The sequence below is a fragment of the Salvelinus namaycush genome, chromosome 18 (assembly GCF_016432855.1).
Source record: "Salvelinus namaycush isolate Seneca chromosome 18, SaNama_1.0, whole genome shotgun sequence".
NCBI classification, from domain to species: Eukaryota; Metazoa; Chordata; class Actinopteri; order Salmoniformes; family Salmonidae; genus Salvelinus; species Salvelinus namaycush.
Genome location: NC_052324.1, coordinates 9484030 through 9544205, shown reverse-complemented (window position 1 = coordinate 9544205; position 60176 = coordinate 9484030). Strand labels below are relative to the sequence as shown.

At 39.6% G+C, this 60176-nt stretch overlaps 1 protein-coding gene across 1 annotated transcript; it reads right to left on the bottom strand.

The window, feature by feature from the left end:
* Positions 1-12028: 12028 nt before the first annotated feature.
* LOC120063525 (immunoglobulin lambda-1 light chain-like) lies at positions 12029-40163 on the bottom strand. Its single transcript, XM_039013894.1, has 7 exons — positions 40106-40163; positions 39047-39345; positions 15715-15772; positions 14758-15066; positions 14384-14446; positions 13926-13988; positions 12029-12932 (listed from the first exon to the last, which is right to left on the bottom strand). The coding sequence occupies exons 1-7, from the start codon at positions 40161-40163 to the stop codon at positions 12781-12783; spliced, it is 1002 nt and encodes a 333-aa protein (XP_038869822.1). The 3' UTR covers positions 12029-12780.
* Between the last annotated feature and the right edge of the window lie 20013 nt (positions 40164-60176).

The window sequence follows — 60176 nt, the reverse complement described above, 5'->3', positions numbered from 1 at the left end:
TAAATCCCTCAAAGGGGAAATTTGATTGCACCAGCCAATAATACATCACAATAAATACACAAAAAAACACACAAGAACACAAGGACACTAAAGCAGCACATCATGATGAATGTCAACTAGGTGTTCATGTTAAAAGCCTCATAGCATGTGGGTAAAGAATCTGCAAAACAGCTCTATGGGGTTGCAATGCCGGGCATGGATCCCCCAGATAGAACTTGCCGTCCCACCCCAATTTTGTTTCCCAATAAACATAACAAATAGTATATTCATTAGCATACAGAGAGGGAAAAAGGTTGTTCATTTTTGCAGACAGCTACAGGTAGCTTCATAAGATTTGGTAGTGGTGCATTCAATAATTATAGCTAGAAGACTAAGCTTTGATCAGCATGGATATACGAAAATGGCTGGTCACTGCCAAGAGTTTATTTTATTTTCTGTGAAGCACATTGCGTTGCATCCATGTCTAAAATGTGCTATGCAAATAAAGCTTGATTGGATCTGATTTTCCATCTTATGAATCGGGACCATTGATTTTGGCTAGATTATCTGCTATCACTGATGTTATGTTACTATTAATTTACAGCATTTTAATATACCATTTAAGGTTTATAGTTCACTACAGCTATAACGAATGACGTACTGATCTGAGCAAAGAACAATACACCTACAGTATGGCCGTTTCAAATATCTATCTTTGACATAAACAAGGCTAATATAGTAACACGCTACTGTGATTTGTGAACTAGCATCAAAGGTTGAATTGGAGATTGTCAGAGATTGTTTACACAATAATCAATCAGTTAGAAATTAGATTAGGTCAACCACTTCACTGGAAACTTATATCTGTCACTGATCAAACAACATAAAACATCCTGTTGCATGTAGCTAACAAACTGTCAATACTGTAGCTGACAAAGCACAATGAGACCATATCCCAGCCTTTTTGTTTTACATTGATAACAGAGTATTCTCCTATCTTATTCAACACAGTAAAATAATAAGGTTCACCCGTTTAAGACACCAAGTTATTTTTCAGTGGCAAGCCTGTGTGTGTTTAGGAAGTAACAGTTACCTACCACATTTTAACAAGAAGTACATTTCTTGTTAATTCAATGTTGTAATTCTGTGGACTAGCTTTGTATGAATTTATTATTGGTTTTACTCGTCTTAGTATTCTGTTTTTTGGATGAAAGTGAAAATGGTATTATTCATTTATTTTATAGAATTATATATAGTTGTTGTGGGTATTTCATTGGCTTTAAATAAAATGTAACAGTTGACCATATTGTTAAAGGGCCTTCTTTGGAAGTGTAGAGAAAAAAAAAGGCATTTGGGTAACACTTTACATTACAGCACAAAATAAATGGGTAATAACATGATAATAACATGGAAACTAACTTAAGATACCTCTACTGTATTTACTAGGCTACTTATTGTGATAATCATACACATTTCCTGTTAAAAACGAATTATAGTGTACTAGGGGGTAAGTAGCCCCTGCTAAGAACAATGTCTAAGCAATGTTGGGAAAAACATTGTATGTGGATGAATGTTATGGTTAGGCGAATAAACTATAAATGGAAATAAATGGCTACAGTTTCATTTCATGAATTTTGTTTTTGGAAAACTGTGGGGTTTTTAAGTACTGGGGTAACTGTCCCTCTTTTTCACTCACCTGCACATACATTTTATTTGTTCTTTCTTTGTTGTTCCTTTCCATACAATCCATTATGTACAATTGCACTGAATATGATTTAAAAAATGCACGATTTTAAATCCCAGCAGTCTTTAAAATTACATATAAATAATAACATTAAATAACATTGGAAAATAACATTTAATATCAACAGTTTGACTAATTAAGTCAGTATAACATTGATGTGGCAACTCTCTTATGCTCTGCTATTGCACAATTGTAATTTGTACCTGTAGGTCACAAATAAAGCTATGCCCAGTGAAATTGGAGCACAACTCATTAGCCCACCTCCTGCACTGCTCACACCTAATCCAGTCCCCAACTGTGACTGAAAACAGGAGAAGAGATGCCATTTGAAAAGCTCTCTCTTAAAAACGTAGATAGTTATCTAGTTATATGACATAACATGCTTTGTAAAATAGCGAAAAGGCAATAAAGGTGCATTAACTGTAAAGCTATCAGTCACTAGTGGAAACATTTACAACTGAAATTAAGTTACGTTATCTTTTCTTAAATGTATTTTACCTCAGACAATCTGATAGTAATGGTGCTAGCTAGTACTCCTAGCAGGTTATGCTAATTAGCTAGCATGCTAGCATTTACTGCTAGTGAAGTTGCTAGCTAGCAAGTTACCATACACTAGCACTAACTGGGCTAGTCATTGTCCAAATGACAGGTAGAAGTTGCCCCCAACACACTCATCCAACAAAAATTATCTAAAATGTTCTCTCTAAACAAGTTAATTATTTATGTTTAGGCTTAGTATAGAGTATAGATCTAACTATAGATCTAACTTAATATGAATATATCTACACATTTCTCAAAATTTACACAAAGGAAATAGTGTTGTAAAAATAATTTTGTTGTTAAGGTAAAAAGTACACATAAACAGAATTATGAAGAGGTTGTTTTGTCATAGGCCTACAACTCTACAAATGCAAGAACCATAGGCTAACATTATGGAATCGTCTTTTCTGCCCATCACTGTCATATTCAAAAATTTGATGGCAATACCCGAACACACAGATAAATGAAACATCCAGCAAATTTGACTAACCAAAAACCCATCACACGCTTGAGCTGGGGTTAAGCAACTATATGTTGTTTCGGTTATGCAGCTGTAGCTTGTTTCCAGTAACTACCATTTCACCTTTCATTAATAAACCAAAGAAACATATCAACCACTTTTTCACACCGGTATTGAGTCTAAAGGCTCAACACCTGCGTCAGAACATGCAAATTTAAGCAAACAGGTTGAAAACAGAGAATAAGGGATCTTATGATCTTATTGTTCCGCTTCTGATGCGATTCAATAAAATAACATTTTCTTAAATAAGAAAAGATGATCTCATAAGAAATACAATGTTTTGGGGGTTTTAAGAAACCTTAATTTTTTATTATTGTGACAGTTTCCTCATTCAAAAGAGCACGGAACTGTACAAAATGGAGGCTATACAATACATTGCAGAACCATGTTCGTTTTAACTTTTCTTTCATGAAGGCAGCAATAATTAAACACATCCCCATCTGAAAGGATATGGTTATTTTGAGAAACTTTGCTCACTACAAAGGCTGTGTTACACAAGGAAAATGCCACTTTTCATACAAGCTGTATATGTATCAAGGTAAAAAAAATAAACAACATCTTTGTATCAATGTAAAAAATCATCAATTTGTTTGCTCAATAAGCACTCATCATTTAGTTTTTTAAAGCAAAAAAAAGCTAGATTTTCTATTATTCATGGTAAATGAATGAAAAAATTGAATGAATGTTTAGTTGGAGCAGAGATGATGTGAGGTGAAACACTGTCAGTTGGGCCTTGTGGTTTTTTACTGCTCCTCCAATGTGATGTGATTTCCTGTGGTTGTTGAAAAGTGGTATGTTCCAATTATATTATCTACTTATTTCTCCTTCCTCCCAAAGAGTGCACTTGTTCACTTCCCGTCACTGCTTTGAACAAAATATGGTGGCCCATGCCTCAACTCATTCAATGCTTGTGGAAAATAGTGAACACTTAAGGAGAAAGTAGATATTATTGGGACGCACACATTCACTTTCAATTCAACCATTATAGTCTTTCTACCAGATGTATCATTGCTAGCTTAGTGATACATTCTAGGTGTTTTCTTGTTTTAGGTCATGCTAACTTTTGCTGTTGACCTCTATGTACCAATCCCAGACTGCTCCTTTAATACTGACATTGCTCCCCTGTCTCTTTCTCCACAAGATGCTGATAAACATAAGCCTATAATTCAGGTTTGAAAAAGTTGAATAGAGAAAAGGTTCAAGTAAGACACCAATGGCAATATATTTTCAGTCTTATGAATGGAAACCGTTGGTTTTGGCTAGACGATCTGCTATCACTGATTTTCTGTTATTAACATTTTTCTATACCATTTATGGTTTACAGTTCTCCAAAGTTATAAGTAATGACGAGGTGATCTGAGCAAATAACAACACACTGCTATCCTAAAATGTAGTACACTCCTAAAATATTGCCTAACCTGATGCTTCATGATTACTACAGCACTAATGAAAGATGACAACTAATTAATAGATAACTCTAAGAATGCATGTTTTATCCTGTAAAGGGCCATCTGGGATAAACCAAGAATGATCATCCCAACACTATTAGATAACTAGCTGGGGAGAACCTGGAGAAATGACCACTAAATGTAAAAGACAGCTATGGATGACAGTAAAACCCAATAATGCATTAGTAAATAAGATACGATAGTACTATAAATCCCTCAAAGGGGAAATTTGATTGCACCAGCCAATAATACATCACAATAAATACACAAAAAAACACACAAGAACACACAGACACTAAAGCAGCACATCATGATGAATGTCAACTAGGTGTTCATGTTAAAAGCCTCATAGCATGTGGGTAAAGAATCTGCAAAACAGCTCTACGGGGTTGCAATGCCGGGCATGGATCCCCCAGATAGAACTTGCCGTCCCACCCCAATTTTGTTTCCCAATAAACATAACAAATAGTATATTCATTAGCATACAGAGAGGGAAAAAGGTTGTTCATTTTTGCAGACAGCTACAGGTAGCTTCATAAGATTTGGTAGTGGTGCATTCAATAATTATAGCTAGAAGACTAAGCTTTGATCAGCATGGATATACGAAAATGGCTGGTCACTACCAAGTGTTTTTTTTATTTTCTGTGAAGCACATTGCGTTGCATCCATGTCTAAAATGTGCTATGCAAATAAAGCTTGATTGGATCTGATTTTCCAGTTTATGAATCGGGACCATTGATTTTGGCTAGATTATCTGCTATCACTGATGTTATGTTACTATTCATTTACAGCATTTTAATATACCATGTAAGGTTTATAGTTCACCACGGCTATAACTAATGACGTACTGATCTGAGCAAAGAACAACACACCTACAGTATGGCCGTTTCAAATATCTATCTTTGACATAAACAAGGCTAATATAGTAACACGCTACTGTGATTTGTGAACTAGCATCAAAGGTTGAATTGGAGATTGTCAGAGATTGTTTACACAATAATCAATCAGTTAGAAATTAGATTAGGTCAACCACTTCACTGGAAACTTATATGTGTCACTGATCAAACAACATAAAACATCCTGTTGCATGTAGCTAACAAACTGTCAATACTGTAGCTGACAAAGCACAATGAGACCATATCCCAGCCTTTTTGTTTTACATTGATAACAGAGTATTCTCCTATCTTATTCAACACAGTAAAATAATAAGGTTCACCCGTTTAAGACACCAAGTTATTTTTCAGTGGCAAGCCTGTGTGTGTTTAGGAAGTAACAGTTACCTACCACATTTTAACAAGAAGTACATTTCTTGTTAATTCAATGTTGTAATTCTGTGGACTAGCTTTTTATGAATTTATTATTGGTTTTACTCGTCTTAGTATTCTGTTTTTTGGATGAAAGTGAAAATTGTATTATTCATTTATTTTATAGAATTATATATAGTTGTTGTGGGTATTTCATTGGCTTTAAATAAAATGTAACATTTGACCATATTGTTAAAGGGCCTTCTTTGGAAGTGTAGAGAAAAAAAAGGCATTTGGGTAACACTTTACATTACAGCACAAAATAAATGGGTAATAACATGATAATAACATGGAAACTAACTTAAGATACCTCTACTGTATTTACTAGGCTACTTATTGTGATAATCATACACATTTCCTGTTAAAAACGAATTATAGTGTACTAGGGGGTAAGTAGCCCCTGCTAAGAACAATGTCTAAGCAATGTTGGGAAAAACATTGTATGTGGATGAATGTTATGGTTAGGCAAATAAACTATAAATGGAAATAAATGGCTACAGTTTCATTTCAGGAATGTTGTTTTTGGAAAACTGTGGGGTTTTTAAGTACTGGGGTAACTGTCCCTCTTTTTCACTCACCTGCACATACATTTTATTTGTTCTTGCTTTGTTGTTCCTTGCCATACAATCCATTATGTACAATTGCACTGAATATGATTTAAAAAAGGCACGATTTTAAATCCCAGCAGTCTTTAAAATTACATATAAATAATAACATTAAATAACATTGGAAAATAACATTTAATATCAACAGTTTGACTAATTAAGTCAGTATAACATTGATGTGGCAACTCTCTTATGCTCTGCTATTGCACAATTGTAATTTGTACCTGTAGGTCACAAATAAAGCTATGCCCAGTGAAATTGGAGCACAACTCATTAGCCCACCTCCTGCACTGCTCACACCTAATCCAGTCCCCAACTGTGACTGAAAACAGGAGAAGAGATGCCATTTGAAAAGCTCTCTCTTAAAAACGTAGATAGTTATCTAGTTATATGACATAACATGCTTTGTAAAATAGCGAAAAGGCAATAAAGGTGCATTAACTGTAAAGCTATCAGTCACTAGTGGAAACATTTACAACTGAAATTAAGTTACGTTATCTTTTCTTAAATGTATTTTACCTCAGACAATCTGATAGTAATGGTGCTAGCTAGTACTCCTAGCAGGTTATGCTAATTAGCTAGCATGCTAGCATTTACTGCTAGTGAAGTTGCTAGCTAGCAAGTTACCATACACTAGCACTAACTGGGCTAGTCATTGTCCAAATGACAGGTAGAAGTTGCCCCCAACACACTCATCCAACATATTACTACTTTACTCAAAAATTATCTAAAATGTTCTCTCTAAACAAGTTAATTATTTATGTTTAGGCTTAGTATAGAGTATAGATCTAACTATAGATCTAACTTAATATGAATATATCTACACATTTCTCACAATTTACACAAAGGAAATGGTGTTGTAAAAATAATTTTGTTGTTAAGGTAAAAAGTACACATAAACAGAATTATGAAGAGGTTGTTTTGTCATAGGCCTACAACTCTACAAATGCAAGAACCATAGGCTAACATTATGGAATCGTCTTTTCTGCCCATCACTGTCATATTCAAAAATTTGATGGCAATACCCGAACACACAGATAAATGAAACATCCAGCAAATTTGACTAACCAAAAACCCATCACACGCTTGAGCTGGGGTTAAGCAACTATATGTTGTTTCGGTTATGCAGCTGTAGCTTGTTTCCAGTAACTACCATTTCACCTTTCATTAATAAACCAAAGAAACATATCAACCACTTTTTCACACCGGTATTGAGTCTAAAGGCTCAACACCTGCGTCAGAACATGCAAATTTAAGCAAACAGGTTGAAAACAGAGAATAAGGGATCTTATGATCTTATTGTTCCGCTTCTGATGCGATTCAATAAAATAACATTTTCTTAAATAAGAAAAGATGATCTCATAAGAAATACAATGTTTTGGGGGTTTTAAGAAACCTTAATTTTTTATTATTGTGACAGTTTCCTCATTCAAAAGAGCACGGAACTGTACAAAATGGAGGCTATACAATACATTGCAGAACCATGTTCGTTTTAACTTTTCTTTCATGAAGGCAGCAATAATTAAACACATCCCCATCTGAAAGGATATGGTTATTTTGAGAAACTTTGCTCACTACAAAGGCTGTGTTACACAAGGAAAATGCCACTTTTCATACAAGCTGTATATGTATCAAGGTAAAAAAAATAAACAACATCTTTGTATCAATGTAAAAAATCATCAATTTGTTTGCTCAATAAGCACTCATCATTTAGTTTTTTAAAGCAAAAAAAAGCTAGATTTTCTATTATTCATGGTAAATGAATGAAAAAATTGAATGAATGTTTAGTTGGAGCAGAGATGATGTGAGGTGAAACACTGTCAGTTGGGCCTTGTGGTTTTTTACTGCTCCTCCAATGTGATGTGATTTCCTGTGGTTGTTGAAAAGTGGTATGTTCCAATTATATTATCTACTTATTTCTCCTTCCTCCCAAAGAGTGCACTTGTTCACTTCCCGTCACTGCTTTGAACAAAATATGGTGGCCCATGCCTCAACTCATTCAATGCTTGTGGAAAATAGTGAACACTTAAGGAGAAAGTAGATATTATTGGGACGCACACATTCACTGTCAATTCAACCATTATAGTCTTTCTACCAGATGTATCATTGCTAGCTTAGTGATACATTCTAGGTGTTTTCTTGTTTTAGGTCATGCTAACTTTTGCTGTTGACCTCTATGTACCAATCCCAGACTGCTCCTTTAATACTGACATTGCTCCCCTGTCTCTTTCTCCACAAGATGCTGATAAACATAAGCCTATAATTCAGGTTTGAAAAAGTTGAATAGAGAAAAGGTTCAAGTAAGACACCAATGGCAATATATTTTCAGTCTTATGAATGGAAACCGTTGGTTTTGGCTAGACGATCTGCTATCACTCATTTTCTGTTATTAACATTTTTCTATACCATTTATGGTTTACAGTTCTCCAAAGTTATAAGTAATGACGAGGTGATCTGAGCAAATAACAACACACTGCTATCCTAAAATGTAGTACACTCCTAAAATATTGCCTAACCTGATGCTTCATGATTACTACAGCACTAATGAAAGATGACAACTAATTAATAGATAACTCTAAGAATGCATGTTTTATCCTGTAAAGGGCCATCTGGGATAAACCAAGAATGATCATCCCAACACTATTAGATAACTAGCTGGGGAGAACCTGGAGAAATGACCACTAAATGTAAAAGACAGCTATGGATGACAGTAAAACCCAATAATGCATTAGTAAATAAGATACGATAGTACTATAAATCCCTCAAAGGGGAAATTTGATTGCACCAGCCAATAATACATCACAATAAATACACAAAAAAACACACAAGAACACACAGACACTAAAGCAGCACATCATGATGAATGTCAACTAGGTGTTCATGTTAAAAGCCTCATAGCATGTGGGTAAAGAATCTGCAAAACAGCTCTACGGGGTTGCAATGCCGGGCATGGATCCCCCAGATAGAACTTGCCGTCCCACCCCAATTTTGTTTCCCAATAAACATAACAAATAGTATATTCATTAGCATACAGAGAGGGAAAAAGGTTGTTCATTTTTGCAGACAGCTACAGGTAGCTTCATAAGATTTGGTAGTGGTGCATTCAATAATTATAGCTAGAAGACTAAGCTTTGATCAGCATGGATATACGAAAATGGCTGGTCACTACCAAGTGTTTTTTTTATTTTCTGTGAAGCACATTGCGTTGCATCCATGTCTAAAATGTGCTATGCAAATAAAGCTTGATTGGATCTGATTTTCCAGTTTATGAATCGGGACCATTGATTTTGGCTAGATTATCTGCTATCACTGATGTTATGTTACTATTCATTTACAGCATTTTAATATACCATGTAAGGTTTATAGTTCACCACGGCTATAACTAATGACGTACTGATCTGAGCAAAGAACAACACACCTACAGTATGGCCGTTTCAAATATCTATCTTTGACATAAACAAGGCTAATATAGTAACACGCTACTGTGATTTGTGAACTAGCATCAAAGGTTGAATTGGAGATTGTCAGAGATTGTTTACACAATAATCAATCAGTTAGAAATTAGATTAGGTCAACCACTTCACTGGAAACTTATATGTGTCACTGATCAAACAACATAAAACATCCTGTTGCATGTAGCTAACAAACTGTCAATACTGTAGCTGACAAAGCACAATGAGACCATATCCCAGCCTTTTTGTTTTACATTGATAACAGAGTATTCTCCTATCTTATTCAACACAGTAAAATAATAAGGTTCACCCGTTTAAGACACCAAGTTATTTTTCAGTGGCAAGCCTGTGTGTGTTTAGGAAGTAACAGTTACCTACCACATTTTAACAAGAAGTACATTTCTTGTTAATTCAATGTTGTAATTCTGTGGACTAGCTTTTTATGAATTTATTATTGGTTTTACTCGTCTTAGTATTCTGTTTTTTGGATGAAAGTGAAAATTGTATTATTCATTTATTTTATAGAATTATATATAGTTGTTGTGGGTATTTCATTGGCTTTAAATAAAATGTAACATTTGACCATATTGTTAAAGGGCCTTCTTTGGAAGTGTAGAGAAAAAAAAGGCATTTGGGTAACACTTTACATTACAGCACAAAATAAATGGGTAATAACATGATAATAACATGGAAACTAACTTAAGATACCTCTACTGTATTTACTAGGCTACTTATTGTGATAATCATACACATTTCCTGTTAAAAACGAATTATAGTGTACTAGGGGGTAAGTAGCCCCTGCTAAGAACAATGTCTAAGCAATGTTGGGAAAAACATTGTATGTGGATGAATGTTATGGTTAGGCAAATAAACTATAAATGGAAATAAATGGCTACAGTTTCATTTCAGGAATGTTGTTTTTGGAAAACTGTGGGGTTTTTAAGTACTGGGGTAACTGTCCCTCTTTTTCACTCACCTGCACATACATTTTATTTGTTCTTGCTTTGTTGTTCCTTGCCATACAATCCATTATGTACAATTGCACTGAATATGATTTAAAAAAGGCACGATTTTAAATCCCAGCAGTCTTTAAAATTACATATAAATAATAACATTAAATAACATTGGAAAATAACATTTAATATCAACAGTTTGACTAATTAAGTCAGTATAACATTGATGTGGCAACTCTCTTATGCTCTGCTATTGCACAATTGTAATTTGTACCTGTAGGTCACAAATAAAGCTATGCCCAGTGAAATTGGAGCACAACTCATTAGCCCACCTCCTGCACTGCTCACACCTAATCCAGTCCCCAACTGTGACTGAAAACAGGAGAAGAGATGCCATTTGAAAAGCTCTCTCTTAAAAACGTAGATAGTTATCTAGTTATATGACATAACATGCTTTGTAAAATAGCGAAAAGGCAATAAAGGTGCATTAACTGTAAAGCTATCAGTCACTAGTGGAAACATTTACAACTGAAATTAAGTTACGTTATCTTTTCTTAAATGTATTTTACCTCAGACAATCTGATAGTAATGGTGCTAGCTAGTACTCCTAGCAGGTTATGCTAATTAGCTAGCATGCTAGCATTTACTGCTAGTGAAGTTGCTAGCTAGCAAGTTACCATACACTAGCACTAACTGGGCTAGTCATTGTCCAAATGACAGGTAGAAGTTGCCCCCAACACACTCATCCAACATATTACTACTTTACTCAAAAATTATCTAAAATGTTCTCTCTAAACAAGTTAATTATTTATGTTTAGGCTTAGTATAGAGTATAGATCTAACTATAGATCTAACTTAATATGAATATATCTACACATTTCTCACAATTTACACAAAGGAAATGGTGTTGTAAAAATAATTTTGTTGTTAAGGTAAAAAGTACACATAAACAGAATTATGAAGAGGTTGTTTTGTCATAGGCCTACAACTCTACAAATGCAAGAACCATAGGCTAACATTATGGAATCGTCTTTTCTGCCCATCACTGTCATATTCAAAAATTTGATGGCAATACCCGAACACACAGATAAATGAAACATCCAGCAAATTTGACTAACCAAAAACCCATCACACGCTTGAGCTGGGGTTAAGCAACTATATGTTGTTTCGGTTATGCAGCTGTAGCTTGTTTCCAGTAACTACCATTTCACCTTTCATTAATAAACCAAAGAAACATATCAACCACTTTTTCACACCGGTATTGAGTCTAAAGGCTCAACACCTGCGTCAGAACATGCAAATTTAAGCAAACAGGTTGAAAACAGAGAATAAGGGATCTTATGATCTTATTGTTCCGCTTCTGATGCGATTCAATAAAATAACATTTTCTTAAATAAGAAAAGATGATCTCATAAGAAATACAATGTTTTGGGGGTTTTAAGAAACCTTAATTTTTTATTATTGTGACAGTTTCCTCATTCAAAAGAGCACGGAACTGTACAAAATGGAGGCTATACAATACATTGCAGAACCATGTTCGTTTTAACTTTTCTTTCATGAAGGCAGCAATAATTAAACACATCCCCATCTGAAAGGATATGGTTATTTTGAGAAACTTTGCTCACTACAAAGGCTGTGTTACACAAGGAAAATGCCACTTTTCATACAAGCTGTATATGTATCAAGGTAAAAAAAATAAACAACATCTTTGTATCAATGTAAAAAATCATCAATTTGTTTGCTCAATAAGCACTCATCATTTAGTTTTTTAAAGCAAAAAAAAGCTAGATTTTCTATTATTCATGGTAAATGAATGAAAAAAATGAATGAAGATATGAAATACTGTCAGAAAACTCTAATTACTTGAGAAAAAATACACTTCATTACACACGACAAGTTACTAAATATTATTTTGCATAATGATACATATTTAGAACTCAAGGGTATATATATTTAATAACGATATATTTAAAGAAATACATATGATAATTAGGTAAATATTTTTGTAAAAATCAAATACAGATTTTGTAAAAAAGTAATTTGACGCTATGACATATAGCAAGGCAACTTTAATAAAACTGTCAATATTTCAATCATATTTCTACCATCAAGATTTGCTCTCCTAAACTGAACCGTATTCAAGTGTCTGCAGTGGGTGGCTCCCACAATCATCAAAAGTAAATATTATGTGATATTCATTTTAAGGAGGGAAACACAATATATAGGGTTATCCTTTCAATGGATGTGTCTACAGGTTTTGGGTCTACATCCCATGTTCCTGTAGTGCAGCAGGAAAGAGAGCCCACAGCAGTACACCATGCTCTTCACTATCATCACTGTGTAAACCAGAGAGGCCAAGTTCAGACTGCATATGGACTTGAAGGAATCTGGGGAAAAGAAAAGAGTAAGGCCGAGAAATTAGCCAGTGATTTTATTACTGTTGTTTTTTGTCATCTTGTTTCTTTTTTTCTCTTCTCTTTTTTCATGAGTTTGCGGGGTCAAATTACTTTGTTGTATTCTGTTGTTTCTGTATAAAAAATGTAAATAAAATATTGATCATACATTTTTTTAAGAGTAAGGACAAGATTCAATCCGATCATGGGTTATAAGCAATGCGGTTTTTAAAGCCATTTCCGAACAAGCCGAACATATGCAACGTTTACCATGAATGATATCTCTGCGATCACCAGAACATTGCCTTTAAAAGCCGCTATGCCTATACCTCATTTATCTCAACTAACCGGTGCCCCCGCACATTGACTCTGTCCCGGTACCCCCTGTATATAGCCTTGCTATTGTGATTTTACTGCTGCTCTTTAATTATTTGTTACTTTTATTTCTTATCTTTTTAGATATTTTTTCTTAACTGCATTGTTGGTTAAGGGCTTGTAAGTAAGAATTCCACTGTAAGGTCTGTTGTATTCAGCGCATGTGACAATTTGATTTGATTTTAACCCGCCAAAGGATTGAATCGATCTGATTGCACTTTGTCGGCTATTTACAATTAAGCCGACATATGCAGCGTTTATCGTGAATGCGATCTCACAAAACCTGGATCTTTCAACGTTTTTAGATTCATTAGACAGTGCCATCTCTCCGCAGGTCATGAGATTCAAAATGTTTCTCTTTACAAAAAATTCTCCCCTTACCTTTGGATGTGACCATGCGAAGCATCATTCTTACTCCACACCTCAAATTTACCATAAATATCACATTAAATCACTTTTTTTCACACTTTTCAACAACTTCTCATCTAACCATATTACACTCCTGAATAATGCAACTTCACCATATCTAAATATGTTAATTTATATATTTTTTCCACCTTTTATTTATTTGATTAGACCCCAAAACTGCATGAAATACACTTAAATATTTACCGTTGGTAACCTGCAGAGTGGTTGGTGAAGCTATGGTGGTTTGAGGAGCTTCAGTTGGTTCATCTGAGAATGAGATGGAACAAGATCATATAAAAAAAGCAGAGCATTATCTACTGTCAGATAATTAAAAAGTTCCCAGCCATGCCATATCTCTGTTGCTACAGTTATGGCAAGTTATGTTGTTTTCTTTGGAGATTGCATTGGGGATAAAAGTTAGCCTATGCAAATAAAGGTTGTTTACTTATGAAACCACTAGATACACAACATTCCTATGCAATTAACAAGTGTGAGCCCAATTGTTCTGTACTTTCTTTTTTACTTTGAAACGGTGATATGCCATTTTTAGACGAATGCACACATGATTCCATAAAAAAAATGCTAAATAAATAAATATTACAAGATTTCGTTTTTTTTATTTAACCCCAACCCTGCACGAAGTAAATACACATACATCTTACCATAGGTAACCTGCAAAGTGGTTGGTGCAGCCACGGTGATTAGAGAAGCTTCAGTTGGTTCCTCTGAGAACAAGATGTAAAAAGGTCATATTAAATAATACTTTTTTCAGAGCATTATGTAGGCTACTGTCAGGGATAACCTAATAGCTACACAAAAAAACAAGATTTGTTTAAACTTGCGAAACTAACTAGACAACATTCCTGTGCAATTACCAAGTGTCAGTCCAGTTTTTATGTGGGCTAGGCGTTTATTTTTTTATTTTGAAAAGGTAATATTCCATTTTCAGATGACATGACTGCTTACTCATATAAACATATACATATCACATGAATAATACATACTAATGTAAAACAATTTCAATGATTGTCTTTACCTTCTGGTATGTCAACATCTTGAGGGCCCCCTTCATGCTCCACAGAACAGCTGTATTTGTTCCTGTATGTCTTGTCTTTATCAATGATGATCATACTGGTCGTCCGTCCTTCCTCCCTCTGCTCCAGCTCTTCCCTCTCTGCTTTGGGTACCTCTACTGTTCGGCCATTTTCACCCACCATCTTCCATGAGATCTTGACCAAGTCTGGAAACATGTCCCTAGCCAGACATAGCAGGGTGGTCTTCCCATTCGGCTCAGGGTTGGACGTTGGGTAGACCGTCACTTTGGGTTTTTGTACACTATTGTTGTCTGATTTTCAAGAGAAACAATAACATTTACAGTCTTCTTTAAAGGGACATCACACACAAGTTGTCAGACTTCAGAGGTAGTCTGTTGAATCATGATGTCCCACAGCATTTGTTTTATATCCAGCTTTACTGTTTATATTCAAGTAAACAATTAATTACATACATAAAAAAATGAACTAGATTTTTTTTTTCATAAGAAATATCCTTTCTGGAATATCTTATTTCTATATAATGTATATAATGTATATATACATATATAATGTAAATTAAACTTTCAATATAATTTAAATAATAAGATTACTAAACAGTTCAACATTCTTACCCCATATCAAATGACTTTACATTTCTCTCACACATTTAACTGAGGGTGTATATCTCTAAGAGTAAGGACATGCAACATACTGTAAATTGTTCATATGGCATCATTGAAAATCAGAATGATCAATTCTACAGGCTAATAACAGGCTTTCAAATTCATAATTTATATATATTTTTTCGAACATGAGTTGATAATGAATAATGCATATTTGTGGAGCAATGCTGCAGGATGTTTTCTCAATTATTTTGGAAACTGATTAGACATATAGATTCATTTCTAATGACTACCGCTTTGTTTATCTGCTGAAAATCAGAGGAATGAATATCTTACCTGTCACAAAAAGTTTCGTACCAGATCCAAATACAAGTACATACACAGTGAAAATTCCCTTGTCAAAAAGTAGTATGCACTGTGTTTGGCAGGGCTTGTCTTAAGTGTACAAAGGTTCAGGGGCCTCATGCACCCAAAATATCTGAGGGGGCACAAAGTAGGTGAGTACAGCTTTTTCCTGCAATCTAAAACCATAATCATTATGCTTAATAATAATATGTCAATTTTTTTGCAAATCTAAGCATAACTCTTGAGCTTTTATAATATGTTTTTTATTGATATAATCTAAGGGGGCACGTGCCCCTGTACCTTCTATGGGCATGACGCTTCTGCAAAGGTTGACCACATAACAGAATGTCACATGTTCTTTTCCATTAATAATTTCTATCAACAGAAAAATGATCCCTTAATTCCTTTTACAAAAGCACACACACAAATGTATGCACACAAACACCAACTCCTGGTCATACTCACGTCATCTGAGCGCGACGTATGTTGCTGAACGAGAGACCTCGGTTTATTGTTTTTGTAAAGTTGTGACAGTGTTTCCTTGTAAAGTTTGATTTGATATACTTTTTGATTTTGGATCCCGTGACTCAGTTGGTCTCAGTTGCTGTGAATGCTAATATCTGTCCCGGGATCCTGCCAGATTCCATGTAAAAGAGTGAGACACGGAAACCCAGCTAGCCTAGCTGGCTCGGCAGTCTGAAATGGAGGTTGATATTGAATGTTATCAACGCTGCAGGAACTGTGTTTATTTTGCTTTATTCAGGGAGAATGTGGACTGCCCGGACATTAAATGTTGCAACTGTTTGCCTGCAGAGGACTATAGGGGCAAAGTGGCAACTCTAAGCAAACAAGTAATGCACCTACACAAGCTACTGGGGAATCCAATCCTACCTACTTTTTCTTTTTCTTCTACCCCAGCAGCAGGACGCCGCTCTGGTCTGGTGGAAATGCCGCCGCCGTATCGGCTCTCCACAGCCGACTGGCCAGTACTCTCCAGGGATCCCTCCCCGAAGGGGTCTCCTCCCTCCCTAGAGAACAGAGCTAGTAAGATGCTCCTGGATGACTTGGGGGATGTTACTGTTCTTGACCCAACCATCCAGCTATGGAGATATGTCACTCGCTGTGGAAGTCGAAGAAAGAGTCCTCTGGCAACAGGGGCCTCCTTGGAGATGTTAAGCCCGGACTGAACACAGACCAGAAACGACTTTGCCACCCTGGATCCAGAGGTTCCGATGCATTCTTCCCTAGGGGCTTCCGATTCGAGATCGGTTCCGGGGGTACCTTCGTCCTCTGTTCTCTCTCCCTCTTTGGTGGCTTCTTCCTCAGGCTCAGATCCTCAGAGCAACCACACTCATAAGACCGTAAGGATGCCTGAGAGACCGGCCCATTCATCATCCACGATGGATACTATAGCCGGCTCGGGTCGATCGGGCCCCACTGCCCTTCGGTCGTTGAGGGGTTTGCGAAACCCCTATAGCCGAAAGAACGGCCAGACCGTCATCGGCAGCTCTATTGTAAGAAACATCTTGGTTCCTGGGGCAAAAACCCTGTGCTACCCAGGAGCATGAATACAGGACATTTTGTCAATATGGGGGCGCTGTTTTCACTTTGTAAAAAATCGTTCCCAAATTAAACTGCCTCGTACTCAATTCTTGCTCGTACAATATGCATATTATTATTACTATTATATAGAAAACACTCTCTAGTTTCTAAAACCGTTTGAATTATATCTGTGAGTAAAACAGAACTCATTTTGCAGCAAACTTCCTGTCAGGAAGTGAGAAATCTGAAATCGAGGGCTCTGTTCCAGGGTCAGCCTATAAATTTGAATGGAATCTATGGGTCTACATGCACTGCATACGCCTTCCACTAGATGTCAGTAGGCAGTGAGAGTTGGAATGGGGTGTCTAGCTAGATCTGAGGCCGAACAAGACCGCTTTGAACGGTGAGTCTGGTCTTTTCACCGTTTGGCCTGACGCAAGAGGGACGTCTGCATTGCGCTCTGAAAAGCTTTCGTTTTAGAAGTTAGATATCTCCGGCTCTGATTTATTTTGATATGTGTTAAAAACATCATAATGTAGTTATTTTAAACCGAGTTATATCAGTTTATATCAGTATATTGCGATTTTCGGTATTTTCTTTGTAATGCGTTATTGTGAGTTGGCCACTTCTGTGCCGCATGGCCAGCTTTGTTAGCTAATTCCACAGATGAAGACGACATTCTACAACCGAACAACGATTATTCTGGACAAAGGACAACTTGTACAAGATTCTGATGGAAGCTCATCAAATAGTAGGAACCATTTATGATGTTAATTCGTATTTCTGTCAAATGTTTAGACTAATATTCCGCCATTATTTTCGGCGCTGTCTCGCTATAACGTAAGCTGTATGTCGTACTAACGTTATTTAAAAAAAATCTAACACAGCGGTTGCATTAAGAACTAGTGTATCTTTAATTTGCTGTCCGACCTGTATTTTTTAGTCAAGTTTATGATTAGTTATTGATTAGATTAGGTGCCTCTCCAAGATTTCTCCGGACAATTTGTTTGAATTTTGGCTACTTATTCACATTGTTCAACCACGAATTGTACCGCTAAATATGCACATTTTTGAACAAACCATATATGTATTGTGTAATATGATGTTATAGGACTGTCATCTGATGAAGTTTGAGAAGGTTAGTGAAAAAATTAATATATTTTGCTGGTTTATTCGCTATCGCTAACGTGCCTTGAATGAATGCGGTTGTGTGGTAGGCTATATTGTGTTTTCGCTGTAAAACACTTAAAAAATCTGAAATATTGGCTGGATTCACAAGATGTTTGTCTTTCATTTGCTGTACACCGTGTATTTTTCATAAATGTTTTATGATGAGTATTTAGGTATTTCACGTTGGTTTCTGTAGTTATTCTAGCTGCTTTGGTGAGACTTGTGATGGTGGCTGCAATGTAAAACTTGGATTTATACCTGAAATATGCACATTTTTCGAACAAAACATATGCTATACAATAAATCTGTTATAAGACTGTCATCTGATGAAGTTGTTTCTTGGTTAGTGACTATTTATATCTTTATTTGGTCGAATTTGTGATAGCTACCTATGCGGTAGAAAAATGGTGAAAATATGCGGTTGAGTCTTTTGCTATTGTGGTTAGCTAATAGAAATACATATTGTGTTTTCGCTGTAAAACATTTAAAAAATCGGAAATGGTGGCTGGATTCACAAGATGTTTATCTTTCATTTGCTGTATTGGACTTGTGATTTCATGAAAATTATATTATATGATGTCCCTGTCGCTTTAGGCTAGGCTATGCTAGTCAGCTTTTTTGATGGGGGGGATCCCGGATCCGGGTTTGTGACTCGTTAGAGGTTAAAAGGCTGCTTTCAACCGTTCTACGACAGATGCCGGGAGTTGACGCTGTTGTAATTCATGTGGGGTCAAACGATATCAGGAGGGCTAGATCGGAACTTCTGAAAATGGATTTTAAAGAACTGATTCTAGCACTAAAAGATTCCAAAAAGCGGCCAATCATTTCAGCTCCGGTACCATTGTTGGGCCGCGGTGTGAAAGATTCAGCAGGCTACTGGCATTACAAGCCCGGCTAAAATATTATTGTAGCTCTGTTGGAATCACTATTATAGATAACTTTGACACCTTCTGGAAACATAAGATACTCTATAGGAATGACGGAGTCCATCCAAATCATCTTGGCTCCTGGACTCTAACCATACATTTCAAGGCTGCGTTGAGACAATGACTTATCAATGACGCAAGACCAGCTCATGTAATCCCTACCATTGTGACGCTGAGTTGCCATAATGCTGCATCAAATGTACATTTTCCCATGGGCATTGGCAGACACAATGTAAGTAACTTAATTGATGTCCCCCTAACTGCCCTGAATACCTCTGTTGATCCTACAGCTATTGTATGCTGTAACCATGTGCTTATTAACCAGAGTTATACTGTTAGCACTGAGGCGGTGTGCCCCAGTAGGAAGTCCACTGTGTGCAGCTAACAATCATCTTCAATATAAATAACATGAGCAAGTCTACTTCTTATAAGCTTTCCAGTAAAGGATTAAAAACAATCGAGCAACCCAGAAAAGTGTTAAAAATAGCCCATACTAACATATGTAGCCTAAGAAAAAAGGTTAAAGGAGTCAATAACTTGCTTGTAACAGATGACATTCATATTCTGACTATCTCTGAAACTCACTTAGACACCCTCACCCCCGTCCTTTGCAGGAGAAAGAATCAGATTGCGAGGAAGGATATCGGGGTGCCTTGTGAGGATCAGGTGAGGAGTGGCTAATCTGAAGACCACACTATCTACCAGGAGAGTTTTTATATCTATTTTTCTTAGCTGTCTACATACCACCACAGACCGATGCTGGCACTAAAACCGCACTCAATGAGCTGTATACCACCATAAGCAAACAGGAAAATGCTCACCCAGAGGCGGCCCTCTTAGGGGCTGGGGACATTATTGCAGGGAAACTTATTAAATCAGTTTTACCTTATTTCTATCAGCATGTTACATGTGCAACCAGAGGGAAAAACAACTCTAGACCACCTTTACTCCATACACAGAGACACGTATAAAGCTCTCCCTCGCCCTCCATTTGGCAAATCCGACCATTATTCTATCATTCTGATTCCTGCTTACAAGCAAAAATCAAAGCAGGAAGCATCAGTGAATCGGTCAATAAAAAAGTGGTCAGATGAAGCAGATGCTAAACTACGTGAATGTTTTGCTAGCACAGATTGGAATATGTTCTGGGATTCTTCCGATGGCATTGAGGATTACACCACATCAGTCACTGCCTTTTCAATAAGTGCATCGAGGACGTCGTCCCAACAGTGACTGTACGTACATACTCCAACCAGAAGCCAAGGATTACAGGCAACATTCGCACTGAGCTAAAGGGTAGAGCTGCCGTTATCAAGGAGCGGGTGTCTAACCCGGAAGCTTAGAAGAAATCCCGCTATGGCCTCCAACAAACCATTAAACAGGCAAAGCGTCAGTACAGGACTAAGATCTAATCGTAATACACAGGCTCCGACTCTCGTCGGATGTGGCAGGCCTTGCAAACTATTACAGACCACAAAGGGAAGAACAGCCGAGAGCTGCCCAGTGACATGAGCCTACCAGACGAGCTAAATAACTTATATGCTCTCTTCGAGGCAAGTAGCACTGAAACATGCATGAGCTCTTCCGGACGACTGTATGATCATGCTCTCCAAAGCTGATGTGAGTAAGACCTTTGAACAGGTCAACATTCTCAAGGCTGCAGGGCCAGACGGATTACCAGGACATGTACTCTGAGCATGCGCTGACCAACTGGAAAGTGTCTTCACTGACAATTTCAACCTCTCCCTGTCTGAGTCTGTAACACCATCATGTTTCATGCAGATCACCATAGTCCTTATGCCCAAGAACACTAAGGTAGCCTACCTAAATGCCTTCAGACCTGTAGCACTCACGTCTGTAGCAATGAAATGCTTTGAAAGGCTGGTCATGGCTCACATCATTACCATTATCCCAGAAACACTACACCAACTCCAATTTGCATATCGCTCCAACAGATCCACAGATGATGCCATCTCTATTGCACTCCAAACTGCCCTTTCACACCTGGACAAAAGGAACTCCGATGTGAGAATGCTATTCATTGTTTACAGCTCAGCGTTCAACACCATAGTGCCCTCAAAGCTCATCACTAAGCTAAGGACCCTGGGACTAAACACCTCCCTCTGCAACTGGATCCTGGACTTTCTGATGGGCCGCCCCCAGGTGTTAAGGGTAGGTAACAACACATCTGCCACACTGATCCTCAACACAGGGGCCCTCAGGGGTGTGTGCTCAGTCCCCTTCTGTACTCCCTGTTCACTCATGACTGCATGGCCAGGCACGACTCCAACACCGTCATTAAGTTTGCTGATGACACAACAGTGGTAGGCTTGATCACTGACAACGATGAGACAGCCTATAGGAAGTAGGTTCGAGACCTGATCGTGTGGTGCAATGACAACAACCTCTCCAACAACATGATCAATGACAACGGAGATGATTGTGGACTACAGGAAAAGGAGGACGGAGCAAGCCCCAATTCTCATCGACGGGGCTGTGGTGGAGCAGGTTGAGAGCTTCAAGTTCCTTGGATGCAACTCCTCAGATCCTCAAAAGGTTTTACAGCTGCACCATCGAGAGCATCCTGACGGGTTGAATCACTGCCTGGCATTGCAACTGCTCGGCCTCGAACCGCAAGACACTATAGAGGGTCGTACGTACGGCCCAATACATCACCAGGGTCAAGCTTCTTGCCATCCAGGCGGTGTCAGAGGGGGTGTCAGATCAAGTCCCTGCCATCCAGCCACCCTAGTCATCAAATCAAATCAAATCAAATTTTATTTGTCACATACACATGGTTAGCAGATGTTAATGCGAGTGTAGCGAAATGCTTGTGCTTCTAGTTCCGACAATGCAGTAATAACCAACAAGTAATCTAACCTAACAATTCCACAACTACTACCTTATACACACAAGTGTAAAGGGATAAAGAATATGTACATAAAGATATATGAATGAGTGATGGTACAGAACGGCATAGGCAAGATGCAGTAGATGGTATAGAGTACAGTATATACATATGAGATGAGTAATGTAGGGTATGTAAACATAAAGTTGCATAGTTTAAAGTGGCTAGTGATACATGTATTACATAAAGATGGCAAGATGCAGTAGATGATATAGAGTACAGTATATACATATACATATGAGATGAGTAATGTAGGGTATGTAAACATTATATTAAGTGGCATTGTTTAAAGTGGCTAGTGGTACATTTTTACATAATTTCCATCAATTCCCATTATTAAAGTGGCTGGAGTTGAGTCAGTATGTTGGCAGTGGCCGCTAAATGTTAGTGGTGGCTGTTTAACAGTCTGATGGCCTTGAGATAGAAGCTGTTTTTCAGTCTCTCGGTCCCTGCTTTGATGCACCTGTACTGACCTCGCTTTCTGGATGATAGCGGGGTGAACAGGCAGTGGCTTGGGTGGTTGTTGTCCTTGATGATCTTTATGGCCTTCCTGTGACATCGGGTGGTGTAGGTGTCCTGGAGGGCAGGTAGTTTGCCCCCGGTGATGCGTTCTGCAGACCTCACTACCCTCTGGAGAGCCTTACGGTTGTGGGCGGAGCAGTTGCCGTACCAGGCGGTGATACAGCCCGACAGGATGCTCTCGATTGTGCATCTGTAGAAGTTTGTGAGTGCTTTTGGTGACAAGCCGAATTTCTTCAGCCTCCTGAGGTTGAAGAGGCGCTGCTGCGCCTTCTTCACAACGCTGTCTGTGTGGGTGGACCAATTCAGTTTGTCCGTGATGTGTACACCGAGGAACTTAAAACTTTCCACCTTCTCCACTACTGACCCGTCGATGTGGATGGGGGGTGCTCCCTCTGCTGTTTCCTGAAGTCCACAATCATCTCCTTTGTTTTGTTGACGTTGAGTGTGAGGTTATTTTCCTGACACCACACTCCGAGGGCCCTCACCTCCTCCCTGTAGGCCGTCTCGTCGTTGTTGGTAATCAAGCCTACCACTGTAGTGTCATCCGCAAACTTGATGATTGAGTTGGAGGCGTGCATGGCCACGCAGTCGTGGGTGAACAGGGAGTACAGGAGAGGGCTCAGAACGCACCCTTGTGGGGCCCCAGTGTTGAGGATCAGCGGGGTGGAGATGTTGTTACCTACCCTCACCACCTGGGGGCGGCCCGTCAGGAAGTCCAGGACCCAGTTGCACAGGGCGGGGTCGAGACCCAGGGTCTCGAGCTTGATGACGAGTTTGGAGGGTACTATGGTGTTAAATGCTGAGCTGTAGTCGATGAACAGCATTCTCACATAGGTATTCCTCTTGTCCAGGTGGGTTAGGGCAGTGTGCAGTGTGGTTGCGATTGCGTCGTCTGTGGACCTATTGGGTCGGTAAGCAAATTGGAGTGGGTCTAGGGTGTCCGGTAGGGTGGAGGTGATATGGTCCTTGACTAGTCTCTCAAAGCACTTCATGATGACGGAAGTGAGTGCTACGGGGCGGTAGTCGTTTAGCTCAGTTACCTTAGCTTTCTTGGGAACAGGAACAATGGTGGCCCTCATTGAAGCATGTGGGAACAGCAGACTGGGATAAGGATTGATTGAATATGTCCGTAAACACACCAGCCAGCTGGTCTGCGCATGCTCTGAGGACGCGGCTGGGAATGCCGTCTGGGCCTGCAGCCTTGCGAGGGTTAACACGTTTAAATGTTTTACTCACCTCGGCTGCAGTGAAGGAGAGCCCGCAGGTTTTGGTAGCGGGCCGTGTCAGTGGCACTGTATTGTCCTCAAAGCGAGCAAAAAAGTTATTTAGCCTGTCTGGGAGCAAGACATCCTGGTCCGCGACGGGGCTGGTTTTCTTTTTGTAATCCGTGATTGACTGTAGACCCTGCCACATACCTCTTGTGTCTGAGCTGTTGAATTGCGACTCTATTTTGTCTCTGTACTGGGACTTAGCTTGTTTGATTGCCTTGCGGAGAGAATAGCTACACTGTTTGTATTCGGTCATGTTTCCGGTCACCTTGCCCTGGTTAAAAGCAGTGGTTCGCGCTTTCAGTTTCACGCGAATGCTGCCGTCAATCCACGGTTTCTGGTTTGGGAATGTTTTAATCGTTGCTGTGGGTACGACATCGTCAATGCACTTTCTAATGAACTCGCTCACCGAATCAGCATATTCGCCAATGTTGTTGTTGGACGCAATGCGGAACATATTCCAATCCGCGTGATCGAAGCAGTCTTGAAGCGTGGAATCAGATTGGTCGGACCAGCGTTGAACAGACCTGAGCGCGGGAGCTTGTTGTTTTAGTTTCTGTTTGTAGGCTGGAAGCAACAAAATGGAGTCGTGGTCAGCTTTTCTGAAAGGAGGGCGGGGGAGGGCCTTATATGCGTCGCGGAAGTTAGTATAACAATGATCCAAGGTTTTACCAGCCCTGGTAGCACAATCGATATGCTGATAGAATTTAGGGAGTTTTGTTTTTAGATTAGCCTTGTTAAAATCCCCAGCTACGATGAATGCAGCCTCAGGGTGTGTGGTTTCCAGTTTACAAAGAGTCAGATAAAGTTCGTTCAGGGCCATCGATGTGTCTGCTTGGGGGGGAATATATACGGCTGTGATTATAATCGAAGAGAATTCCCTTGGTAGATAATGCGGTCGACATTTGATTGTGAGGAGTTCTAGATCAGGTGAACAGAATGACTTGAGTTCCTGTATGTTGTTATGATCACACCACGTCTCGTTAATCATAAGGCATACACCCCCGCCCCTCTTCTTACCAGAAAGATGTATGTTTCTGTCGGCGCGATGCGTGAAGAAACCAGCTGGCTGCACCGACTCCGTTAGCGTCTCTTGAGTTAGCCATGTTTCCGTGAAGCAGAGAACGTTACAATCCCTGATGTCTCTCTGGAATGTTACTCGTGCTCGGATTTCATCAACCTTATTGTCAAGAGACTGGACATTGGCGAGTAGTATGCTAGGGAGTGGAGCGCGATGTGCCCGTCTCCGAAGCCTGACCAGGAGACCGCTACGTTTGCCCCTTTTACGGCGTCGCATAGGGTCGCCGGCTGGGATCAGATCCATTGTATTGGGTGGAAGGCAAAACACTGGATCCGTTTCGGGAAAGTCATATTCCTGGTTGGAACGATGGTGAGTTGACGTTAATCTTATATTCAGTAGTTCCTCCCGACTGTATGTAATGAAACCTAAGATTACCTGGGGTACCAATGTAAGGAATAACACATAAAAAAACAAAATACTGCATATTTTCCAAGGAACGCGAAGCGAGGCGGCCATCTCGGTCGGCGCCGGAAGTTACTCAGACAATCATTGGTGCATCTGAAGAAGCATCTGAAGAAACATCCAAGCCAGAACAACTAAGAAGGACATTGTGACCTCTGGGGGAGTCATAGACTGTCAGTCATAGACTGTTCTCTCTGCTACTGCACAGCAAGTGGTACTGTAGCGCCAAGGCTAGATCCATGAGGCTTCTAAACAGCTTCTACCCCCAAGCCATAAGAATCCTGAACATCTAATCAAATGGCTATCCAGACTATTTGCACTTGTTGTGTCCTGTTTGTTAGAGGCGCATGACCAGAAGGCTAGCTACAGTTTGTTTTAATCCTGTATTGAACACAGATCATCCCGTCTTCAATTTTATCGATTATTTAAGTTAAAAAAAACTAAAGTTGTATTACAAAAGTAGTTTGAAATGTTTTGGCAAAGTTTACAGGTAACTTTTGAGATATTTTGTAGTCACGTTTCACAAGTTGGAACCGGTGTTTTTCTGGATCAAACGCGCCAAATAAATTGACATTTTGGATATATATCGACGGAATTAATCAAACAAAAGGACCATTTGTGATGTTTATGGGACATATTGGAGTGCCAACAACAGAAGCTCGTCAAAGGTAAGGCATGAATTATATTTTCATTTCTGCGTTTTGTATAATAGCATCGTTTGCTTTCGCCGAAAAGCCTATTTGAATTCTGACATGTTGGCTGGATTCAGAACTAGTGTAGCTTTAATTTGGTATCTTTCATGTGTGATTTAATGAAAGTTTGATTTTTATAGTAATTTATTTGAATATGGCGCTCTGCATTTTCTCTGGCTTTTGGCCAAGTGAGACAGTAGCGTCCCGCCTAAACTCAGATTTTGGGATATAAATATGAACTTTACCGAGCAAAACATACATGTATTGTGTAACATGAAGTCCTATGAGTGTCATCTGATGAAGATCATCAAAGGTTAGTGAATAATCAAAGGTTAGTGAATAATCTCTATTTCTATTTCTGTGTTTTTCTGTGGCTATGTACTGACCTAACATAATCGTAAGGTGTGCTTTCGCCGTAAATCCTATTTGAAATCAGACATGTTGGCTGGATTCACAACAAGTGTAGCTTTAATTTGGTGTCTTTCATGTGTGATTTCATGAAAGTTGGATTTTTATAGTAATTTATTTGAATTTGGCACTCTGCATTTTTACTGGCTTTTGGCCAAGTGGGACGTTAGCGTCCCACATATCCCAGAGAAGTTAAGGGCTTGTAGGTAGGCATTTCACAGTAAGGACCTGTTGTATTCGGAGCATGTGACCAATACAATTTTATTTTATTTTATTTGATGTGACGGCTTATTACACATATGCAGAGGGACGGGTAGATAAAGTGAGGGAGAGACAAAGAGAGTCGAACTTATCGTACATTTTCTCACGAACCACAGCCCGTTTGGGTAAGGAATGTAATGTATTTTCGTGTAGATGTCCTTGACCGTCGTCTCTCTGAAACCAATCAATCCTTCTTTGGGAAGGGCTCGATGGTTGTAAGGCTCTGGTTGTCCCCCAGAGGTCACAATGTCCTTCTTAGTTGTTCTGGCTTGGATGTTTCTTCAGATGCTTCTTCAGATGCACCAATGATTGTCTGAGATGGGATCTTCTTCCTTTCTCAGGTAGACAGTCAAACTTCTAGACCACTTAACATTTACAGCTGCAGATTGTCAATGTTTTGGTCTAGTGAGCTTATCTTCTTCCCCTCATGTCGAGTTTCCGAGTTTCCAACCATTTGTAACATTCAGCTCATGATTCACGTCTGCTGGTCTGGTTGGTGAGGTTCCACATTTCAATAATTTCACACGCAAACGTGCCACGCTTTCTGGTCTGAATATGTTAATTCTTAGCGTTTCCTTTTATTAAGCACTCTGGTCAGAAAGGGCGCTTCCATCACACTGACACCCTCTTCGGACCTAATTAGGGGCGTGGTTCAGTTAATGTGCAAGGGACACGAAAACAATGTCCTCGTTAGAAAACTAAAATCACATTCCTATCTTAACAAAATAGTTTCATCGTTCTTCATATTGTAATAACAACATATTAGATGGAAGCTTAACATACACAGTGTGAAAGCTCTTCGAGTTACAGTATTTTCGTTATACAGTTTTTAATGACATCACTAAATAATAAACAATATGAAATGATTATTCTTTATGGTGGACCATTCCTAACATTCCAATTGTAGAAATATTATTCCAATATTAACTTTTTGGACCTTAAGAGTTTTTGGGCGGCAAAATGTCTCTGTAAAAAAGACATTCCAATCATGATACTAGAGACCAAATGGAGTCGTCTTTCGTGGCTGAACGCTGTTCTCAGATTATTGAATATTGTGCTTTTGCCGTAAAGCTTTTTGAAATCTGACACAGCGTTTGCATTAAGAACAAGTGTATCTTTAATTCTATGTAAAACATGTATCTTTCATCAACGTTTATGATGAGTATTTCTGTTATTTGACGTGGCTGTCTGCAATTTCTCCAGATATTTTGTAGGCATTTCTGAACATAACGCGCGAATGTAAACTGAGGTTTTTGGGATATAAATATTAACTTTATCAAACAAAACATATATGTATTGTGTAACATGAAGTCCTATGAGTGTCATCTGATGAAGATCATCAAAGGTTAGTGATTAATTTTATCTCTATTTCTGCTTTTTGTGACTCCTGTCTTTGGCTGGAAAAATGACTGTGTTTGGCTGTGATTTTGCGGTGACCTAACATAATCGTTTGTGGTGCTTTCGCTGTAAAGCTTATTTGAAATTGGACACTTTGGTGGGATTAACAACAAGATTCCCTTTAAAATAGTATAAGATACATGTGTGTTTGAGAAATTTTTATTATGAGATTTCTGTTGTTTGAATTTGGCGCCCTGCACTTTCACTGGCTGTTGTCATATCATCCCATTAACGGGATTGCAGCCATAAGAAGTTTTAACAATACTATCAACAAGGTAGGTCCTACAGGCCATAGTTTTTTCACACTTGGATTACTGTTCAGTAGTGTGGTCAGGTGCCACAAAGAGGGACTTGGGAAAATTACAACTGGCTCAGAACGGGGCAGCACGGCTGGCCCTTAAATGTACACGTAGAGCTAATATTAATAATATGCATGTCAATCTCCCATAGCTCAAAGTAGAGGAAAGATTGACTTCCCTTCTTGTTTTTGTAAGAAGTGTTGACAAGCTGAATATGCAGAGCTGTCTATTTAAACTACTAGCACTTAGCTTGGACACCCATGCATACCCCACAAGACATGCCACCAGAGGTCTCTTCACAATCCCCAAGTCCAGAACAGACTATGGGAGGCGCACAGTACTCCATGTACTGATGTGGAATCCGATTTAAAAACAGGTAAAAACACACCTTATGGAACAGCGGGGACTGTGAAGAGACACACACAAAAGTACAGGCCTATGCACACATGCGCTAGCACATGCATTCTACACACACATACATTGTAATGTTGTTGTATGGTGGTATTATACATTTTGTATTGTAGATACGTAGTGGTGTAATAATATTATATGATGTACTGTTTTATATTTTGTTTTATATGTAATGTAAGTGCCTTAATGTATTTGGACCCCAGGAAGAGTAGCTGCTGCCTTTGAAGCAGCTAATGGGGATCCCTAATTAATACAAATACACAAGTAATGAGTTGAAACATGAAGCCTACAGCCAGGGCTCTAAATTAACTTTTTTTCATTGGTAGCACTGGTGCTCCCAACTTAAATGTTTCAAACTGATTGGGATATAACCTATGTTGGGCCTATATGAATTATAGCTACTTCTGAAGCACACATTGTGCCCTAGAAACAAGTATGTAACCCTGTAAAGACATTAATTTATCATAAAAATGTTGATACAAACACCTGTTATTGAAATGTAAAAGTTATTTTCAAACCAGTTTAGGGCTACTGGTGTGCAATGTCACATGCTACAGCACAAATATCTCCTATAGTCAACCCTTTAAACAAATCCAAGATGCCACCAGACCCCTGGTGGTGGGCGCATACACCGCTAGGTAACCCCTGCCCCTTGCTCCCATATGCCTGGGAGAAAACCTCCACAATCCAGTGGAAGAGACTCTGCTTGGAGTGCCCTGCCGGGAGCTGGATTATCATAACAGACAAAAAGCTGGTCACATAACCAGACATCCTGGGTCCTTTCAATGTACCTGCGTAAAACTCACATCACACCGGACACAGGGCATGTAACTTCCTTTGCTTTTTGGAAGCAAAAGGAGGAGGCAAAATAGTATTTGGATGCAACGTCACTTAAGAGTCGACCGGGGTGAACTCAGTACAGAAAAGGTGTACGATAACGCGTGGAGGTCCCCAACACGTTTAGCCGAGGCCAAAGCCATGAGCAGGAAGGTTTTGTAGGAGAGCGCCATAACCAGCGCCATGTCCCATGTCCCACTATAGGTTTAAATACTGGTCTGAGATGACGTACACCTTTCAGCAACCGCACCACCAGGGCAATTCCCACATGACACGCAGAGATAGCGGCCACGTACACCTTTAACTAGGAGAATGCGTGTCCCTGCTCAAAAAAGCTCCTGTAGGGCCATAAGGACATCCCTCACAGAGCACTGAAAAGGAACTTCTCCTTTATCTTGGCACCAGAGCTCAAACGCTTGTCACTAATATGCATATAGCCCTTTTCTTGGAGGGCGCTCTTGCAGACTGATTAATAGCAATAACATTCATAGCCTTCAGATTGGCACCCTCTCAGGTGCCAGGTCTATAGGAACCAAATCTTTGGCCTCTTGTGCCAAACCTGTCCATACGCAACGGGCAAATGAAAGGCTGCCTGGGCCAACGGGGAGACAAAATAATTGATGATAAGCCCTCACAACTCACCCTCTTTGACGTGGGCTGAACCAGAACCACCGGCAGAAACAAATAAAGGATGGTCTGAGGCCACTGGTGCGCCAGAATGTTCGTTCCCAAAGTGGCACTCGGGTCCCTCATCAAGAAAAATAAATGACACCGCACATTTTCTCGCTATGCATAAAGTTGTACACTACCGTTCAAAAGTTTGGGGTCACTTAGAAATGTCCATGTTTTTGAAAGAAAAGCTCATTTTTTGTCCATTAAAATAACATAAAATTGATCAGAAATACAGTGTAGACATTGTTAATATTGTAAATGACTATTGTAGTTGGAAATGGCAGATTTTTTTATAGAAAATCTACATAGGCGTAAAGATGCCCATTATCAGCAACCATCACTCCTGTGTTCAAATGGCACGCTGTGTTAGCTAATCCAAGTTTATAATTTTGATCATTGATCATTAGAAAACCCTTATGCAATTATGTTAGCACAGCTGAAAATTGTTGTTCTGAATAAAGAAGCAATTAAACTGGCCTTCTTTAGGCTAGTATATGGAGCATCAGCATTTGTGGGTTGAATTACAGGCTCAAAATGGCCACAAACAAAGACCTTTCTTCTGAAACCCGTCAGTCTATTCTTGTTCTGAGAAATGAAGGCTATTCCATGCGAGAAATTGCCAATAAACTGTAGATCTCGTACAACGCTTTGTACTACTCCCTTCACAGAACAGCGCAAACTGGCTCTAACCAGAATATAAAGAGGAGTGTGAGGCCTCGGTGCACAACTGAGCAAGAGGACAAGTACATTAGAGTGCCTAGTTTGAGAAATAGACACCTCACAAGTCCTCAACTGGCAGCTTCATTAAATAGTGCGCGCAAAACACCAGTCTCAACGTCAACAGTGAAGAGGCGACTCCAGGATGCTGGCCTTCTAGGCAGAGTTGCAATGAAAAAGCCATATCTTTGGCCAAAAAAAAGAAAAGATTAAGATGGGCAAAAGAACACAGACACTGGGCAGAGGATCTCTGCCTAGTAGGCCAGAATCCCGGGGAACGGGATGACTCATCGGTAGATGGGAGAATACTGGCAAGTCAGATACAGTTTCCTGCTGCCGATATGTTACACACTGTGCTTCCGGCCAACCTGTTGTGGGACAATGAGAAGTTGAACATTCCTGCTTTCATAGACTCTGGGGCTACAGGCTGTTTTCTGGATCGCACATTAGCTCGCCAACAGAGGCTGCCACTCACTAAACTGGCCACTCTGCCACTCACTGCACTGGATGGTCAACCCCCTAGGGTCTGGGAAGGTGAAGCAACTCACCATGCCTATTCAGCTACAATTTCTGGATGACCATGTGGAGCTTATCCAGTTACTTCTGGTGGACTCTCCTGAGCTTCCCCTGGTTCTTGGACATCCGTGGCTTTCCACCCATAATCCTCAAATTGACTGGCCATCGGGAAGAGTTCTGGGATGGAATCATTCATGACAGTTCACCTGCCAGCAACTCTAACAACACCTTTCCGGTCCTGCTCGTCTGGAGACATCCGACCCTCCTGTTCCTCTGGCTGGGAATGACATGCCTGATCTTTCCTGCGTACCTCAGGATTACTGGGATTTGGGTCAGGTCTTCAGCAAACAAAGGGCCAGCAAACTACCTCCTCACAGGCCTTACGATTGTGTCATCGACCTCCTGTCCGGAACCACTCCTCCAAGATGAGGGCTGTATTCTCTCTCTGGTCCAGAGACTGCAACCATGAACAGTTATATTAAAACCTGTTTGGGATAGGGGCAGTATTTTCACGTTCGGATGAAAGCGTGCCCAAAGTAAACTGCCTGCTACTCAGGCCCAGAAGATAATATGTGCATATTATTAGTAGATTGTATAGAAAACACTCTGAAGTTTCTAAAACTTTAAATGATGTCTGTGAGTTTAACAGAACTCATATGGCAATGGAAAACCTGAGAAAAATCCAACCAGGACGTGGGAAATCTGAGGTTTGTAGTTTTTTAACTCATTGCCTCTCCAAGATACAGTGTCTATGTGGTCATATTGCAATTCCTAAGGCTTCCACTAGATATCAACAGTCTTTAGAACCTTGTTTCAGGCTTCTACTGTGAAGGGTGAGCGAATAAGAGCTGTTTGACTAAAGGGTCTGGCAGAAGGCCATGAGAGTAAGCTGCGTTCCCTTTCATTTCTATAGACAAAGGAATTGTCCGGTTGAAACATTATTGAAGATTTATGATAAAAACATCCAAAACTTTTTTGACTTTTCGTCTGGACTTGCCCGCGCCATGTGAACTTCGATTGGTGAACTAAACGCGCTAACAAAAAGGAGGTATTTGGACATAAAGATGAACTTTATCGAACAAAACAAACATTTATTATGGAACTGGGATTCCTATGAGTGCATTCTGATGAAGATCATCAAAGGTAAGTGAATATTTATAATGCTATTTCTGACTTTTACTGACTCCACAACATGGCGGGTATCTTTATGGCTTGTTTTTGTGTCTGAGCGCTGTACTCAGATTATTGCATGGTGTACTTTTTCCGTAAAGCTTTTTTGAAATTTGACACAGCGGTTGCATTAAGGAGAAGTATATATTTAATTCTGTGCATAACACTTGTGTCTTTTGTCAAAGTTTATGATGAGTATTTCTATCAATTGATGTGGCTCTCTGCAAATTTGCTGGATGTTTTCGAGGCACAACATTACTGAACATGACGCGCCAATGTAAACTGAGATTTTTGGATATAAATATCAACTTTATCGAACAAAACATACATACATACATGTGTTTTGTAACATGAAGTCCTATGAGTGCCATCTGATGAAGATCAGTGATTCTGTTACGGCTGTCCTCGCTGACAGAAGGTGTGGACCAAAACGCAGAGTGGTTAGTGTTCATTCTTTTAATGAAAGTCAACAAAACACTTCAAAATACAAAAACAACCAACGTGACAAAACCGAAACCGTCCTGTGTGGCAACAAAAACCTCCACAGGAACAAACACCCACAAAACACAAGTGAAACCCTGGCTGCCTAAGTATGATTCTCAATCAGGGACAACGATTGACAGCTGTCTCTGATTGAGAATCATACCAGGCCGAACACAAAATCCCAACATAGAAAATCAACCATAGACAACCCACCCAACTCACGCCCTGACCAACTAAAATAAATACAAAACAAAGGAAAACAGGTTTGGAACGTGACAGATTCATTTTATCTCTATTTCTGCTTTTTGTGACTCCTTTCTTTGGCTGGAAAATGGCTGTATGTTTTTGTGACTAGGCTCTGACCTAACATAATCGTATGGTGTGCTTTCGCTGTAAAGCCTTTTTGAAATCGAACACAATGGGTAGATTAACAAGAAGTTAAGCTTTAATTTGGTGTATTGCACTTGTGAAAGTAAAAAATATTTCTGCAGGTGAATTTTGCACTCTGCCTTTTCAGCGGCTGATTTTGTTTGGCCATCCACTTCACCTGCAGGAGTGGGTTTTTTCTTTGTTGGGAAGAAGGATGGGGAATTACGTCCCTCTATTGATTACTGGGGTTTAAATAACATTACCATCAAGAACCGTTCCCCCTTCCTCTTATGTCATCAGATTTTGAGAGACTACAGGGAGCTATGGTTTTCTCTAAGTTCGATTTAAAGAACGCGTACAGTCTGGTGCGCATCAGACAGAGAGACGAGTGTAAAGACAGCTTTCAACACTCCCAAGTGACATTATGACTACCGGGTAATGCCGTTTGTACTTACTAATGCTCCAGCCGTTTTCAAGGCCCTGGTTAATGATGTGCTGCGCGACTTCCTTCACCATTTCGTGTTTGTGTACCTGGATGACATCCTCATCTTCTCCAAGTCCATGATTGAACACGTCTAACATGTCCGCCAGGTTCTTCAAAGACTCCTCGCTCATCACTTGTTCGTGAAGACTGAAAAGTGTGAGTTTCACATTCCTCTGATCTCCTTCCTGGGGTACATTGTGTCTCAGGGCTGTGTACAGATGGACTCCCAAAAAGGTAGGAGCGGTGGTCAACTGGCCGCGGCCCAGCACGATCAAGAGAGTTCAGTGTTTTTGAGTTTTGCTCATTTCTGCCGGAGATTTGTGAGAAATGTTAGTGCTGTGGCGGCACTATTGACAACAACAAACAAGGGCTCGGCTGGGCATGTATGTTGGACCTGCTGCTGAGAAGGCATTCCAGGACCTGAAACGTCGGTTTTCTTCTGCACCCATTCTCGTTCATGCGGGTCCTTCTCTTCCCTTCGTGGTAGTGGGTGCGGTTCTGTCTCAGCGCTAGGCAAAGGCTAAAAGCTTCATCCCTGTGCCTTCTTCTCCAGGCGTCTCACTCCAGCGGAGATAAACTATGATAGCGGCAATCGGGAGCTTCTTGCGGTCAAACTGTCTTTGGAGGAGTGGCGGCACTGGTTGGAGGGCTCGGAACATCCCTTTCGGATTGGATTGATCACAAGAACCTGGCCAACATCCAGGATGCTAAATGCCTCGATCCCCGACAGGCTCATTGGGCTCTTTTCTTCACTCCAATCAGATTCACGTTATCATACCGTCTGGGGTCTTAGAATGTGAAGACGGATGCCCATTCTCGCCAGTTCCCCAGCTTCAGTGAGGATCGGCCGCTTGAATCCATCATCTCAGGTCGCTCATCCTCGCACCGGTGTCCTGGGGTATAGAGACTGTAGTGATGGAGGCGCAAGGTAGGGAGGCAGTTCCAGACGGCTGTCCACCGAATAGACTTTTTGTTCCTCTTGGGGCATGGTCCAAGGTACTTCAGTGGGCTCACTCGCCACGTCTCACCTCTCATCCAGGAGGGCAGCGAACGCTAGAGTTTTTGAGGAGGAGGTTTTGGTGGCCCTCGGCGGAGGCGGACACTCAAACCTTCGTGGCTGCTTGTCCGACCTGCACCATGAACAAGACTCCTCGTCAGCAGCCTCTGGGGCTTCATCATCCACTGCCTAAACCTTCTCGACCCTGGTCCCATCTCTCTTTGGATTTCATCACGGGCCTTCCATCCTCAGAGGGACACACAGTTGTCCTGGGCATTGTGGACCGCTTTTCCAAGGCGGGACATTTCATTCCGCTGCCTAAGCTTCCATCTGCCCGTGAGACTGCTCAGCTAACCTCTTAGCGCGGAAATCCGGGATACAATTCGACAACATCCGGTGAAATCGGAGCGCGCCAAATTCAAAATACAAAATCGTAATATTAAACATTCATGAAAATACAAGTGTCCTACATCATTTAAAAGCTTAACTTCGTGTTAATCCAGCCACTTTCTCAGATTTCAAAAAGGCTTTACAGCGAAAGCATACCATCGGATTATCTGAGGACAGCGCCCCACGTACAAAAGCATTACAAACATTTTCCAAACAAGCATAGTCTCACGAAAGTCCGAAATTTCGCTATAAAATAAATCAATTACCTTTGAAGATCTTCCTCTGTTTGCAATCTGGTCCCAGCTACATCACAAATGGTAGTTTTGTTTGATAAAGTCCTTCTTTGTGTCCCAAGAAAGTCTGTTTAGTTGGCGCGCTTGATTCAGCAATCCACCGGTTTCTCTCGTTCAAAATGCATACAAATAAATCCCAAAAGTTACCAATAAACTTTGTCCAAACAAGTCAAACAACATTTGTAATCAATCCTCAGGTACCCTAATATGTAAATAAACGATACAATTTAAGACGGAGAATAGTATGTTCATTACCGGAGATAAATAAAGAAGTGCGCACCCTCACCGACGCGCACCACAATACTACAGCCAAAATGGGAGCCACCTGGAAAAACTACAATTTCTAGCTCATTTAAAAAAAATAAGCCTCAAACTCTTCTAAAGACTGTTGACATCTAGTGGAAGCCCTAGGAACTGCAATCTGGGAGGTATTCCTTTGATTTTCCCATAAACAAGGATTTGGATGGGCAGACACCTAAAAAAAAGAAAATTCCGGGTGGATTCTCCTTGGGTTTTTGCCTGCCTTATCAGTTCTGTTATACTCACAGACGTTATTTTAACAGTTTTAGAAACTTCAGTGTGTTTTCTATCCAATACTACCAATCATATGCATATCCTAGCTTACGGGTCCAGTTTACCATTGGCACATCAGTCATCCGAGTTACCGAATATTGCCACCGGCCCTCAAGAAGCTAGTCGTTCAGCACGTTGTCCACCTTCACAAACTTCTTCTGGACATAGTCTCCGACCGGGGTCCCCAGTTTGCCTCCCGATTTTGGAGGGAATTCTGTACTCTACTGAGGTCATCAGCCAGTCTGTCTTCGGGTTATCACCTTCAGTCCAACGGTCAAACTGAGCAGGTGAACCAGGATCTGGAGACCGCTTTAGAGTGCTGTGTGTCTGCCAACCCCGCCACTTGGAGTCAGCAACTTCCCTGGGTGGAGTACGCACACAACACTCTCCAGTGTTCCTCCACTGGCCTATCACCGTTCCAGGTGTTGTACGGTTACCAGGCCCCCTGTTTCCAAATCAGGAGATCGAAGTGACGGTTCCTTCCACTCAACGCCTCATCTCTCGTCGCCGCCGTACCTGAAAGAGGGCTGGGTCAGCGCTCCTGAGGTCCTCAGCTCAGGTTCAAAGTCAGGCCAACCATCATCGCTGCCCGAGTCCCCTCCTGTGTCCAGGCCAGATGGTCTGGTTGTCTACTAGGGATCTGCCACTACGCGTGGAATCTAAGAAGTTGGCTCCCCGGTACGTTGTCCCATTCAAGGTTCTACGGCGTATCAATCCAGTGGTCTATCGTCTTTGTGTTCCCTGGTCCATGAAGGTCCATCCCACCTTCCACATCTCCAGACTCAAGCCTGTGGTATTTATTCCACTGGTTCCGGACCACTCGGCCTCCACCTCCTCCTCCTCTCATGATAGCGGGACAGCCAGCCTACACTGTGCGACACATCCTCTCCAGCCGTCAGATCCGGCAGGGGACTAAGTATCTCGTGGATTGGGAGGGTTACAGTCCTGAGGAACGATCCTGGGTTCCGGCCCGGGACATTTTGTACCCCGGACTCATTCGGGACTTCCGTCGACGTTAACCTACCCCTGGTGGAACGTCGGGAGCCGTTCCTTGAGGGGGGGGGGGGGTCCTGTCACAGGCTAGGTGTCATCTTTGACTGTACTCCCTGAGGTTGCCACTCGAGGGGACCCTTATGTTATTTCTAGTGTCCAGGTGATCATGATTGGTCTTATTGGGTTCACCTGTTGAATCACTATTTAGGTTCCTCTGTCGACTGGGCCGGTTGCTTAGGTCTCTTGTTTTGTTTAGTGTACTTGTGTGCTGTTGCTTTGTTGTTTTGCTGTGAAGACTTTAGTACATGTTCTGGATTTACCCTCACCTCTGCCTGCTGTGTTTCTCTGCGTCTGGGTCTGAGTTCGTACTAGCATTATTGTCATAACTGATTGCGCTAGCAAATTGAAGAATAACTAATTGTTCATGATCAGGAAACTTATGAGAAGAAATACGAACTAAAACACACAACGTCCAGTGGGTGAGCACACTCTACCACCATGTTAAAGTTTAGTTGGCGCTACTTAGGACAGTCTCGTTTTCCAAAGGTATATTTTAGTTGCGTGGATCATTCCTGTTCACACCGAGATGAAGAGCAGAATAATTGAAGGAATGAATATGAGCCTCACGCTTATAACCTGTGGAAAGCGCGGCTTCCAGCAAGGCACGGATTTTACTGTCTGGCGTGATTGTAGATCCTTCAACCGAAGTTGCGAGAGTGCGACTCCTCAAAATATGTTGTACCAAAGTTGACCTACTGAAAGAGAACCATAGAGTTATTGTACAAGCTGTGTAGAAAAGGTTTTCACTGTGCGTTCCCAAGTCCCAGCAGGCTCAGTAGTAGGAAGCCACATTAACTGACTGGATCTTCAGCTCACTGAACTCAGATTCGCACCCAACAGAGAAATCTGCTCTCTGAGGATATGGTATCAGGGGTGACAGAATTGTTTTCAAAATCAATGCCTGGAATCCAAGTGAAGTGTTCACCCTTTCTTTTCCAGTACTAATAGACAAAGTTACCTGCACACTGACCAGTAACTTTGCAGCTGAAAGAGACAATGTGTCTCTCTCTCCTTGTCTCTGATACTTGGTCCTGTTGCAGCCACTGTCCTGAAGCGGCCTCTGCAAAAAAGAAATGGATCACTAAAAACTAAAGTTACTTCTATCAAATATTTGGATGAACCACTTGCCCAGAAAATGGAATATATTGTTATATCACATTCCATGTTCAGTGAATATGTGCTGAAGAATTGAGAAAATCAAAAGAGATATCAAATTAAAATATTAAACAATATGATTATGAAAAATAAATGATCACTGAAAATCTAATTGATTTCACAGATCTTTACTGAAGAATGATTTGTATCATACAGTCGATAATGAAGATGAGAGGTGATACACCAGCTGAGAGTGACATTTCAAACAGTTCCTCCCTGCTGTTCAAAAACTAGTTTTTTCTCTTCCATTAATTCAGAGCTTGATTATAACCACAGAGTTTTTGTACAGGGTGTGTGGATCAGTTTTCACTGTGGGTTCCAGAGACCCAGCAGGCACAGTAGTAGGTGGCAGAATGGGACACTTTAACTGACTGGATCTTCAGATCACATCTGTTATTTCTCACGGATGAGAAATCATCTTTTTGAGGATGGTTGTATCTTGCATCGACGGCGCAGTTACCCTTTCGGATGTTGAGAATCAAGGTAAAGGGTTCTCCGTCTTTCTTCTGGTACCAGTAGACATACGTTGTACACTTGTCATTGTCTTTGCAGCTGAAGGAGACAGCCTGTCCCTGTGTCCTAGTCCATGATATCTCCTGGTTCAATTTCTGCCCTGCCACTGACACTGCAATGGCAGAATGACAACAACAACACACTCAGACAAAAATACATTAGCAGAACTTAAAAGCAATTACGTGTCCACAATCGTTGCATCAATCATAGACTAAATTCAGACAGAGAGAACATTTTCCACAAGTCATTTCCAGTTGCTCCATTGCCAAGGTGCATTGAAGGAGAAAAAACATATTATAAGTGATGGATGGACAATCACTTACTTAAATAAAGTGAATAAAGAAGGACCACAAAGCCTAGAGACATGTCTATGATGATTCTGATGTGTCCTCTATTGAACCTGAAGATAATTGTATTCAGTTGGAGCAGAGATACAGGTCTGAGTGAAACACCATCACTTGGGTTTTGTGGTTTCAAACGGCTCCTCCAATCTGATGTCACTTGATGAGGTCGTTGACAAGTATGTTCCAATTATACTATCTACTTATCTCTCCTTCCTCCTAAAGTGTGCAGTTGTTCACTTCCCTTCACTGATTTGAAAGAAATATGGTGGAAATGGCACTAGCCCATGCCGCCACCTATCTAATACTTGTGGGAAGTAGTGAACACTTCAGGAGAAATTAGATACTATTGGGACACACCCATACACTGTCTAAATAAATAAAATAAAAAAATGTTTCCCCAAGATTTATCAATACTACTCAGCTAAGTGATTCATTCCGGATTTATCCTTGTTCAAGGTCCTCCTAACAAAAAATACTTTTGATGTAGACCTCGATGTACCAATCCCAGATTGCTCCTTTAATACTGACATTGCTCCCCTGTGTCTTTCTCCACACGATGGTGATAAATTATAAGCCTTTGAATCATGTTTGAGAAATCAAGTTGAATAAAGAAATGGTTCACATAACAAAGCAAAGGCTATATCTTTTCAGTCTTATAAATGGGGACCATTGATTTTGACTCAACAATCTGCTATCACTGATGTTCTGTTACTATTAATTTATAGCGTTTTGATATACCTTTAAATGTTTATACTGCCCTACAAAGGCAAAATGCATTAACTACCCCAACTGTGAAACTGAGATAAATGGCTTTAAAGTTTTATTTGATAGCCAGCCAAATATGTTGAAGTTAGATAAGTGATAATGCACGGATGTATCATCATATTATGAAGTAATTTTTATGCATATCAACCATGACCACGGATTTGACCTCCTATGACCCCTAAAACACAGACACTGCAATCTGCCTTTGCATGACCTTAAACAACTATACGGGTAATGCAAAGGCAAAGTGCAGTATCTACAATCAAAATGTTTTTATCCAACTTTTTGGTTGTTTTTCTGTTTGATGCAAACATATTGAGAGTTTTAACTATATTCTATATTTAATGATTTTATGTAGTTATGTTTTCATGTTTTGAATGTTATATTGTACTTACCCAGAAGCATTTTTTCACCATAAGATAAGGACTATTTCATGACGTAGAATGTTTATACATAAAACAAATGTTTGACTTTGTGTGTATCTACAATCTAAATGTGTTTATCCAACTTTCTTGTGTTTTCATTATTTGACTTTGTATGGTCATTTATTTGACTGAGGGGTCATGGGTAAAATCAGTGGTCATGCTTGATATGCATAAAAAGTTCTTCATAATAAGATAATACATCAGTGCATTATCATTTATCTACCTACAGCATCTTTGGCTGGGCAGCAAATACATTTTCAAGCCATGTTTCTCTGTTTCACTGTTTGCGTAGTTACTGCTCTATGCCTTTGTATGGCAGAGCAGGTAACTGCAGTTAAAAGGTGAAACAAAGACAAAGTGCAGTAACTTCAGTTACTGCTGTTTTCAAAAAATGTTCCTTGGATTTTGTAGTTACTGCAAATGTCACACTTCATTTTCTATGAAACAGAACATAATTGAACCAGGACAGTTAGTCAGAATATAAAACAGATACTACAAAGCCTGATTTCATTCTTAACTATTTTTTTACTGCATTTTGCTTTCGTAGTGCATAATAGTTCACCAAAGTTCTAAGTAATGACGTGGTGCTCTGAGCAAAGAATTACACACCTATGTCAAATTTCCGTCTTTGACATTAACAAGGCTAATACAAATATTAGCACACTACTGTGCTTTGTGAACTAGCATCAGAGGTTGAATTGTAGATTGTCAGAACATGTTTACACAACAATCAATAATTCAAAGATGTTGGAAAAATATACCAAGACACTCATGTTGGAGAATAGATTAGGTTGCCCACTTTACTGGAAATGTATATATGTCAAACAACATACAACATCAATGTCTGTCGAACATCATAAATGCCACAACCATTGTCCATTTTAGCAAGTGTTCATGTGTGACAAAAACATCCTGCTGCATGTATCTAACAAACGGTCAATACTGTAGCCGACAAAGTTAATCAGATTGAATCACAGCCTTATTGTTTTATATTGAATACCCAATAAAGAGAGAATTCTCTTATTTTTTTCAACAGATTCAATTTAATAAGGTTCACCATTCAAGGCACCAAGTTCATTTTCAAAGTGTTTTTATTCCTCTTTGTATTTCATTTTTGGATGAAAGTAAAAATTATACGATTAATTTCTCTTAATTTTAGTATTATATACATATATATATATATATGTGTTAGTTTTGGTTTTGCATTAGATTTAAATCAAATGTAGCCTAACATTTGCACATTTTGCTAAAGGGCCTTCTACGTTAAGTGTAGAGAAAACAAGTACCTTAAGACATTTCGGTAACACTTTACATCACAGAATGGGTACTAAAATAACAATAACGTGGGAACTTCCTTAGCGTCTACTGTAGTTGCTACTTCTCTCGATGACCCTGGCAAAACAAATTCAACACTCCAACCCTGATTTAATTCATTTTGATTGTTTCATGGTAAAAGTACACGTAAACAGAAGTATGAAGAAGTTGTTTTGCCACAGACCTACAATTCTACAAATTCAAGAACAATAAGCTATACCACTATGGAATCGTCTTGTCTGAGGATGGCTGATCACTCTCATATTCTCGAATTTGATGGGCAAGGAGCGGCACATAACCTAGCGGTTATGGGCCAGTAACAGAAATGTCACTGATTCGAATCCCTGAGCCGACTAGAAGAAACGTATGTGGGATGTGCCCTTGAGCACTAGATATGAGAGTCTGCTTAATGACTCAAATGTAGAGATTGACCCAGAAAAAAATAAACATCCAACAGCTTTGAATAACCAAAAACTCATCACACTATTGAGCTGTGCATGCAGGTTATGCAGCTATATCTTGTTTCCAGTAACTACCGTTTCACCGTTCATTAGAAAAAACAACAACAAAGAAAGATGGCAACCACATTTTCCCACCACTATTGAGTCTAAGCTCAACACCTGCGTCGGAACTTGCAGATTCAAGCAAACAGGTTGAAAACAGACAATAGGGGACGTTATGAGTTTAAGTTCCGCTTCTGAAGTGATTCAATAAAATACAATTTTCACAAATAAGAATTGATGATCTTATAGTAAGGGCGGGGGGGTTAAGTATAATTTATTTTTAATTATGGTGACAGTTTGCTCATATAAAACAGCACGGTTGTAACTTTTCTTTCACAAAGGCAGCGATTATTAAACCTATCCCCATTTGAAAGGATATGGTTATTTTGAGAAATTTGCTACTACATAGGCTGTGTTAAGTAGTACTTTAAAGTATTTTTATTTAGGTGCTTAAGTCAGTTTTGGGGGTATCTATACTTCTCTTTACTATATATATATTTTTGACATACATTTTTATATTTATATTTTTGACATACATTTTTTACTTCACTACATTCCTAAAGACAATAGTGTACTTTTTACTCCATACATTTTCCCAGGACAGGAAAAGTGTCTAATTCACACACTTATAAAGAGAACATCGCTGGTCATCCCAGCTTTTAAAATAGGCACATTCTTCTCTTTACTTCTAACATGCAACTCTTCCCCGGGTTATTGGTGTACAAGATATGTGTTTTGTGTCAATATACCTGCTAAATTAATGGTTAATTAACAACTAAGCGGCCCCCATAAAATGATATCTTGTATTTTTCTGAATTCAGTTTTTCTGGGCGGATGTCACATTTTTTAAATTGTATTTAATTGTACAATTATTCATAGATGAACAACGAACAATTATGTTCTGAGTCCATCTCTATGCTTAAATCACATCAGAATAAAAATGTTGAGGTAAAAAAAAAATTGGGGGGTGTAATTCCCCTTTAACTGCAAGAGAGGAGAGTGTCTGTCTAGTGATGTTTTCTTTTGATACTGTAGGCCTACTGCTGCAGCACAAGTTATGTCAGTTAAGCCTACTTTGCAGTTAACATTTAATTGAGAAGGTTTTTGGGGAAAGTATTTCTGTCTACCCACAAGACTGTTATCATTAGCATCACTACATACAGAGTGATAGACAAACGCGCATTCCAGACAGACAGACGGGCAATATTGCAGAAAATGTATTTTGTTAGATTGGATTTTTACGACAATAGTGGCTAAACAAGGGTGGGATAATGTTATTGTGGCTTTAATTTAATAGTAGCCAGGAGCTTTATGTTTATGATAGTTTGCGACAGAACAAAAAAATACACACTGAGTATACCGAACATTAGGAACACCTTCCTACTACCATACCCCGTTCAAAGGCACTCACCCTCTGAATGGCACACAGACACAATCCATATCTCAATTGTCTCAAGGCTTAAAAATCCTTCTTTAAAACTTTTTAGGGATAGGGGGCAGCATTTTAGGGAACATAGTTTACACCTGGATTTACCATGTCATGGATAGAACAGGTGTTCATAATGTTTTGAACACTCATTGTACATTTCAGTAATATTAAATAATAGCATGCCTATAATTGTTGTCAGACTCACAGCACAAGACTATATGGCTTGGTGATGAAATTATTATTGAAAATGATATCATCATAATCCAATCTCCGTTAGTTATCTTTCAAAGGAGAGATGTGGCAGACCTTTACAATGCAGAAGTACAGTGCATTCCACTGAATACATGCATTTTCTGTACTATATTAATTGCCCTATTAACACATATTTGATTTAAAATAGTGATAACATGAACCGTCACGCTATATTATTTTTTATTTTAGGGACATTGGGATTATCGAAAAAGGCTTTTGAATCTGGCCTTATACATTAAACAAAGATATGTCAAATCAGGTAATGCCAAATTAAATCTGAACTAGCTCACCTGATTCAAGTTCTTAAGGGTTTGATTATTAGTTGAGAACTTAAATCAGTTGACCTAGTTCTGGAATAGTTCAAATGCATGGAATGGCTAGGGGAGAGGTTTGAAAAAGGCTTTTGTAGGGTATTACTATATATATATATATATATTTTTTTTTTAACTAGGCAAGTCAGTTAAGAATACATTCTTATTTTCAATGACGGCCTAGGAACCTTGTACCTTGTCGGCTCGGTGATTTGAACTTGCAACCTCGTTTACTAGTCCAACGCTCTAACCACTAGGCTATGCTGCCTCCCCACTAAAGTGGGGTTAGTTCACCAGCATGTCACTTCCTTCATTGTGTCTCTCCTTTCCTCTAACTGTTTCATCTAACTGTGTGTGCGCGGTTGTAACAATAATGGTTGTGTAAACAATGGAGGACTGTAGCCTACTTCTGGTACATGCTCTTACCGCTAATACATTTTATTAAATCGGCCAATAATTCCTTATTACAGAAAACAATTGCGCAAGAAGGTGCCATTTTAATTAAAACCAATTCCTACTTTTGCAATGGCAAGAATCATAAACAAATATTAAATGAGTCACGATAAGGCTACTTTATTTATGAATGGGACATTTAGCTAGTGCACCAAAATATGTATGATTTACACTGTATGCAAAGCTGTCCAAACATTAACCATGAATGAGCATTACACATATAATGAACAAAAATATAAACGCAACATGCAATCATTTCAAAGATCATACTGAGTTACAGTTCATATGAGGATATCAGTCAAATTTAATACATTCATTGGGCCCTAATATATGGATTTCCCCTGACTGGGAATACAGAAATGTATCATTTGGTCACAGATACCTTAAAAATATGGGCCTCAGGATATCTTCAATGTATTCATGTGCATTCAAATTGACATCAATAAAATGCAATTGTGCTTATGCCTGCCATACCATAACCTCACTGCCACCATGAGGCACTCTGTTTAAAACGTTGACATCAGCAAACTGCTTGCCCACCCGACGCCATACACGTGGTCTGTGGTTGTAAGGCCGGTTGGATGTACTGCCAAATTCTCTAAAACAATGTTGGAAGCGAAGCGGCTTATGGTAGAGAAATGAACATTAAATTATCTGCAACAGCTCTGGTGGACATTCCTGTAGTCAGCATGCCATTTGCACGCTCCCTCAAAACTCCCACATCTGTGGCATTGTGTTGTGTGACCTTAAATTGTCCCCAGCACAAGGTGCTACTCTGTAATGACCATGCTGTTTAATCAGCTTCTTGATATACCACACCTGTCAAGTGGATGGATTATCTTAGCAAAAGATAAATAGTCACTAACAGGGATGTAACAAAATGTGTCCACAAAATTTGAGAGAAATACGCTTTTTTTTGTGATAACTGAATATTTCTGGGATCTTTTATTTCAGCTCATGAAACATGGGACCAACACTTTACATGTTGCATTTATATTTTTGTTCAGTGTATGTTGTCCTTGATATTACCAGACAATACCAGTCAGTGTTCAATTCTGGTTTTTATATACCACTCTGTGAATGTATAAGAATAGAAGAGGTACCAGGAAGTGATAGTGAAGGCTGTGAATGTGTTAAGCTTTTTGGGGAAGTCACAAGAGTTGTTTTGGGGAACTTGCACCATCTACATCTGAAGAACACTACTTTCATTGCTTATCATTTTAATTTTGTGTTTGCGGTTTTCAATTATATCCTCGCAAATGTTTATATTTTAAATGTAAGTTATACTCACAATTCATCTTTTTGCTGCCATGGAAATAGTAATAGCCACCGGACCACCCACAATGGCCTTATTTATGTCACGTGTTCTCCCTCTCCGGCCTCAAGGTCACCAGGCTGCTCGTTACAATATAACAGTATAATTTAAAAAATGGATCTCTTACTGACAATGTCCTCATGTACTCTATACAGAAGGTCTATTGGAGTAATGCCATTTTGTGACGTTAACAACAACCACAAGCTCCCTCCCCCCAAAAAAATCCCTGACATTTACCACATGCTTTATCACTGGGTTTTCCAGTCAGCTTCTGCAACGCTGAGTAAATGTTAAAACCGGCCATAGGCACATTCATACAGTAGGCAAATCTATAATGTAGGCAAAACCCAGTGGTGCTTTTGAAGTTGGTCATATGACTGCCTCAGTGGCTGAACTTTGACCTCCGCTCTCCAATTGTAGGAGTCAGTGGCCGTGTTCGAGAGTGTCAAAACTGTATCATAGGTGAATTGTGACTGACTGAATGATCTACAAATAATGAGTCATTATTTATAATGCAAGGTGATTTGTAGATCAGTCAGCAGTTGCCTACACTTTCAGCTGCAATATCGAACAAGCCCAGATGGTGTGTTCAAGTAGTAAGCTAACAAAGCCAACTGTAGATGAAAGTTGGAGAGTAAAGGGAGGGGGGAAGGTGAATCTGCGACAGCTGAAAGTTGGACAATGTAATGATCTTCCAACAGCAAGGCTCAGATCAACATGGCAGTGTCAACTTTTTATAAAAGTTTGTCTTTATAAAAGTCAAAATAAACTTTTATACCACCATATCAAATCAAATTGTATTGGTCATGTACACATATTTTGCAGATGTTATCGCAGGTACAGCGAAATGCTTTTGTTTCTAGCTCCAACAGTGCAGGTATACCTAACAATACACACAAATAAAGAAATTAAGAAAAGTCAGAAAGAGCAATGTCAGAGTCCGGAATATAAATATATACAGTGGAGACGTATCATTGAGCCCCACCTGTTTAGCTAAATATATACAATACCAGTCAAATGTTTGGACACACCTACTCATTCAAGGGTTTTTCTTTATTTTTTACTATTTTCTACATTGTAGAATAATAGTGAAGACATCAAAACTCTGAAATTACACTTATTGAATCATGTAGTAACCAAATAGTATTAATCAAATCAAAATATATTTTATATTTTAGATTCTTCACAGTAGCCACCCTTTGCCTTGATGACAGCTTTGCACACTCTTGGCATTCTCTCAACCAGCTTCACCTGGAATGCTTTTCCAACAGACTTAAAGGAGTTCCCACATTCTGAGCACTTGTTGTCTACTTTTCCTTCACTCTGTGGTCCAACTCATCCCAAATCATCTCAATTGGGTTGAGGTCAAATAGCCCTTACACAGCCTGGAGGTGTTTTGGGTCATTGTCCTGTTGAAAAACAAATTATTGTCCCACTAAGCGCAAACCAGATGGGATGGCATATCGCTGCAGAATGCTGTGGTAGCCTTGCTGGTTAAGTGTGCCTTGAATTCTAAATAAATCCCTGACAGTGACACCAGCAAAGCACCCCCACACCATCACACATATGGAGATCATCCGTTCACCTACTCTGTATCTCACAAAGACACGACTGTCACGTTGCTCTCCAGCTCTTTCCCGTCATTTTCCTTCTCAATAGATTTCAGTTTATTTTTTACAATAAATCCATCCATGTCGACCAGACTGCAAAATTAGCTAGTAGCAAACTGATATGTGTTGGTCACTGTAGCTGAACAGTTGCGTTCTATTTTGGCAAACGTTCTAGTTCGGTCTTTCTGTTCAACAGCTGCGCTATACTGCCATCTATCTGCCGTCCAGGGAACAATAGATATATTCAATGAAATGATTCAGGCATGCATTAAACACATTTAATTGAAATTGTATCATTGTATGTATTATGAATGGAAAATCGAAAATCACCGTGCGGCGCAAATTAAGGGGCCCGCGGGCCGCGCAATGCGTACAACTGCACTAAAGTAATACTGCAAAAAAGCTATTAACTTTTTGTTCTGAATACAAAGTGTTATGTTTGGGGCAAATCCAATACAACACATTACTGAGTACCACTCCCCGTATTTTCAAGCACAGTGGTGGCTGCATCATCAATCACCTTTATTTATAGAGCCCGTTTTACAACAGCAGTTGAGACAAAGTGCTTATACAGACACCGAGCCTAAAACCCCAGAGAGCAAGCAATGCAGATTTAGGGTCACGGTGGCTAAGGGGTGAACAGGTCAGGGTTCCATAGCCAGAAAAACAGAAAGCCATTGACTCTGCCCCTGTAATAAGGTCAAAGGCAAAGAATCCCAATGGAGATAGGGGAGCCGGCCAGGCAGAGACGGCAAGGGTGGTTCATCACTCCAGTGCCTTGCCATTCACCTTCGCACCCCTGGGCCAGACTACATTCATTCATAGGACCTACTGAAGAGATGAGTCTTCCGTAAATACTTAAAGGTTGAGACCAAGTCTGTGACTCTCACATGAATCGGCAGACCATTCCATAAAAATGTAGCACTATAAGAGAAAGCCCCGTCTCCAGCTGTTTGATTAGAAATTCTAGTAACAATAAGGAGGCATGCGCTTTGTGACCGTAGCGTACATGTAGGATGTACGGCAGAACCAAATAGGCGAGATCAGCAGGAGCAAGTCCATGTAATGCTTTGTAGGTTAGCAGTAAAACCTTGAAATCGGCCCGAGCCTTAACAGGAAGCCAGTGTTACTGGGGTAACTGTTGAAGGAAATAGTTTCCTATGTGTTTGTTAACTTCTTTCAGCTAGGGGGCAGAATGTTTATGTTTGGAAAAATAACGTTCCCAATGTAAGCTGCCTATTTCTCAGGTCCAGATGCTAGAATATGCATATAATTGACAGAGTAGGATAGGAAACACTCTAAAGTTTCCAAAACTGTCAAAATATTGTCTGTGAGTATAACAGAACTGATTTTGCAGGCGAAAACCTGAGGAAATCCAACCCGGAAGTGACTTATTTTGAAAAATCACTGTTCCATTGCCTGCCTTTCGTCCATTTAAAGGGATATCAACCAGATTCCTTTTCCTATGGCTTCCTCAGGGTGTGAACAGTCTTTAGACATAGTTTCAAGCTTTTATTCCAAAAAATTTGCGAGATTTATCAAATCGCGTCAGTGGATAGCTGAATGTCCTTCCATTAGTTCATGCGTGCGAAAGTTGTAGCTCGACATTTTCTTTATCACTTCACGACAAAATGGAAGATTCTCCATTAGAGGTAACATAATGTTAGCTTGCATGCTAAACTAGCTGGACTAGGTAAGTTAGCTAGCTAACATTTACTGTCCTGTATTGAACTCTGAAAGCCATCAGCTAAATCATATTGCTAGCTAGCTAGCCTTTGAATACACACTGTCAATCAACTTTGCCTATGCCATGTTGGTTACTGTTAGACTGGTACCTTCAGCAGAGGAAACATGTTTGTTTTTTCGTTCTATCTTTGACTAATGTTAGCTAATGTAAGATAGCTAACATTAGCAAATAATAGTAGTTCAATCTGTTAGCCATCTATTCCACCCCTTTCTGGAAAACACTATGTTACTAAAAATATAATTGCTGATATAGCTAACTCACTCTCTGTTTGTGTGTTGGTAGCAATGATGGATGTGTATTTATCGTCTATGGTTGGTTAGTTGGTTCTCAGCTGGCAAGTAATCTTGCTGCCAATTTAGTGAGACCAGCTATCAGCAAGCTGACAATATTGAAATGTCCATGTTACAGTAGGTGTGCTAAGCTAAATAATCTGATTCCACGATCATGTGCTTCCAACACCTAGCTCTTTACAAGGTGAAGGTAATTTGGGAAAAACATGTAAAAGCTGACGGCTAGAATAGCCCAGTTTACAGTAAACATGGCATAAACATGAATTGGGTAGTGTTTGTATGGGTTTGTGTTTGTGTTTGTGTTAGGGGGTTACAGGTGGTTAGATGTAGCCTAAGAACCACAGAGTACCTTCCAAGACCACGTAATCAATTTAGTCTACACCTTATCTCTTTCTACCTTTCATCTTTGTAAAACTCTGGTTATCTGGAGTCCTTCCACAGAACCCTGCTGAAAAATACCCCAAAACGGTGGAATTGTGGGTAAACAAGCATGAGGGAGGGGAAACACCTTGTGGATATGGAGCACAACAAGATTGACACTACCACCTCATTCTTCTCTCTGCAGATTCTGAAAACACAATATAAAGACACATCTACAGAAATCCCCAGGCAAGGGTGATTAGCCAAATTCAACGGGCTGGGGGAGGATTACAGATAGGTCTTTGAGATGAGACAAGGGTTTTGGTTGTGCAGGGTTGTGCTTAGAGACAGTAAATTTATTGTTGTGTATGAGAATGATTGAATGGTGCCATTTATCATCAATTTCCCATTCACAACAATATATGCTGTGTAAGAACTGCCCTCCTACTTTTGCCACCTTCTGCAGCCCCCTTTGTTTCACTAATTGTTATTTTGACCAATCATATCAGTTCTGTAAAAGCTCTGATGTGATTGGTCAAAAGATCAGAATTGTGTTAACTGTGTACACGCAGCCAGTGTGGTTAAGCAGACGGTCGTGTAGAACCACCATAAATAGAAAATATCCACATTTATTTTACCTTTGAAAGTTGTCTGCCCCCACCTATACACCGGAAGCCTTCATAGGGTGTATTATTCAGTGTGTGAAGCCCAGACCTGCCTTCCTCCTGTGCAATTATGTGTGAAACACATCTCACTGACCTAGAAATGCCTAGGACATAATGAAAACAAGCACAGATTCCCCCAGGGTGAAATTCCCCTTTAAAACTTCTTAGGGCTAGGGGGCAGTATTCGGAAGTTTAGATGACTGAGGTGCCCAAAGTAACCTGCCTGTTACTCAGGCCAAGAAGCTAGGATATACATATGGTAGTATTGGATAGAAAACACTCTAAAGTTACTAAAACTGTTAAAATAATGTCTGTGAGTATAACAGAACTGATTTGGCAGGCGAAACCCCGAGGGCAATCCATCCAGGAATTTTTTTGTTGTTGAGGTCATTGAATTTTCCAATGCATTTCTATGGGAAAGCCTAATTACTAGGACCCAGATTGCAGTCCCTATGGCTTCCACTAGATGTCAACTGTCTTTAGAAATTGTTCAATGTTTTTTTATTTTTATGAAGAAGTATTCGTATTCTTTCTAAGTGTCACTCAGGTGTACTCTAGTGTTTATGTGCGCGTGAATGAGAGCGAGCTCCTCGTTGTTTTTCCTCCGGTATTGAAAACAGTTTATTCCGTCTTAAATTTTATTGATTATTTACATATTAGGGTACCTGAGGTTGGATTAGAAACGTTATTTGAAATGTTTGGACCCAGTTTACAGGTACCTTATTAGATCCTTTGTAGGCATGTTGGGCGAGTTGGAACAGGTGCATTTCTGAATCAAACGCGCAAAATAAACTGACATTTTTGGGATATAAAGAAGAACTTTTCGAACAAAACGACCATTCATTGTGTAACTGGGACCTTTGGGGTTGCAAAAAGATGAAGATCTTCAAAGGTAGGCGATTTATTTTATATCTATTTCTGACTTTCTTGATGCATCTGCTTGCTTGGAAAATGGTGGTGTGCTATTGCCGTAAAGCCTTTTTGAAATCTGACAAAGTGGCTGGATTAACAAGAAGTTAAGCTTTTAAATTATGTAAGACTCTTGTATCTTCATGAATGTTTAATATTAAACATTTTGTATTTTTGAATTTCGCGCTCTGCAATTTACCGGATGTTGTCAAATCGATCCCGGTAATGGGATTCTAGCCATAAGGGATCCCTAAGAGGTTTTTAACCTCCTCCAATAAATATTTCCTTGTGGTTGTGCTCTTCGTTGGCAGCACTGAAGTAAACTCCTCTGTAATTTCAAAGTCTGGGGTTATGCCTCATAAGAATATCAACAACTGTGCCATGTCACGTGCATCACTGCTCTCATCCAGGGCCAAGGAGAAATAGGTGAAATCCTTTACCTTGTATTTCAACTGTTGTTCCATATTCTCTGCATTGTGCTCATAACGCCGTGTCACTGTTCGTCTTGGACATTTTTTCTAACAGCTATTTCTTGTAGGGGCAAAGTATTGCTGCAGAGTCATTTAAACATTCATTAATGAATTTGCCCTCAGCAAATGTCTTGCTATGTTTAGCAATTTTGTGGGACAGTACATAGCTAGCTCTCGCAGTTCTGTTGTTTGCTGAATGTAGTTTTGTGAAAAGTCCTTGCTGCTTTTGCAACTGAGAAAGCAACTCTTTCGATGCACTTGCCCTCTGCTCAGAAGACATATTCCTATATTTCTCTGCATACTTCATCTGGAAGTGTCGGGAGAAGTTGTAGTCTTTCAAGACAGCGATGCTCTCTTTGCACACTAAGCACACAGCTTTCCCTGATACCTCAATAAAGAAATATTTAGATGTCCACTCTTGCTGGAACACCCTACAATCGTTGTCTACTTTCCTTTTCTTTGAAATCTTTAAAAAAAACTATTTTTTGCTCAATTTCTAGCTAGCTACTATTTGTAACTGTGATGTGAGTGTCAGCCTGTCAGTCACTGTCTGTCCTCGTGCAGTTGTTGTTTATACGTGCTTTCAAAATAAATGACACACAAGTGGCGGGAGTTAAAACATTACAAAAAGGTTAGTATTAATTGTGCTTTTCAAAACTTTACTATCGAAAATTCTTTATGTGATCTTAGCATGATTCCGCGGGCCGTATTGAATCATTGAATCATACGGCCCCCGGACCGGCGTTTGCCCAGGCCTGGTCTAGAGCATGTATCACTGTGGGATCCGAAGGACCCCACCCACCACAAGAGGATGCCAGGACAACCTGACCACACAGGATTGATTGATTTCCAGGTTAAGTCTACGTTTTTTCAAAATGATTGATGAGAAAAGTATCATCCAACTCATCAGGTATCTCACTGCATCCTCATATGCCATATCTTGAAATATGCAGACAGACGGATTAAAAGTAAATGTACATTGTAATACTTCTGACAGCCATGTTCTAAGTGAAAATAATTTTTATAATAATCTATCCATCTAGACAAGTGGAGGCTTCTCAGAGGAGGAAGAAGAGGACCATCCTCCTCAGTGATTTTTAGAAAAATACAATATTGAAACACTTAAGTTATCATTTTTAGATAAAAATATACAAAATATAATCACATAATATGTAAGATATGTAATAATATATATATGTAAATATAATCACCAGATTATAACATACTATTTTAAAATGAAGGTCTACAGTAGCTCCAACAGCCGGAGTACATATATCTTCCATCCTCCTCTGGGTACATTGACTTCAATAGAAAAACTTAGGAGGCTCATGGTTCTCACCACCTTCCATAGACTTACACAGTAATTATGACAACTTTCGGAGGACGTCCTCAAACCTATCAGAGCTCATGCAGTATGAACTGACATGTTGTCTACCCAATCAAAGGATCAGAGAATTAATCAAGTACTGAAAGCATAAGATACAGCTAGCTAGCACTGCAGTGCATAACATGTGGTAAGTAGTTGACTCAAAGAGAAAGAAAGACAGTAGTTGAAACGCTTTTGAACAAATGTATTTCTTCCAAAATGAAGGAGAAGCAAGAGAGAGACAGAGATTGTCATTTCTTTCACTTTTAGTTTCACTTACTTAGCTAGCAAATGCAGCTAGCTAGTTTAGCCTACTCAAACAGATGGATGATATGTTAGCTGGCTATGACTATCTAACACAGCATTGAAACTCTTCCAAGTCAAGGTAAACATTTGGTTTTACTCATTTATTGCCACCAGGCCCGCCGGTATAAGAGTTAAACTGCTTACTGACAGTGCACTGTAATGTTACTGCATGTTTGTAGCAGGTTTACTAACGTGTTAGTTGTATTCGCTATGTTGACTATGCCGTTACTTTAGCTAATATGGTGACAACGATGTAGGCTGTGTGTAGCAGCAGTTATGATATGGTTTGGCTTGGAAAGGTTTTTTCGCCTGGTCACATACAGCTGATGTGTTGTGCATTGACATCCACAAGCGACGAAGGGAAAAGATGAGAGGAGCAGAGCACATAGATGCGAGAAGGAATGCATCATGGCTGTTATGAAAGTGAACTGTGTTTACGCGTGATCAGGGGTGTATTCATTCCACCAATTCTGTTGAAAAAAGTTTCTTAAACGGAACAAATCCGGGATAAAATGTCCAATAAAACCTCTCGTTTGCAACTATTGGACTACTGATTACACCCTATATCAGCTAGATTCAGGCATGACTGTGCAAGGTGGAATTGAATGTGTATCGGTCTGTCCATGTGTCACCTCAAATTTTTCTCTCGTTCGGTCTACACCTACATTGTGAACTTTAATTCATAGGCTAGGTTGTAAGGAAAATATGAAAATCATGTAGTAGCCTAAACCTATCACTGTTACATTGAACATGAATGACAGTCATCCAATATGCTGTAATATCAATAAGGCAATGCTCATTCAAAAATGTTTGTCCTCCCTCATATTAAACGGCACTGACAGCCACTGATGTAGATCAATAGCAGAGTGATATTCCATGGCCTATGATGTTGTTCCATGACATATGGCCTTCTTCATATGCAGTCAGTGGTAACAGCCATGCTCCCAGCTAAGAGCTCCAGCTTCTGAGTTGAAGTAGTCACAGAACTCAGAATTGCCTTGGGCTCTTGGGAATGGTGGTTTCCAGCGTTGACTCTTACTGATGGTAGAGGGGCCTCTCTGTGCCACTGACCAGGTATGATGACACCGGTCTCCACAGCTTCAAGATCTACCATCTCTGGTGATGTATAGACCAGCCTATAGACTTGCTGAGAGCGGAGGTAATTGTGCAGCACAGCCGAAGCAAGGACAAGATCCCAAACCTTCTCTGGATCAAAATTGATGGTGGTCTTGAACACACGCCAGCAGTTTGCGAACACTCCAAATGCGTGTTCCCCACACCTTCCAGGCCTGGACAATCTGAAATAAAAGTAGTAATGAGTACACATAATATACAGTATACAGTGAGTATGAACTACACATTTTTTACTAGCTGTAGGTCTGTTTTTTCTTTTTTGCATAACGGCCAAGAGTTTTAAGAAATATTACCTGTAGGTGAAGATTGTGATCTCTGTGGTCAGTTGGCCCCTTGGGTATGGCTTCATGATGTTCTTCTTCAAGCTGAAAGCCTCATTGGTTACCAATACGTAGGGTAAAGGTGTACTCCATGATGGGAGGGCAGATGGCTGAGGGATGTTTAGGGACCCGTCCTGTCACTCACGTTTAGGGACCCCCATCGCTCTCTCTTAGTGCCGACATCAGTGCCGACATACACATAGGTACATTTGAGGTCTTGGTATGTATTTATTTTGCTATCATGCACTCACCTGTAGCTGGTTGGAACCTTCTCTTGAAACTCCCATTTAAGATTATTCTCATCCCTCCTCAACCATTCCTTTCTTTTCTTAGGTCTGTTCCCTTGCTCTTCCATAATATCTATTAATTAATAGGTGTGTGGCAAAGCTGGGACTGAGTTTTGAAAAGTTATCAAGTGTTTAAACTCTGATAGGTGCCCAAACTTGACAGGAAAAAGTCTGGCCTTTTAAATAGGATACAAAATCAAGTAGTTTGAGTTGATCCCAGATCAGAAAAGTATTTTCCTGCATTACATTATTCATTAGGAGGTGCTCTGTAAATGTGTTCTGAAAATGAGCCATGTGGTGGATACAGTCACTAAAGTGGCAAACGTCATAAGAGCTAAATATTTAAACCACAGGCAGTCTGTCTCACTGTTGGAAGAGACAGGTTTGGGACCTGAAGTCGGAGATTCCTGAGATTTTGCAAATAAAGGAAAATGTGTGGATTTCCTTCAACGGTAAGAAAAGAATGGAGGGCTGATTTTGCCTTCACCGTGGACATCATGGCCATCATGAATGAACTGAATTCCAAACTACAAGGTGTTAAAGGAATTTAATTCCTATAGGTTCATCAATCAATTCAATTAAAACACTCTGCCCATTCATAAGAATTTGTAAGATACTTATTTGTATAAAATGGACAGAAACCAGTCTCAAAATCAATCAATCAATAGCGTTTATTCTCGAGAGTACTGATCATAGTACAATTTACATCAGGTTATATAATAATAATGACGTCATAGGTTTTAAAATGTCCTTCCTCCTCTCGGATACAATGGTAATACAGTTTCACAAGCCTTCTAACATTGTCTGCCACCTGTTAAACAATCTACGACCAGCCCAAGGTCCCTCCCCTCCCTGGGTAGAGACAGAATGTCCTGTAAGGAACCCAGCATTCCAGTCTGTCTGACGATAACTCCATTAGTTTCTAATAAGGAACAGACAGTCCTTGTTCCAATTCTTGACTACAATTACACACATTATATTCAGCACCATGATTAGAATAATGTTCATACATCCATACAGTAAATAGTAGTGTTCTGTTTAGTTATAGTTTTAAGCTAAATGTATACATAATTTAGTCATTATTCATCAAAATCCCATAACACAAGGGAAGGGCATTTTTGCTCTTCAGATGTGCAGCCTTGTCAAAGCCTTCAAGGGAAAATCACTCCTGACCCGCCAAGGTGAATCCATTAATCTCATCCACCTTCTGACACTACTAGTCTGTTCCCTATCAGATGACCAGTGGAAGTATACATCGCTGCTGCGTGCTTTGAACAGTTGTCACGTTCCTGACCTGTTTTCTGTTGTTTTGTATGTGTTTAGTTGGTCAGGGCGTGAGTTGGGGTGGGTAGTCTATGTTATGTGTTTTCTATGTTGGGTTAATGTGTTGCCTGGTATGGTTCTCAATTAGAGTGTATACCAGGTCTGTTGCCGTTTGTTTCAGGTCTGTTGCCTTCGTTTATTGTTTTGTAGTTTGTTCTAGTGTTCATTAGTGTTTCGTCTTTCATTTAATAAATCAGTATGTATTCATCACCCGCTGCGCCTTGGTCCGTTCATTCACCACAAGACGAACGTTACAACAGTGACGTTTCTAGTCGTTTTGAGGATTTCAAAGTGTTGGAAAATGACATGCTGTTGGTTTCCTCTCCTTTCACCTTCAATGTGGATAACGCTCCCACTGACCTGCAACTTGAGCTCATTGATCTTCAGTCTGATGCAGCGATTGGAAAACTATTCAAAACAATGTCACTGACTAGGTTCTATGCATCTCTCGAACATCAGAAGATGGTTGTACTGTTTGGGTCAAACTATGTATGTGAACAGACATTAGACACTCTAGTCAATGCCCATCAGAGACTTCACTCCTTACACTGATTGATTAGTTGAAATGTAATGTTGAGCTCTCTCTCTTTCTTGTGTTTTTCTGCATACCCGTTAAGAGTTCTGTCCGTGGTGCTGAATGCACAGTGTACTTTTCCCTCCGTGTTGTTCATTGCATGTTTAATAATGAAAATACCTACCAAGAGGAGAACATGGATGTGGTTAATTTCTGTGCATGTTAAAAAAGTCAAATAAGTAGCATATCTGGAGGTAATTAACAGTAGATATATCTGTCAACACAGTCATACACTTGATGTATAATCCTGCAATATTATTGTGGCCCGCAATGGCAAAAATATATTCTAATGTGGCCCTCCATGGAAAACAATTGCCGAAGGCCTGCTCTTGACAAACAAAAAGGGTCATAGCCATTGAAAACAAATACTCTTATTTTAGCTAGCTAGCTGACACGCTCAATATGTTTAGATATTAATTGTTACAATGTATCATTCATTGAATGTAGCCTAGTCAATACCTTGGAAGTATTCTATAACTTGGACCTCTTTGGTTTGTGTCCATTTAACGACAGCTGATTTCTTTTAATTATACAAGCTAATAAATAAATACTGATAGGCGCGCAACAGAACATTGTACTGTCTACACTCGGTGTGTTGTTTATATTAAAACATTTTCATTAAATCGGTTTTAATCCAAACTAAAGTTTTGTTGCTAAGGATTCCACGACGCTGTTAGCCTTTACGGCTGGGACTGCAAGTTTGTGTTCCTTTTTTTTGTGTGGATTCAGTGAGTTCTAGCTGGCTGTACTACAGACACCTGTCGTCATCGTGGGAAAGACTCAATGTTATCTTTTCGTGAAACAACTGGTTGCAGTAAAGAGCCAATCTGGATACTAAGGAGATCCTGAGGGAAATCGACGAGTACCAACTATGGATGAGTATGAGCTATGGAGGAACAACAGATTCATATACAGACACGGACAATTTACTAACCATTGAGGTAGAGGCTAGTGCTCTGGCTGGAATCCATGCAACACTGGAAAAGTTGTGTGAGGAGGTAGGAGGGCTGAGGGGGAGTTTGGAGTTCAGCCAGAGTGAAATTCTCACGCTCCAAAGAGAAAATAAGACACTCACAGCCAAGGTAAAAATCCACGATTCCAACATGGATTGTCTATTCAGGAAAAACAGGGTGATGAAGGAGTCGCTACTAGACATACAAAGTAGTAGCATGCGTGAAAATCGATTCCTAAGGACGCATCCAATAATCCAGAGGGCGCAATCAGAGAATTCATGCAATCTGCCTTGAAACTTCCTATAGAGACTGTAAACTTGGTGGCTTTCCCCCGAGTACACAGACATGGAGCTCGGAGCCACAAGACCAAGGGTCCCCGACCGTCAATGCAAAATTTGAACACTACCAACAAAAGGAGCTGATCAAAAGTAATGGTGTAATGGTTTAGCAGATTATAAAAAAAGAAGATCAGTCTTTACATGGCTAAAAGAAAAGGAATATAACATATACTGTTTACAGGAAACTCACTCTACATCCTTAGATGAAGTTGCGTGGAAAAAGGAATGGAGTGGTGAAATAATTTTCTGTCATGGACAAAGGAACTCAAAGGGTGTGATGATATTAATTAACAAAAATTTCGATCTGAATGTGCAAATAGTCAGGAACGATTCGCAAGGAAGGTGGACCCTTTTGAATATGAAAGTGGGCGAAAAAGAGATTTGGCTCATTAATCCTAATCAGGATGATCCACACTTCATTGAAAACATTTATACCAATTTATTGAACTTACAGGCAACAAATGATCTAATCATTAAGGTAGGAGACTATAACACAGCGTTAAGTATCTCAATGGACCGTAAAGGTAATCACTCTACAAACGATCATCACCGTGCCCTTAAGGAAATCACAAATATTATGGACACATTAGAAATAGTGAATATTTGGAGACTAAAAACCCCAACCTAGTCAGATATACATGGAGGAGACTTAATCAAGCTAGTTGTCTTGACTACTTTCTTGTCTCTTTCTCTCTTGCATCAAAGGATAAACAAGTTTTAATAGGAGACAGAATGCGATCGGATCATCATCTAACTAGCATTCACATAACTCTTATTAATTTTTCACGTGGACGGGGATATTGAAAATGTTATCAAAGTTTACTGGAGGACCACTTATTTTTAACTAAGAAAAAATAATTTACAACTGAATTTTTCCAGTATAATATAGGTTCAGCAAATCCCCTTATTGTTTGGGATACCTTTAAATGTACCTTCAGAGATCATTCAATTCAATATTCATTAATAATAAAAAATAATAAAATAATAAAAAATCCTTCACAGGTGGACTTTATTTAACTAATTTTGTGACTTCTGAAGGTAATTGGTTGCACCAGATTTTATTTAGAGGCTTCATAGCAAAGGGGGTGAATACATATGCATACACCACTTTTCAGTTTTTCATTTCATTAAACCAATTTAGACTATTTTATGTACAGTATGTCAATTACATGAAATCCAA

Coding starts and splice junctions, on each gene's coding strand:
- LOC120063525 (XM_039013894.1), bottom strand. CDS start 40,163: ATGATTCAAAGGCTTATAATTTATCACCATCGTGTGGAGAAAGACACA. Junction 15,773..39,046: donor CCTACTACTGTGCCTGCTGG/GTCTCTGGAACC, acceptor CTTTTTGACAAG/GGAATTTTCACTGTGTATGT. Junction 14,447..14,757: donor AGATGTTGACATACCAGAAG/GTAAAGACAATC, acceptor TCTTGTTCTCAG/AGGAACCAACTGAAGCTTCT.